This window comes from Theropithecus gelada, chromosome 2 (genome assembly GCF_003255815.1).
Source record: "Theropithecus gelada isolate Dixy chromosome 2, Tgel_1.0, whole genome shotgun sequence".
Lineage (NCBI taxonomy): Eukaryota > Metazoa > Chordata > Mammalia > Primates > Cercopithecidae > Theropithecus > Theropithecus gelada.
This window is the reverse complement of record NC_037669.1, coordinates 22,406,199-22,478,287: the sequence shown is the minus strand read 5'-3', so window position 1 is coordinate 22,478,287 and position 72,089 is coordinate 22,406,199.

Here is a 72,089-nt window from a genome sequence, read left to right as displayed (position 1 = left end):
TGAGTAAGTCAGGCTTAACTGAATAAAATATTTTAGGATTTTTTTTATGGATTTTAAAGCACATATGCCCTATTTCTCAGCAAATCTTGTGAACACAGATAGAAGTATAAAATGTGGTTACATGCTGTTTTCGTATTTCCATTGATAGTATGGTGGTACTAACACAGATTCTAAAAAGGAGAGACTTAAGGGTAGAAATTCAGTTGCGGGTACAAGTTGGGAGGCTGCTTTGAAGTCAGTTGGAGTAGAAAGCACGCTGTGTGTTTATTTGTTAGGGCCTAAAATTATCTTTTTGAGTAAAGCACATGGTTTTAATATAGATTGTTTGTTTGAGGTGCCCTGAAGAAATCTCATGGAAACTACTGAGACCTAACTCGCTTGCCTCCATCAATTTGTATCTGGTCATTAATTCTGATAAACTCACCAAAATCACAAGGAGGGTATAACACATTAAGTATTTCTTTTTAGCCTGCTTTACAAGTATCCCTTCAAAGGTCTTCCTCCAGTCCAAAAATACATTTATATTTTTTCAGTATCTAATATGCTATCAACTCTACCACCATCACATATCCAAAGCAAATAATTCTTAGTAATTCTTCCTTCAATCAGCATCAGAAAACCATAACACTCAGGATCTCATCTGAGAATAAAATCGCTAACTCTCTGTTGCATTAGCTAATGGCTTGACAAGAGAAATTATATTAAAAGTGACCATGCAAGAATATGCCAACATCTGATCCTCAGTTTATATATTATAACTCAGCCCCATCTCTGGATAAAGCTATAGAACCAGAAAGCTACATAAATGAACCACATTAACCTAGACCCATACGAAATCACTTTCTCTGAGTTATGTCTCAATATGCAGCCCTAAATTTATATCTAGGGTCCAAATGAGAAAGAAACATGAAGCATGCTGTCATCGTACTATAAAATCAAGGTAGAATTACTGCCTTTAAGATTATTCAGGGCCTTCTGCACTGAAGTTTTTTTTAATAGAAAATACAGTGTTTCATTTTTGGTATGCCTTGAGGTTGCCTGTGCATGGCAAAGACATGCTTTTACCTAGAACCTTTGTTCATTTAAGGTAGCTTAGAGGAGTATGACAGAAAGTAATGACTTAAAGCCCTCCCAACCAAGAAGTAATGAATTTATTTTAGAGTTTAATACTTAGGACAACCCTTGAGTCAAGATGACATGTCAACCATACGTGTTGATCTTTTTCGCCTCTGAAAATTTCACCAAATTGATTGTAAAAGAATAAATCATAGTTGAAACAAGTAGTAGCAGTCTCTCCAGCCCCAGGGCACGCTTAGTCCATTTTTATTTTTTAAGGCCAAGCCTTCCTCATTTACTTAATTACCTGCCTGGGCCATATGGGCATTTGAGTGTGCAAACACTATCCACATCATTGAAGTGAACAACAAAGGAAAGATAGTACAACAAAAATGATGATGTGGGGATAAAGAAGCAACAGCCCAGAAGAGTAAGATTGAAGTTATACAGCTGAGGGTGGAGGTTGGGGTTTCTTAACACCATCACAGGAGAAAAATTGAGGGAAAAATGGGAATATTAATTAAAAGTCAAACTCTTGCCTTTCTGTCTCACCATGTAGGACCCAGACATCTATCACTTGGATAAAAAAATCAGGGAAGTCTCTTCTCTAAAGGATTTCCTGATTCCCCCCAGAAATATTTTTAATTGTAATTTTTTTAAACAGTTGTAATAGTCACATGCCTGCCTAATTGCTCTAAAGTAAATTCAAAAACCACTGTGCAGATAACTACTGACATGCTTAATGTTGCTTTATTTTTAAATATATATAGGCAGCAAAACATCATATGGTATTGGAGGCAAGACCGCACCACAGAATAGAGAAACTAATGGTAAATAGGAAAATGTCATTCCGGAGGAAATTGACAGAATTTAGGGAGTAGAGGAGAACATCAAAATAATGAAAATAACATCCTCAGAGATAAATTAGTATTATATACCTATAACAGAAAGACATACACACACACACACAGAGAGAAAGAGACAGACAGAGAGACTCTAGGAGACAAAATCCAATAATATAGCTTAATACATTTTAAAAATTATAGCCCGAATAACAAGTTATAAAATAATTGAAGATAAAAATGTTAAAACATTGCCAAAAATTACAAATATGAGAGAAAATATGTAAGAGAGAGGATACTCTCTCAGTGTATCCTCCAGGAGGTCCAATATCTAACCTACAGTAGTTCAGATGATCAGAGCCGAGTGGAAAAAGATATGAAAATCACGACAGAAAAAACAAGAAAGAATTTCTCAGAACTGAGGCCGGGCGCAGTGGCTCATGCCTGTAATCCAGAACTTTGGTAGGCCAAGGCCGGCGGATCACAACGTCAGGAGATCGAGACCAACCAGGCTAACACGGTGAAACCCCGTCTCTACTAAAAATACAAAAAAACTAGCCGGGCGAGGTGGCGGGCGCCTGTAGTCCCAGCTACTCGGGAGGCTGAGGCAGGAGAATGGCCTAAACCCGGGAGGCAGAGCTTGCAGTGAGCTGAGATCACCCCACTGCACTCCAGCCTGGGCGGCAGAGCAAGACTCCATCTCAAAAAAAAAAAGAAGCATTTCTCAGAACTGAAGGACATGAATCTTAAGATCAAAATAATGGATGAGTGCTTAGAATAATTAATGAAAAATTACAACTAGACACTTTATTGTAAAACTTTGTAGTGCCAAATATAAAAAAGAAAATCCAAAAAGTTTCAGAAGGGATTAAAATTTACATACAAGTCAACAAAAATGACCAACAAAAGACTTAACCATAAATATTGGATTCTAAAAAGTAATACAATAATGCCTTTGAAATATGAGAGAAAATGATTCTTAACCTAGAAGGAATTCCCAGGATTACAACTTTGATCCAAGAGCCAGTCCTGATTGTTAGAGCATGAAAATGGGCCTGTGATTGAGTATAGTGGTCTCTGATAAAGAAAGTCAAGAAAAAATACATAACATAAATTTCTTTTAAACGATGACAGAATACAAAAGAGGTGAAGAAATGTGAGAGCATCTCAATATACAAATGCCTGATAGGGTTTACAATGTGTAATTCTCTATAGTCAGATGAATGTGAAAACCATATATTAGCCATCACATTTTAAAACTGATCTATAGGTAAAATACAGAAGACATGGAAAATGGAATGTGTTTTTATCAACTGTGATGGTGCAAAAGTAAAAATAGTAGATTTGGGGAAACTTGGGACAATGGAAGAGAAGGCCACAGGCAGTCACATCCTCATCTTATAAAATGAAGAGTCAAGAAAGCCAGCTCACAGTTAATGTACAGGAAAGAACAATGGAGCTACACAATTAAAATTAGAAAAGTAGCCAATACACAACTGAAAAATAATAATGTAATTTAATGGAAGGATGGAGGAAATTATGGAGGAGAGTAGATAGCTAAATCTTTGTCATCATTGCAGAAAAGAAATAGACAGAAAAAAATTCCATCAAGAAATAACAGCATAATCATCTTATTAAAAATGCTAAGATAACAACTGGGATGGCCAAAAGGATTAAAAATTGATACTTCTGGAGAGGGAGGCTAGAGTTGTTAAGTTTTGTTTTTACTATAAATAATTGTTCATGACTTGACTTTTGAAATTGGCATATATATTTCTTTAATGACTAAAAATATGTTTAAGTAAAACTTATAACTGCCAAAATGTAATAATGAATGTACTAACATTTAATATACTAACCTCTAAATATTATGATTTCAATTTGTCTTTAATATATTCATTTGCTTCAGAAGCCTAACTTTGGGGTGATGAGACACATACACTATTTTTACATAACATTTTATCTTATTTATTTTCAAAATATCTGGGAAGCCACAAACAACCCCTTAGGTTCTGAAATTACTGATCAAAGTAAATTTTGGAAATTACTGATGAAGAATACATTTTCAAAAGTAAATTAATTTTCCCATAAAAACTTTACAAACTAGGAGAATACAAAAATAAATTTGCCTATGATGAAAGAATTTAAAAATGCTTTTAAATGTATTCTTAGAAATGTGGAATTTATAGAATGGAGAGTAACCCACTGGGGCACTCCTGGAGGAAAAGTTCTCAAACACGGCTACACAACAGAGCCACCAATACATGGGGGAAAAAAAGACCCCACTTACATCAATTTTCTGGGGGTGGAGGCCCAGGCATAGGTATTTTTTAAAAGTATCCAGGTGAATCTGAAGTGACACCAAAGTTAAAAACTACTGTCCTAAATGAGGCTATTTCCTAGTATTTCCATGAGGAATCTCTTTCCAGCATTTCTTGGGTAATTTATGTGTTTTGCATTGGGAGAAAAAATCAGCCAAGGAGTGGAGAAAATGGGGTGTGATGATTTCTTGCAAGAGATAAAAACAACAATCAACTTAGAGACACTGTTGGTTCAAAGAAACCCATTAGTCAAGTTTACTAGTCCAGTGGAGAGCAGAGAGGTTGAGGTTGACATTTCTGGGAACGAGACAAGAGGAAGGAGGAGAGAAGTTTCATGATCTAATCAGGTGTCTTGCTTGTGGCTATCACCCTGTTTTAAATGTATATTCATGGTCCTGTGTACTACTAAAACTAAATCATGTTTGCAAATAATATTTATATTAATAAATGCAATGCATAGCATAATTCAGACAAATCCTATGAGTGATGTCCCAAGAAATAAGTTTAGAAAGCAAAATAAATCTTAACATTGGCGATTTTGGCACATGGTTCTGTGTAGTGCTGTTAACTTTGTAAAGGTTGAGAATATTACATTATTTAACTGTAACTCAGTAGTCTTCACTGGTGTATATACAAGTATTTAATGCACCATAAGCTACAGCCCTTTGTAGATATACAAATATGCACCATATGCTACAGCCCTTTGTAAATATACAAAATGTAACATTTCATTTATCTTTGTAATAATGTGTTTAGGTATTCATAAAGACTACAAGAAATGCATTTCAAGGATCATTTATGTTTTGTAGAATTCCTGAAAGTCCCCAGGAATTCCAATTGCTTATTGGAAAAATCCAAAGACTCATATATGTCAGAAAGTTTAAAACATTACACCTTTCTTTATAATTGTAGTACCAGTTGTGGGTGAGTGCTGTCAAAATCGAAAGTCTTCACACTTACTTTTTTCAGGTGAAGAGGACTCCATGACTGATGCGGGCTTTTGGAAGAGGCAGAATGAGGGTGATGATAGTATTGATGGAGCGTTGGCATCGGACCAAGGAAGAAAACTGGACAAACGTGGAAACTTATAGAAAAAGGTCTGTGTGGGTGCAGTCACTAATGGAGTTACTGAGTCCCGAATTCACTGAACTGAAAGAAAACAAGCATCAGCTGGTCATACGTTCTTCATTTAGTCAGCTTTTCTTTTTCTATCACTTCTACAATAGAATAAGCCTCAGTGCAAACCTTGCAAACATCTTCTACCAAGATTCCCTTTATTTGCTAGCAGTGCATTTTTTAAAGAAAGAGGTGGGGCCAGCGCAGTGGCTCACGCCTGTAATCCTAGCACTTTGGGAGGCTGAGGTGAGCAGATTGCCTGAGCTCAGGAGTTTGAGACCAGCCCGCACAACGTGGCAAAACCCCATCTCTACTAAAAATGTAAAAATAAAAATAGCCAGGCGTGGTGGCACACGCCTATAGTCCCAACTACTCAGGAGGCTGAGGCATGAGAATCACTTGAAGCCAGGAGGCAGAGGTTGCAGTGAGCTGAGATTGAGCCACTCCCTGCACTCCAGCCTGGGTGACAGAGCGAGACTCTATCTCCAAAAAAAAAAAAAAGAGGTGGCCATATTTGTATCACAGGAACATCCATCTTCAACTTTTAAATAAAAACTTAATGAAATCCGATACAAAATAAAAGTAAAAGTACTTAATATTTAATTTTAAATATGTTGGTCCAGAAAAAAAAAGTTACCTGATTTTTTTCTCAACTAGTGGCAATACTATAACCTACTGCGTTTCTCTTGTCGCCTTGTCCATCAAGAACCTGAGGGCTAAGTACTACAATTAGTCACGGTAAACAAGATTAGGCATTTCTTTAGCCTAATTGTTTTATCTTCCTTTTTGTTATTCTTATTTTGATAGTTCTGCTGCAATGTCATTTTTTCATATTCCTGTGTTTGTGGTAAGCTACCTCAATGGAGTGCAAAGAAGCAGAAGAGAACACAACTTATTAAAAGCATATAATATTCCATATACTTCACATACTTAATATTTACAACAACCCTATGAGGTTTATATTATTCCCATTTTACAGATGAGAAAACAAATTCAGACAGGTTTAGTGAATTTGCAAAGCAAATAAAAGTTAATTATCTGTGAATCCACGGCTGGAATTTTAACTCAAATGTTCTCAATGCCAAGCCCATATCCTTTTTGCCGTAGCACAACACCATTTTTCCTTCCATACAAACTGCAGTTACTCTATGAGAGCTGATGAAGGATGTTTTACTTGGTTGTGATTACAATATAATTACAGTACACACACACACACACACACACACACACACACACATGCACACACCTAGTCTCATTTGCATGAAAAAAGACAAGGCAATAAAAATTTAAAAATATTCACATGACTAGGTTCTAAGCCCCTTCTTGACTCCTGCTACGGTGACTTTTTTTCCACCCTCAAATCCACCAAGGAAAGTTGCACAAATAAATAAACAGCTCCAAAGGACCATCCAAAGCAAGAGAGAAAGTGAGGCCTGTCCCCATTTATAATCTCTGAAACCAGAGCTGGAAGACTGGGGTGCCAGAGCAGCTCAGAGGTTTCCCCAACATTCTGGTGTATGAGAAGACTGAAATATTTTAAAATTATCTCTACATTGCTGTGGCTTTACCCGAAAAGAAGAAAAAATTGAAAATTTATCTCTACCGCTATACTGCCAAAGACAAGTATGATCATTAAAATTTGTGAGAGAGCAGTTAGAACAGGTGGATGTGTAATATTAAACTGTTCATAGATAAATCTTAAATGTTTTGAGTGGGGTAAGGTACTCATGAAATGTAAATTTTCTGCAAGTGGAACTTCTCTAGATTTCCGACTATTATGTTCTCCTTCTAGGGACAGAAAAGAAAAGCACATTCACATAGCTCCAATTATCCTTCACATTACTGGAAAGATACTGTAAGGTAGATATTGGAGCAACTTGTTAATTGTGATAATGATACAATCAAAACAAATGCTATTAAACATGAAACATTATCGGCTATTGTAATTAGAGAGCACAATTTAAATAATCCATAAAAGTTTTTTTAAATAATAAAGCTGTTCTTATGGGATTTAGACCTTCATTTGCTCCTTTTCCCTCCTGGCTGGTAAATTCATCTAGCTATTATTTATTTATTAAAGAGCTTTAATCAAGGGAACTGCTGTGTTGTCACATTTTATTAAAGTTGGTCCTGAGCTGAGCACAACAGGAGGAGGTCATCATGGTGCTACGCAGCTCCCCCACAATTAGACACTAAAGTAAAATCACTCCATCACTGATTCAATTGATTTTTATAATTAAATAGTCTTTACTTAAAACAGTAAAACGGACACAAAAACATGTTCTGCCTTGTTCAGCATCAGCAGGTCCCTATTTGCATCTTGAGTTTTTCCTCCAGTTATGCTTACACGTCTTTAGAATTTGTTATTTGCTTTGCCTATATCCAAAGCAATTATATATTTTAAGGTACTCTATAAGCTCTATAGGGCTCAATTATTCTTTTTTTTTTTTTTTTTTTTTTTTGAAACAGAGTTTCACTCTTGTCATCCAGGCTGGAGTGCAATGGCATAATCTTGGCTCACTGCAAGATCTGCCTCCTGGGTTCAAGCAATTCTCCTGCCTCAGTCTCCTGAGTAGCTAGGATTATAGGCGTGCGCCACCACACCTGGCTAATTTTCTTTTTTTTTTCTCTTTGTACTTTTAGTAGAGATGGGGTTTCACCATGTTGGCCAGGCTCGTCTCTAACTCCTGACCTCAGGTGATCCGCCCTCCTCAGCCTCCCACCATGCCTGGCCTCAATTAACCATTTTTGTTGACTCCTCTGAAAAGTGGGTGGAGACTGTCACTTCATTTGCAAATGGAGAAGAGGGCACACTAAGCATAAGTGAATTATCAAGGTCAGATCCCAAGAATAATTTCAAGTACTATCTTAAAATTTTAAGATATTCATCTTAACATTTGTCTTTAAATTTTAAGCGCTGTCAAAGTGTTTAAAAGAAAGAACTGTGTAAAAGGAAGCCATTTCATTATGCTCTTAATGAACATGGTTAGCATGATGTCTCAGAACTAAGAAGTTGAAGATGGCCAAAATGTATAAAAATTTAACAAGTTATAGGATTAATAGTCAAATCAAGCTTTTGGATTAGTTTAGGATTAATAATCAACCAAATACCAAGATCAGAACTAAAATACAGTTTGCACCACATGGCCACAGTTTGGTTGAGGAGTCATAGACTGGCATGACTTTCATGTGTACTACTCATTAAGTAGCTTTGCAACTCACCCTATGAGCATATTTCATGTAACTCACATAGTTCCATCAGTGTTGTCAGCTTTGACAACATACAACAAGTTTGTTTTTTGAAATTATTCTCACTGCCAGAAATAATTTAAAAAATAATATACAGTAAAGACCTTACAGAAACAGTGAAAATTATGACTCATCCAGCTAGATGTGGATTCCACATTTCAGTGTGCCCCTAATTACACACCTTAGAGGAGTCTGATTGATGATATCCCATAAGGAAAATACCCTCTTAATTGATTCATCACCCAACCAACCCCAATCCGCTGTTGGCAATGACAGCCACAGAAGGCTGTGTGAGTTACTGACTAGGATTATTAAATTACTCGAATCCAGATACTTTTCAGTTCTTTACAGCAGATTAAAATAAGCTGACACAAGTTGACAAGAACAAGACCAGAAAAAGAATGAAGGTCACATAAGAAAAAGCAACTAAAAGATTTTATGTCATTCATTCATCTCACAAATATTTATAGAGTGTCTATTTTGTACTAGGTGTAGACTAGGTACCTCACATACCATGGAGAGAGTAAACAGCCATGACCTTTGTGCTGGTTAGGATTACCATCTGAATGACAGAGAAATATTTTTTAATTCTACTTATCTGCTTTTGAAAGTAACACTAGAGAACAAAATAAAATGAAGGCAAATTTCAATCCTCTTCTTTCCTGTTTCTTGCTAGTCATCAGACGCTGAGGCTCTCAATCTAGTTAGTGTGAGCTTGAACTCATTATTTAATTTCTGTGTGCCCGTGTCTTCATTAGTAAAATGGGGGAAATAATGGTACCCATGTTAAAAAATTATTGCAAAGATTAAATGAGTTAATCAATGTAAAATGCAATGTAGAACCCTGTAGGTCCTACAGTAGGAAAACAAATGTTAGCATTTGCTATTGTAATAAAATTTTTATTACAATTCATCTGACTTGTAACCTTAAGTGGTTAAAGTTAAAATCTTCAGAGGTAGTGACAATGTTGATGTAAGTGAAGAGCATGGAAATCACTATATTAAGGGTCAGGTTGTTTTGTCCAGGATTGGGCATGTCTGCTCCAGATAACTGGTGGTACAGAACAACCAAGGTTAGGATTGAGGATATTTGTCCAGGGAGTTGAGAAGTCCTTTCAGGGAGAAATAACTCATCATTAAAAGAGCAAGGCTGTGAATCCAGGATGAGGACAGCAAGGTGAGGCTGAGCATTGAAAATGTCACTCAGATTGATGCTTAGCCTAGTCCTTGTGCTCTTGCTCCAGGCCTAGAATGGGGCATTACCAAAGAAAGAATGCAAAGTAAGTTTTCTTCCTCCCAACTGAATCTCCATAAGAAGTTTAAGGTATCAGCAATGGCAATGTCAGAAATCCCTGTGAGACTTGAGTGAGCACTAGAGACAGTAGGCGGGCACTCCACAGACTTGGCTGGTCCAGCTGCCAGTTTTGGTTCTAGCACCCACAGAAGCTTTCCCACAACAAGCCAGAGCTGGACAGGACACCAATAACAGATACCACAGGATGATCAATTTACAAAGGTCATATGAAACATCCTTGTTAGGAAATTCAACACACTTGGGTGAAGAAACTGAGAATTTTTAGATTTTCTGCAAAATGGGCATTAGCTTATCCAGAGAAACACGGGTTTGCGTCTGTTATTTTGACACCGTTGTTAACTCTCAATTTGTGCTATTTAGGGTATGCTAGTTCTGCTACTCTAAAAAGCACTTTAGAATTTTTTAATGGGGAAACATTTTCTAGATGTGTTGTTAAAGTGTTTTAATCCTACCTGTAGTTCGGAAGCCACAATATTTTTCTTATTTTCAACAGAGAATAAACCCGAGCTGACTTCCTTTCCTGGGAAGTAAAAAGTGCTCAGTATCATTTTTATAGAAGATTAGGTTTACTGTCATAAGCAGTCATTGCATCCTGCAATGATTTTTGGCACACTCATACTACTTTTAATTTGAGTTGAAGTTTACTAACCAGAAGCACAAAAGATGTTGCTTTCTAACACATAGCTCCAGGGTAATGTGAATTAATCCAGGAGACAGACTTCATCCCTGAGCAAAAGATCACTAGTTCTAGATTAGGGAAAGTTTGAAAGTTCATATCAGACAGCCTCAGATCAATGCCTAACTTTTGGTTTCCTGCTACACGGAATAATTTTTAGGTAAGTGAATTTTTAGCAAATGTACTGAAAAACGGTTCCCAGTGAGTGCTGTTCTTCAAAAATGAATTCATATATTTGAGAACTAGCAACTTATTCCAATGAAGGTTGCTGTTACTCAAAACTTGATTAGAATTCATTCTGGAAATTTTTTCAGAGCTACTTTACAAACTGTACAAAATACCAGATCTATCAGTATAAATTATATGGTCCCATCTATTCTGATCCTCAATTTAATATCAGGTTTGGTTCAGAATTCCTTCTGTCCTCTTCAGAAGCATCAAACCCAACAAAGCAAAAATAACCTCTGCTGAAGTTTTCAGAAGGAAATTCTCTAAAGGTTATATTTCATGAGAGTTGCAACAGTATCTTGAAAAATAATACCGTAGTTACAATATGTTTATAATCTCATAAGCTGTAAGAGGCAAGATTCTTATTTGTATACAATTAAAAATGTACATTGTATAATACATGTAATTTGCATACTTCCACCCGAAACATGAGTTTCAGCAAGGCTGAAACAAAAAAAAAATGTATTTTGGAGTTGGTCATTTTGAAAATTAAGTAGCAAGCAATTACCTAATACCGGTTCTTCATAAATTGTTTTCTATGATTAAGTTTTATTATTGGGTATTTTCTGATTTTTTAAAAAAGGTTAAATCAGCGCCATTCCACTACATCTAAGCTCATCTCTGCATTCCCCCAGGACTTCAGGTTTGCTATGCTGTATTTTACTAGTGTGTGGTGTATACATGGTGGTCTATGTATGGATGGAATCGTTATATCCCGGATAGCTTGAGTTAGTTTTATGTTTGAAAGTTTTTGTTTACTTTCAAAAACCTTGACACGAATCGACCCAAGTAGGCTAAAAAGCTGACTGTGGAAGTTATATTTTCTCAACATATTAGATCAACAACTGAATCACTCTTAAAGGTAAAATGATTTCCTCAACTCCTGGAACACAACGTATGTACTGACCTGTGTCAGTCAGGAAATTCAGAATGCCAGATGTCTGATGAAAGGTGCATTTTCTTAAAAAGAGACCCATTCCTATATAATGGGGGCAGGGAATAATAGCACGAGCATCTGGCACAGTCTGTAGATCAGTTTGCTTGGCCCAGAGGTCTGACGCATAATAGCATTATCGCAAATCCCAGACTCACCATCTTTTGCCCATGAATGTTCGTGGATTCTGGCTGCACAAACAAAAACAAAAGCAGAGGATGGCCATGTCAGGACCAGTTGACTATTGACATACAGAAGATGTATGAATGCAGCCTCTTGATGATCAAGACGGAAGCAAGCATTGGAAGACTACCAAAAGTAAACAGCTTTCCTTGTCCCTGCAGGCATACGTGCAAAATAAATCATTCCTGAGATGGTGATTAATGTTTTATACTTTTCTACTTCTCCTTCCAATTAAATTAAATTAACATACATCTAGTTACTTATGAGACTGAGTTCTTATGGCCTTCTCGAAGGCTAGTTTACTATTTATGAATGTGGTTTGCTGTTGTGCTTTTTATATCTCTTTAATGGCCTTGATAATGGTGAAGACATTCAATGTTATTGTGTTTCCTCCATTTAGTGGGTTTTATCTTAGACTCCCCTGGGTTGGGGTGAATTGTGATCTAACAAATAGACCCATTCTTTGTGCTCCCCACTCTGTTTTCTTCCAATGTCTAGTAGGTGCATAATTGCTACTCTTTTTGACACAGCAGCCCCATGTGAACTGTGATGTTTGCGGGCTGACGCTTTGATCTGGAGTGAAATTTATGAGCTTTAGTGCCTTGTTGTTGGATATTCTTCCTCATACCTTTATGTAGCTTCCTATGCTGCCATTTTACCTATTTGATACTCGTATTGATGGATAAATCACTTCTGTTGAATACTTAACCAGGACCGGATCCTGTTAGCGTATTTCTAACGTGAACTGGTGTTGTGTAGGTGTCCTAAATGTTAATGAGCTGTCAGCAACACTTACTTCTTGGCTCTCTGTTTAGAATGTTCGAGGTCCGGATGATGTGAAAACCATGGGAGTCAATGTCCAGCACCCCTGAAAAGATATGAGGGATCTGTTCAAGATGGTTAATCCCTCTAAGTGTCAATTTCCTCACCTGCAAAATATTTTATTAATGGCTTATTTTATTAATTTTATTAATAGCTTAATATTTATATTGATATGTAATATTTGTACACATTTGTAGGGTACATGGATTATATTGATATATGTATAAAATGTGTAATGATCAAATCAGAGTAATTGAGATGTCCTTTATCGCAAATATTTATCTTTTCTTTTTGTTGGGAACATCGCAAGTCTTCTAGCTATTTTGAAACATATAATAATAAACAATATATTGTTAATTGTAATTCTCCCCCATGCTATCAAATACTAGAACTTATTCCTTCTAGCTGACTGTATTTTTGTACCCATAAACCAAGCTTTCTTCATCCTCTCCTTGCCCTTTCCCTGCCCTGCCTCTGATAACCACCATTCTAATCCTCACTTCCATGAGATGCAATTTTTTAGCTCCCACCTATGAGTGAGAACATGCAATCATTGTCTTTCTGTGCTTGGCTTATTTCACTTAATATAATGACCTCCAGTTTCATCCATGTTGCTGCAAATGACATGATTTCATTCCTTTTCACAACTGAATTATAGTCCATTGTGTATACATATCACATTTTCTTTATTCATTTTTCCGATGATGGACACTCAGGTTGCTTCTGTATCTTGACTACTGTAAATAGTGTTGCAGTAAACATAGGAGTGCAAATATCTCTTTGATATGTTGCTTTTCTTTCTTTTCATATATACTCAGCAATAAGATTGCTGGATCATATGGTAGTTCTATTCGTATATTTCTGAGGACCCTCTATACTGTTTTTCATGGTGGTTGTACAACTTTACATTCCCACCAGCAGTGTATGATCATTCCCCTTTTTGCATATTCTCAACAACATTTTCTTGTCTTTTTGATAACAGTCATATAAAGTACTTAAAGTAATTGACCGTCTCATAGTGTGGTCATAGAAATGAAACAAGTTGATAGAGCTAAAACACCTAATGCCTGTTAAACACTTAAAAAATGCTAGCCACCATTAAATATTTTTAATTTTACAACTATTGGTATAACAATGTTGACAAATTCTATACAATTAATTTTAGAATTACTAATATATTGATTTATTAGTAAACCTTATAACTTTTATTCTTTATCTGGTTATATATATATGATATATGAATTTATTATATGATTCCTTAACAGTCACCTAGCTCAAATAATGCATAAATATGATCGCATATTCTTGAATGTACTTTTAGAAGATTGTTGGTGATAGGTATAATGTGGAAGAGAATAGAAATAGTTCAGATTAAATGTAGGTCACAGATATGTCTAAGTGTTATCAACACATCAATCCCACAAATTATCAGTTTTTTAAAAGACCAACCATAGCTTAGAACCCATTATAGTGACAATACAGACACAGCCATTGTCTAGAAGGGATCAAGTTTCTAATTTCAGAATATGTTTACTTCTGTAACTTCTTAAATACCATTATGTCTTCAGGTATGAAATTTCACTTCTGTGTCACTTTAAGAAATACCAGTATATTTTCAGATATTGGATTTCAATGATATTAGGTTTTATAGGTTCTCTTCTTTTTAAAATCTCCCTACTGTTGAGATTTATATATAATATAAATATTAATATATTAATATAAATATTATAAACAAATTATGTAAACATAATTATCAAATAACTATATAGTATAATGATAATATAATAGAGTGATATAATATAAGTAAAATAATAATGGTATAATTTTGGTTAATCAGAACATGTCCTAGATTTTTTCAATCTAATAAATGCATCCCAGGTAATTTCCATGAATTTACTTTTTAAAATTACAAGAAATAATATCCCTCCTACAAAAAAGGTAGTCAGTAGATTGGTATTCCAATTCCCTCCGCTGCATATTCTCAGGGGTTTCCGCACAGTAGATTGTGGTATCTTTCTGGAAAGGGGGACAGCTTTCCTCCAACCTAGCCAGCAACTTAGGCAGCTAAGAAAGATAAGACCGTGGGTTTGGATTTGAAGAATATCAGCTTAGTAACTAAACAGCCTGAGACGATGCTCAGGAAGACAGACAGTTCTTCTATTTCATATGACTTCATTCTCTGAATTAAATTTCATTCCAGGAAGAGTACAAGACTTTGTCCACCCAGCAATTGAGTATCTTTGGTGAAAGACTGTAGCTGCTGATGCTTAGGCACTGGACATTTTCAGAGATTGGGGGCTCTGGGAACACATACCTGCTGGATTAAAAAGAGATGGGTGACACAATAGTGGCAGGGAAGGGCAAAGTGGCCTTTCTTGATAATTCTATTCTTTGATAACTTTCATAAAAAAAGAAGTTTGTCTCTGCCTCATAATACATTCAAATTGCTATGAAATAGGATCAGTGTTTCAGCATGTGAACTAAGATATATATTCTCATGTCTAGGGCCTAAGTGCCATGTTAGTCTTTTACTCTCAGTAAGACAGTCAAGTGAGAAATGGTGATGATGAAACCTAACATAAAACCCACAGAACTGGGCAGGCACAGGAACAAGCTTTAAGGGGTAACAGAGTCTGGAAAGCAAACCCAGACTGCCAATAGGCATCAGCGAGGGCTGCTGGATGTTAGGAGTTGGTTTCCATTCCCTATAAGGAAGCAAGGCTCCCAGGTTATAAATAATCTCTGGAGAAAATACAGGATTTCAGTGCAAAACATGAAATGACGATCGGTCCAAAAGCCCATACTATGAATTGAGGCACATAGAATGATGCTGAACTCAGGAAATGAGATGCAATAGACCAATCCTATTCTCTATTAGCGGAAACTGTAAGGTAAAAGCAATGTGAGAGCTCCAGTGATCAGAGGAAGCACAGTATGTTCCAGATGGGTTTTGCAGTAAGAGTGGCTCAGTGATGCTATCCTCAGTCAGAACAGCAAGGTGGATGGCCCACTGTGAATATTCAGCCAAACTGGGGTGTATAGACTGGAGCTCCTTAAATTTCCTATTAAATCAAATTTCCTGTCAAAATATGCATTTATCAAGGAACCAAAATATGGCTTATCTGGGAAATAATGCATGATATCAAGGAACTGAGCAGTCTGAGACACGCTGAGGTAAACAGTTACTCTGAAATGGCAAGATCCTGTTGTAAGTGGTGAGATCCACAAGTTCATCGGTGGAGGAGCTGGGCCAGGAAGAGGCATGGAGATCGAGATGTGAGTCAGTGTAGATGGAGTGATTGAACTGACTCAACTGTTTAGAGACACTGTGTGCAGATTCAGTGGGGAATATGCCATATTGGCTGAAAATACTGGATAGGACAATGTCTTGGTTTAAGTTGGGAAAAGAAAACCCAAAGGAAATTGAGTACTTGAAAGAGAAATAGAGTTTCAGATCACTGAAATGAGTATGTGAATATATAACATGTGCATAAATATGTTCCCAGAGTTTTGTGTAAGAGCTATGAATTGCAGTATTATTGTCACTTCCCTTATAAGAACATCTTAGTAACGGCCCAAAGATTGCTTCTGTCTGGATACACTAGGGCTATCACCTCCCCATTATACAGTGAACATGGAGGTTTACCAGCTTCTCAAGATTTCCTTACCATGACATTGTATGTCTGTGTGTGTGTGTGGTGTGTGTGTGTGTGTGTGTAAAGCTACAGAGAAGCAAAGAAAGTCTGAGTGAATTAGAATGCCATTATATGTAGCATTTTATCTTCCACAATTTTTGACAATACATAAATCCTATTTATAGAAGCAAGCTTGTGTATTAATGATTGCATGTCAATATTAATGATTAGAGCAACAAAACAATGCCTGTGGGTGGAGACGGAGAGACTGAGATGAAATCAAAGCGGGCACCACGGAAACATTTCAGAAGGAAGAGAGCTTCATTATGGTATTTCACTGGAGTGCTTATCTTATTGGGCACTTCTAATTAATGCACTAAGAGAGAAGGGTAATTTCTTTTATTCAGATTGCTGAATCCTTGTAAACAACAATGCCATGTGAACCATTATTTTAAAAGATGGAAAAGCATTCAAAATTCAGAGCTTTTGTTTCCTAACTTAAATGTACCACTTTGCCTAATGGCTTCCTTATCTTTATCTACTTTGATATTTATTTTTGACATCTTATATCCTTCATCAGAAATCCAAAATTTTTAAATGTGTTTGTTAGCCACTCGTATGTCCTCTTTTGAGAAGTGTCTGTTGAATCGTACTCCAAACCCCAGCATCACACACTCTACCTTTGTAACAAACCTGCACATATACCTCTGGAATCTAAAATAAAAGAATATCATTATTCTTAATGTTACTAATGTGTTATCAACACATTAAGATCAGGAAATTCCTTCAAGTTCACGCGCTTATAGAGGCCATTCTTTAGAAAATACAGGGTGTCATTAAAAGGTTTTTTTTTAACAACAGATTTGTGCAAATATAACAAAAAGAGATCAAGTAAAGTTTAGAAAGAATGGTAAAATGTAAAAGGAGATGGGGCCGGGTGTGGTGGCTCGTGGCTGTAATTCCAGCACTTTGGGAGGCTGAGGTGGGCAAATGATTTGAAATTAGGAGTTCAAGACCAGCCTGGTCAACATGGTGAAACCTCGTCTCTACTAAAAACACAAAAATTAGCCGGGCCTGGTGGTGCATGCCTGTGGTCGCAGCTACTCAAGAGGCGGAGGCAGGAGCATCGCTTGAACTTGGGAGGCAGAGGCACAATGAGCAGAGATTGTGCCACTATACTCCAGCCTGGGTGACAGAGCAAGACTCTGCCTCAAAAAAAAAAAAGAAAAAGTGAAGGGAGATGGGAAAATTAATGAGTGAGGTGATGTCATACAGGAAGCTATTATAAACCTTTAATTTAAAATACATAAATATGCATTTAGTCAGAGTGCAATCTGGAATGAGAAGAGAATGTTAGGAAATAAACAGGAGCCAATATTATACATTTATTTTACAGAAATTTTTAAAGAAATACTAAAATACTGCAGTGGAATTACACACCAGATAAGAATCCCTAAATTTCCTGGTATTGGAGGCAAAGTCTCTTATAACACCTTCAAAGAGAAGAATACAAATGAAAATACACTAGAAAAAGTGAAGTTTAATTTATACTAAAGTATAAGGACAATGAAAACGTGAGCAGAGAATAACGGAACAATTACAGGACAGCCCTACTAAGAAATAGGCAAATTGAAATTGTATATGAAGGCAAATTTCACCCATCCTATAAGTTTGCCCTGGGCAGGACTAGATGATCTGGAGCTCAGCGATTTTGAGGAACATATTGCAGTAAGGGTAGGCACATTTGGGAATAATTGCATTTCTTAAATGCAAATGCATAGTGCTGTTTCTGTCCACATATTTATTATTCATTGTCACTTAACCATGAACAAGTGTAAGATCCCTTTCTGGCATGAAAATGTATTTGCTTACTTTGTTTTTCAGTCAAGACTTCTCATTCAAGTTTGTAATAAGAATTCGAGCTTGAGTAATCATTGGGCTAGAACTTGTAGAAATATAGAACTTGAATAGGTAGCAATCATATTTTTGTAAGTGATTTCAGCATTAAGAGAAATGTATCATGGTTTCTCAAAGCAAGATACCTTACAGTTGCCCCATGGCATGAACATGAAGATAAATTAGGTTGAACTGAGTAATTAGTTGAAAAATAAGAATGCAAGTAAATATGGAATATATGACTTATACAAGTCTTAATCTTGTTTTCCAAGGTGCATGGTAACTATTTCACTTATTGGAATAATTGGCCAAGGAATTTGTTAGCTAGTAGATTTTGTTAGAATGATAAAGTAGTTGTAATTACATGAAATTTTATAGTAGTCCTCATTTTGTTGGCATATATAAGCAACAAAAAGGGAGCCTCTATTTATTTAGGTTACCCTGAATAATTCTTTCTCTTGAACCGCTTTGCTGCAGAAGTTTGCATGGAATTAGCTAGGTTGCTGTACCCTCTACAGGAAGCCTCCGAGAGATTGCACAACAAAAAGCATGCGTGAGATTCAGTCTGATTTCTGAGTACAAGCACACTGAATCTGGCCTAGCTGTGTACAGACTGAATTCCAACTGACAATCTCTTGGAAGGCATTAAAGATTCTTAGCTCTCTGCTGAGCATGGGTTCTGCCTCTCCTTAGGACATTAAGAAACTCTGTTATCCAAGCTCATTGATTTTGTTTTTTGTTTTTTTTCATTTAAGACATGCTTCTTGATTGAAAAGAAGAAATTAGGTTTGGCCACCAAAGAAGAATGAGGTGAAGAGTGGCCTGCAGTTGATCTAAGTCTCCACTCAGATGAAATGTTCCACTCTCCCTGAAGAGGCGGGAGGCAGTATGGTTGGTGAATAGATGTGGACAACAGGACAATCCTAATGGCAATGTCAGCTTGAGTCAAGTCTTCTGACATACGGGGTATTTGAAAAAAATAATAATATTATTTATGAAACTAGACAACTTACTTTATATCTTTAATCCTCAGCTTTCTTATCTGGAAAATGGGAATAATGATGGAGCTATTATGAGGCTTAGAAAGATTATAATCAATGGTAGGTATACATGTGGCAACCTACACAGATAGACTACAAATAGTAGTAAAAAGGAAAAAAAAAAATGTAAAATGTTTCTATGCAGTAAAAAGTATGAATTCAAAAACAATATTATTAATAAAATGTAGAACTAGTGGTTATAGACAATTGAAAAAGTCTGAAAATGAGGTTTTTCATATTAAATTAAATTTTCTTTATTTCTGATCTCAAGCCCAGATTCACAAGGATACATTAGGTTGGAAGATACATGGTAGTGAAAAACTGAGAGGTGTAAATGCATGTGAAAGAGCCAAGGACAAAACTCAGGATGATGTGTTATTTGTCTGTTTCTCCAACTGCAATAATGGAGGTCAATTAATTAAATACTCAACAAATATTTAATAAATAGTCACTGTGCATTCAGCAGTGCAAATTACCACTGTAGTACCTGCTTTAATTGTAACTCACATTTTATTGAGAGGAAAATAAAACTCTTTTTTTGTTGGCTTTGAATGAATTTATATACTGATATGTGCAGAAAAAAATGAAATCGGAAGTTGTATTCTTTCTTCAGCCCACATCCGATGGAGCATATGTGTTGTCTCTTTGATTTAAAAGTCCACATTACACAGTGTGCCTTAATTACCATATGGTTAGTGGAAAGTGTGCATCTATGGTGCAGTAATCTATTCAATATAGAAAAATCTATTTATGATTCAAGAATAAACCTAACATTAGACTTCAGTGTGTTTTTTTTAGCTTTGCTATAACAACACTTAATCTGGAAAAGAAAATTAAAATTCAAAAAATTATCTTGCTGAATTATAAATTAGAAAAATTGATTTGCAATTATACAGTTTTTGAATTGTGTGGCTTATGAAAAAGGACTAAAGCTGTCTACTTGGCTTACTTTAGCTATTGATCAATCAAATAGGTTCATTTCAGGAGAGATTTTCCTATAATACTAGTTAGGAACAATGCAAATCTGCCTGCTACGTGGTCACTAAGATTTTAAATAGAAGAAAAGTCATCTATAGCATGAAATAATGATTCTCAAAATGCAAAAGTTGAACCTAATTTCTAAAAATATTCTAAAATTGAAGCAAAATTAAAGAACATGGTATGTTGTTAAACAAAACCAAAAATTAACCATTGGTCATTTGAAGGTATGTTTCCAGTGGAACATCGTTAATAGAGAGGATTGATCAAAGGCCGGTTAGAGGAGACATTGTCTCTTTCGTAGACTTAGAGCATCCTCGGGTTAGTTAAAAAGCAATGAAGAGATAAAAAGAAGAATATCACAAATGACTCCATGATGAATATTTAAATGCACACATCACCCTTCCTTAAGCTTCCTATTTTCCGACATTTCAACGAGGTTTCTTCAATTAGAATAAAGCTTTGTGCTGAGACAATTAACAGAAAATTAGAACCGCAAACATTTTTTTTATTATAAATGTCTGGAAAAAAATTAAAGACAAAGTAGAATTTTCTTGACCATTCTAAGGAGTAATTAGTTTACATTAAACTTGGACCCAGGCTAAATCTAGAGAAATTTAATAAAGTAGACAAATAAGCCATATATTCCACTTGGATATCTTCCATAACTCCTACAAGTCTTTAATAAAATCTCATGTTCACCATAAGACCGCTGGTGAACATTCAATTAAATACTATAACCTGCACCCTCTGGGGCACCCCAGTCTCCTTACCTGATGTTCTACATTTTCTTTCTTCCACAGTATCTGAGAATTGAGGCCATCTGATTCCATATCCTTAATTATTAGGGCTGAGATACAGGAGGTGCAAGTATCAATATAACACAGGACATTTTTGCCCCAGAAGATAACGCTGCAATCCAATAAAATACATCAATCTTTGCTTCAGAAATACTCATTGATTCATACAGTTTACTCACCTAAGCAATCAGCTCTCCTAGCAAGCAATCAGTTGTTCACACTTATCAAGCAAGCGTTTACTTTGCAAGACTTTCTCTACCAATCAGATAATGTCACAAAATCTGGCCAATCCTAATCAACTACCCATTTTGAAACATAAATCTTAAGCCACTTGATCCCAGGCTACAAACATCAGAAACACTCTTCAGCAATCTGCTAGCCTTTTATGGATTTCTTTCGGCTGTGGATTTTTTTTTGTCAAAATTTGTTGAATATGGGGGATCATGGGAGATGGGAAGCAGGACTAGACTGCAGCTCCAGAGAGAGCAGCATGCAGAGGCTTGCATTGTGAATTTTAGCTCCAGATCAACTGCAAGAACAAACCAGCAATCCCGAGAGGACCTACAGACTCTCTGAAGGAAGCAGACTGCTCCTACAGGACCTGGGAGACACCCCAAATACTGTGAGTGCCCTGGCTGTGGAAGTGGGAAAGAGAAGTTGAAAGGCTGTTTGCAGGAGAAGTTTCTGACTTTACCTGGAGCTGAGTCAAGTTAGAGAGCTGGGATGAGTGAAACACAGGGGCAGAGGAAGTAGCAGAAAGGCCCTAGGTGCTCCCTGGGTCCCCAAGCAGCCCATTCCTGCCTGGCACCACAGGAATCCATCAGGAGGGTGGCCAGAGGAGCCTGGGGTAAAACTCCACAGGGAAAAGGAATTCTCCAGCTGAACTTTGTAACAATTTGAATAGGGTGAGAAGCCTCCTGGTCAGAACTTGAGAGAGGGCATGAATCTGGCTTGCAGACTTCAAAGGCAGGGGAAGAATTAAAACCCTTTTCTTTAGCAGCTGGGAGGTGGAAAGCGTCGGGCAAGTTTTCAAGCTCATCTCACCCACCATCTGGAAACAGACTCAGGGCTGTTGCAGGGGGCACTGTGGGAGTGAGACCGGCCCTTCAGTTAGTGTGGGAGCCAAGTGAGGCCTGTGACTGCCGGTTTTCCTCCACTTCTCTGACAACCTGCATGACTCAGCAGAGGCAGCCATAATCTTCCTAGGTACACAACTTTAGTGACCTGAGAATCTCACCCCCTCCCCACAGCAGCCACAGCAAGACCCGCCCACAGAGAGTCTGAGCTCAGACACACCTAGCCCCATCCCCACCTGATGGTCCTTCCCTTCCCACCCTGGCGGTGGAAAACAAAGGGCATATAATCTTGGGAGCTTATAGGGCCCCACCCACTACCAGTCCCTCTCCATACTACTACAGCTGATGCTTTCTGGAAAGTGCCACTTCCTGGCAGGAGGACAAGCAGCAGAAAAATAAAGCTTTAAAACACCAAAGCTAAGGACCCTCACAGAGTCCATTGCACCCTCGCCACCTACACCAGATCAGGCACTGGTATCCATGACTGAGAGACCCATCGATGGTTCACATCACCGGACTCTATACAGACAACCCCCAGTACCAGCCCAGAGCCGGGTAGACTTGCTAGGTGGCTAGACCCAGAAGAAAGACAACAATCACTGCAGTTCAGCTTATAGGAAGTCACATCCACAGGAAAAGGGAACACCCCATGGGGCAAAAAAATCTGAACAGCCTTCTGCCCTTGACCTTCCCTCTGACAGAGCCTACCCAAGTTCGAAGGAACCAGAAAACCAACCCTGGTAATATGACAAAACAAGGCTTGTCAGCAGCTCCCAAAAAATCACACTAGTTCACCAGCAATGTATCTAAACCAAGAAGAAATCCCTGATTTACCTGAAAAAGAATTCAGGAGGTTAGTTATTAAGCTAATCAGGGATGGATCAGAGAAAGGCAAAGCCCAATGCAAGGAAATCTAAAAAATGATACACGAAGTGAAAGGAGAAATATTCAAGGAAATAGATAACTTAAAGGAAAAATGGCTGGGTGCAGTGGCTCACAACTGTAATCTCAGCATTTGGGAGGCCAAGGTAGGTGGATCATCTGAGGTCAGGAGTATGAGACCAGCTTGGGCAACATGGCAAAACCCTGTCTCTACTAAAAATACAAAAATTAGCCAGGTGTGGTGGTGGGCACCTGTAATCCCAGCTACTTGAAAGGCTGAGGTATGAGAATTGCTTGAGCCTGGAAGGCAGAGCCTGCAGCGAGCCATGATCATGCCCGTGCACTCCAACCTGGGCGATAAAGTGAGACTCTATGTCAAAAAAAAAAAAAAAAAAAAAAACCCTTTTGGATACAGCTAAGGCCATGCTAAGAGGAAAGTTCATAGCCCCAAACGCCTACATCAAAAAGTCTGAAAGAGCATAAACAGACAATCTAAGGTCATGCCTCAACAAACCAGAGAAACAAGAACAAACCAAACCCAAACCTAGCAGAAGAAAAGAAGTAACCAACATCAGAGCAGAACTAGATGAAATTGAAACAAAAAAAATACAAAAGATAAATGAAACAAAAAGCTGGTTCTTTGAAAAGATAAATAAAATTGATAGACCATTAGCCCATTAGTAAGATTAACCAAGAAAAGAAGAGAGAAAATCCAAATAATCTCACTAAGAAATGAAACAGGAGATATTACAACAGATACCACTGAAATACAAAAGATCATTTAAGGCTACTATGAACATCTTTATGCACATAAACTTGAAAACCTAGAAGAGATGGATAAATTCCTGGAAAAATACAACCCTTCTAGCTTAAATTAGAAAGAATTAGATACCCTGAACAGACCCAATAACAAGCAGTGACATTGAAATTTTAAAATTACCAACAAAAAAATGTCTAGGACCAGACAGATTCAAAACAGAATTCTACCAGACATTCAAAGAATTGGTACCAATCCTTTGACAGTATTCCACAAGACAGAGAAAAAAGGAACCCTCCCTAATTCATCCTATGAAACCAGCATCATCCTAATACTAAAATCAAGAAAGGACACAACCAAAAAAGAAAACTGCAGACCAATATCCTTGATGAACACAGATGCTAAAATCCTTAACAAAGTAACAGCTAACTGAATCCAACAACATATCAAAAAGATAATCCACCATGATCAAGTGGGCTTCATACCAGGGATTCAGCAATGGTTTAACATACACAAGTTAATAAATGTGATACACCATATAAACAGAAACAAAAATCACATGATCATCTCAATAGATGCAGGAAAAATATTTGACGAAGTTTAGCATCCCTTTATGATTAAAATCCTCAGCAAAATCGGCATACAAAGGACATACCTTAATGCTTAATGTAATGAAAGCCATCTATGACGAACCCACAGCCAACATAATACTGAAAGTTGAAAACATTCCTCCTGAGAATAGGAACAAGACAAGGATGCCCACTGTCACCACTCCTCTTCAACATAGTACTGGAAGTCCTAGCCAGGGCAATCAGAAATAAAGAGCATCCAAATTGGTAAAGAAGAAGTCAAACTGTCCCTGTTTGCTGACAATATGATCGTTTACCTTGAAAACTCTAAAGACTATTCCAGAAAGCTCCTGGAACTGATAGAAGAATTCAGCAATGTTTCTGGATACAAGATTAATGTACACAAATCAGTAGCTCTTCTATACACCAACAGCCACCAAGCTGAGAATCAAATCAATAACTCACCCCCTTTTACAATAGTTGAAAAACAAAAAAGGTAAAAAACTTAGGAATCTACCTAACAAAGGAGTGAAAGACCTCTACAAGGAAAACTAGAAAACACTGCTGAAAGAAATCATAGATGAAACAAACAAATGGGAACATATCCCATGCTCATGGATGGGTAGTATCAGTATTGTGAAAATGACCATACTCCCAAAAGCATTCTACTAATTCAATGCAATCCCCATCAAGATGCCACCATCATTCTTCACAAAGTTAGAAAAAAAAGTCTAAAATTTATATGAAACCAAAAAAGAGCACACATGGCCAAAGCAACACTAAGCAAAAAGAACAAATCTGGAGGCATCAAGCTACCTGATTTCAGACTATACTATAAGGCCATAGTCACCAAAACAGCCTGATACTGGTATAAAAGTAGGCACATAGACCAATGGAACACAATAGAGAACCCAGAAATAAACCCAACTACTTACAGCCAACTGATCTTCGACAAAGCAAACAAAAACATAAAGTGGGGAAAGAACACCCTTTTCAACAAATAGTGCAGGGATAATTGGCAAGCCACATGTAGGAGAATGAAACTGGATCCTCATCTCTCACCTTATACACATAACAACTCAAGATGGATTAAGTACTAAAACCTAAGACTTGAAACTATAAAAACTCTAGAAGATAACATTGGAAAAACCTTTCTAGACATTGACTTAGGCAAGGATTTCATGACCAAGAACCCAAAAGCAAATGTAATAAAAACAAAGATAAATAGCTGGGATCTAATTAAACTAAAGAGCTTTTGCATGGCAAAAGGAACAGTCAGCAGAGTAAACACACAACCCCAGAGCGGCAGAAAGTCTTCACAATCTGTACATCTGGCAAAAGACTAACATCTAGAATGTACAATGAACCCAAACAAATCAGAAAAAAAAAAAAAAAATCAAAAAGTGGGCAAAGGACATGAATAGACAATTCTCAAAAGAGCATATACAAATAGACAACAAACAGATGAAAAAATGCTCAACAGCACTAATGATCAGGGACATGCAAATCAAAATCACAATGAGATACCACCTTACTCCTGCAAAAATGGCTATAATCAAAAAATTAAAAAACAGCAGATGTTGGCGTGGATGCTGTGATCAGGGAACACTTCTACACTGCTGGTGGGAATGTAAATGAGTACAGCCGCTAAGGAAAACAGTGTGGAGTTTCCTTAAAGAACTAAATGTAGAACCACCATTTGACCCAGCAATCCCACTACTGGGTATCTACCTAGAGGAAAAGAAGTTATTATTCAAAAAAAGATACTTGCAAATGCATGTTTATAGCAGCACAATTCATAATTGCAAAATCGTGGAACCAACCCAAATGCCCATCAATCAATGAGGAGAAAAAGACACTATGGTGTGTGTGTGTGTGTGTGTGTGTATGTGTATATATATATGAAATGGAATGCTACTCAGCAACAAGAAGAAATGAATGAACAGCATTTGCAGTGACCTGGATGAGACTGGAGACTATTATTCCAAGTGAAGTAATTCAGGAATGGAAAACCAAACAGCATATGTTCTCACTGATATGTGGGAGGTAAGCTATGAGGATGCAAAGGCATAAGAATGATATAATGAACTTCAGGGACTTGGAGGAAAGAGTGGGAGGAGGGTGAGGGATAAAAGACTACAAATGTTGTACAGTGTATACTGCTCGGGTGACGGGTGCACCAAAATCTCACAAATCACCACTAAAGAACTTACTCATGTAACCAAATACCACCTGTACCCCAATAACTTATGGAAAAATTAAAAATTAAAATTAAAAAAGCTATATTGAAATATGATGTGTCTCACTATATTGCTTAGGCTGGTCTCATACTCCCGGCCTCAACAGATCCTCCCACCTCAGCCTCCCAAAGCATTGTATAGAGGTTTGCAACAATCTCTAATATTTCCTTATATTATTGTGGCCTCAGTTGTTATGTCTCCTTTTTCATTTCTGATTTTATTTATTTGGAATTTTTTTTCTTAGTCTAGCTAATGGTTTTTCAATTTTGTTTATCTTTTCAAAAAAAGACACTTTTTCTTTTCATTGATCTTCTGTAATTTTTAGGCTCAATTTTATCTATTTATGCTTTGATCATTATTTATTTCCTTCTATTGAATTTGGGTTTGGTTTGCTCTTGCTTTTCTAATTCCTTGAACCTAGTGCATTGTTAAGTTATTTGAAATCTTTCTACTTTTTTGAAAGAGGTTTTTATTGCTATACACTTCCCTCTTAGTACTGCTTTTACTGAATCCCATAGATTTGATATGCTGTATTTTCATTTTCCTTTTGACAGTTTGGCTATAATGTACCTAGGAGAGGACCTGTTTGGATTGAATCTATTTGGGGTTTCCTTGAGCTTCCTGGATATACATGTCTCTCTCTTTCCCAATACTTGGGAAGTTTCCAATTATTACTTCATTAAATATGTTTTCTACACCTCTACCCTTCTCTTGTCTTTCTGAAATATCCATAACGCAAGTATTTGTTCACTTAATGTTGTCCCGTATATCCTGTAGGCTTTCTTTTCATGTTTGATGTGTCCCTATGTTGTCTTCTGTGCATCTGGTAGAACAGTTGCCTCTTCTAATTTTATGGAGTAGGCTTCATAGAAAAAACATATTAATTTAACAGGGTTCATAGAAAAAACATATTAACAGGTTCTTCGTATGTCAGTTGAGTGGATTGCATTGGCTTTGTTTCTACGGGAATGCAGTAGTATAGTCTCCATATAGTTTCTCCACCTATAATCCATACTAGTGACATTCGCAAGTGTCTCAGTGGCCTAGGCTGAGAGAGTTTGCAATGGTGGTGTGTGGCTTTGCCAGGCATAGACTCCCTAGGATGTTTCTCAGGTCGGGAGTGCATGCATGCATATTGTGGGTCAGCCAACTTGGGGTCTGGCTCACAGGGGCTGGAACCACAGCCTGTTACTCTGGTCAGGGGCATGAGTGGACAGTTGCCGGGGTAGCCCATCACGCTGTTTCTCAGGGCCAGGATTTGGACACATGGTTGCTAGATGACCTGGGCTGTGCTTACCAGAGGCAGCCAATGAGGCTGATTCTCAGGCCCAAGATGTGGGCACCCCGCTGCTTCTCAGGCCTGGGGCATGACCAGAAGGCTTCTTGGTTGACCTGGGTGTGTATCTGATGAGGGTGGCCCCCGAGGATGTTTCCTAGGTCTGGGAAGTGCAAGGCTGCTCAAGTATCCTGGGGGCATGCCTATCAGGAACAGTGCATGGGACTGTTTCTCAGACCCAGAACATTGATGCAAGACTACTCAACTGGTCTGAGGGGGTGTGTCTGCCAGGAGTAACCATGAGTCTGTTGCTCAGGTCCTGATTGCAGGTGCACAGCTTCTTAGCTGGCCTAGAGGCATATCTGCTAGTGATAAGCCACACAACGCTGTTTCTGAAGTTTTGGGTGTGAGCATGTAGTTTGTTCCACTAGCCTGTGGGCATGTGGCCTGCTCAGTGGCTCGAGGACTTCTCCCCCTTGGGGGATGTTGCGAGTAGTTTGGCTGGCTCAAGCACAAGTTCACCTTGGGCAGTACTGCCAGAGTGTTCCTCCAGCTGGAAGTACAAGTGGTGGCAATTTATTTTCCTGCTATGCAGGACCAGTGTCACATTTGATCCAGCAATCCCACTTCTGCGTATATATCCAGAGGAACTGATGTCAGGATCTGGAAGAGATTAGCACTCTTATGTTCATTGCAGCACCATTCACAATAGCCAAGATGTAGAAGCAATCTAAATGTCCATCAATAAATAAATGGACAAAGAAAAATGTGCTCTTTATATGTATACATGTATATACATATATGAATTTGATCATATGATTCCTATTGATATAAATTTTCCTGATGATTAGTGATACATATATACACGTATGTATGATAGTATCCATTTTTAAAACAGAAGAAAATTTTGCAATATATAATAACATGGATAAAACTTGAGGACATTATGCTAGGTAAAACAAGCCAGTCAAAGGGTAAATACTAAATGACTCCACTTATATGAGATTTCTAAAACAGTGACACTCATAGGAACAGAGTAGAATGATGGTTGCCAGAAGCTGGTGGGAGGGGGAAGTGAGAAGTTGCTGTTCAAGTATAAAGTTTTGGTTATGCAAGAAGAGTAAGTTCTAGAGATTTTCTATGCAACATTGTGCCTCTGGTTAATACTGTACTGTGCCCTTAATTTTTTTTTAATATTGTAGATTTCATGTTCAGTGTTCTTAGCACAAATAAAGAAAGTAAAGTATGAATAGATAGATTGCCTACCTACTGCACTGTGCTTCAGGGAGGTGTGCAAAATGGATAACAGCTATTAACCTCGTATTATAAAAGTTACTATCTATTTATAATAAGAGGAATATGGACAGTGCTCAATAGGCACTTGGTACTATCCAATAGATATCAACTCGTTTAATCCAAAAGAACCCTATAAAGAGAATAATATTAAAAACCTTTATTAATACATGCAACATGGGCACTAACCTGTGAGGATAGGTGCTAAACATAATGCTGAAGCAGCACCCTGTAGACCCTCTCCTGAGAAAACAGTCTCTTGCTGAAATCCTGTGGTGGGAAAAGCTGTTCTGAGGCAGTGAGGAGAACGGGAAGCATCAGGGATCTTGAGGCTGCAACTACTTACCAAAGAGTATCGAAGAATTTCAGTGTTTTTAAAAACTCGCACACAGGTTTATATCCACTGAGTATCACTAATATTACAGATAGTAATATTATGATGCCCATTTCACAGATAAAGAAATGAGGCTCCAGAGAGTCCCAAGCCACACAACCATTGAGTGGAGGAGGTAGTATTTGAACCCAGGGAGTCTGACGCCAGATCCTGGGCTCTTAACTGCTATGCTATACAGTTTCATATTGACAAAGAAAATAATTAACTACAAACAATAAAATGTTATTTAGCAACTAAAGCATGTCAGGCACTGTGGAATACAAGATGTAGAGAGATTCAAACATAAATTAAGTAGAATTCAAAAAAAAATAATGGTTCTAGCAAGAAGTACTAAAAGTCAGGGAAGACTTTAACACAGAGATTGAGATTTTTCCTCAGTGAACCGAACCTGAAAATTTACTGTTTGCACATATTATCTGAATAATTGCTCCAATTTTCCATGATGTTGTATCAGAAGACAGTAGTTTGGAAACAGGAGTTTGTTAAATTTCCAGTAATATCCCCAGGGATGCAGCAGAAGTAGTTCCAACTGCACCTTGGCCAAATCTCTCTTCATTTTGGAAGTAGATCATTAACCATGATGGGCGACGATTGCCAAAGACAGCAGGGGAAAACTGAATCAGTCATGCCAGGAATTCTCCTAAATGCACGATAGAGGAAAGCAGAACAGCATTTTTTCCCTCCCTTTCTTCATTTCTTAATGTTCCCCCACAATGACATTCTTCCTGGTGCAGTCTCCAACCACCTGGGATTAGTTCACTGCACAGCATGGCCAGGAATTTGTGTGTTCAAAGCTCTTGCAAACAATGTTCACCTAAAATGGATCAGCATCACCTTTTGGAAGTAAAACGTGGTCACTACTTTCTATTGCTGGGCTAACCTTTCTTTATAATTAAAGTAGCAATTTGGGTTCAGAGTACCTCCCGTGGAACAATTTTAAAGTGAGATACACTTAAGATTCTGATGATATTGACTTCCTCTGAACCTAAAGAGACTAAAAACTACAGATATAATTTTTTTAGTATTTCTATGACATTTTAAAAAGAATATCATAACAACTAAAAGTTTTAAAGGTTTATGTTATTTGTTTTCCTTGAATAGTAAATAACACAAAAATTAGAATAATAATTTTAATACAGTGAGCAATTTGATTAACATTTAATAATCTGGAAAATAATAGCAACTGGAGCCGAGAAACCAAATCCCTTAACACCAGCTTTCATTTCAAATGATCTCCAGGTGGCTGCTAGCCAATTTGCCACATGAAAAAAAATCCTGACACTATTGGAAAATAGACTCCAAGTATTTAAAAAAAAAAAAAAAGAAAGAAAGAAAGAAAAGAACAATCAGTAGAGAATAGACAATGTTGTGCTAAAAGGCTATGTTATGTTGCCAAAAAAAAATTCAATCTGTGCACAAAATACCTCTTCCCATGTCTTTTGATCTGATGTAGCACTTGTCCAAATGGATGGGCTCCCTAAAGGGAAAACCCATTTCAAACATTGAGGAGCTCTCACAAATGCGAAGCACTCAACCTGGGGCTTAAATATCCCAAATGGTCTCTTGCTGGTAACATGAGAACAAAATCAGTGTTTTACTCAGAAAACAGCTTTCCTGGCTTTTATCTTCTGTTCCATTTGTGCATTGATATGAAGATCAGAGTCATTGACTTGAATGTGATTTAGAATCTTGATACAAACAATGAGACATTAAACACTTTCTAGCCCTCTAAAATTTGTATTCAGACTCTTCTTTTTTCAGGGTATAATCACAGTCCCATCAGTATTCGAGGGATTTGTGCACACAGACTGTCTCTGTCAAAATTGTAGCAAGTGAATGCATTCCAGTATAGCTGGGAATTTTCTAAGGCAAATTATTGCCTCAGAAAAAGACTGTAACTTGGTATTTTGACATATGTTATTTTATAGGGAGTACGATTTTTTAAATCTTTTGGTTTTGACTTCATCACTTAAAGATTTGAAAAATAAAATTAAACTTAAAAAAAAAAGAAAACAAAAGAAAAAGCAAGCATGGAAATAATGATCGAAAGTCACAAAGAAAGGAAGGCAAAAACCTAAATCACCATCATACTATGGCCAAGCAAGAGGAGTGAAGACTGCTGGAGGTGCAAAGTCTTTAGGCTTTAACTTCTTGTCTTTTCAAACCAATAAATAATGTTGCAGCATTTATTTATTCCCCGAGACTTAACCACATGTATTGCTTTCTTTCATCGCTTTGCCAATTTTCTTCAAAGAAATTTACTATTTCAAGCTCTTCATAAATCCTGTAACCTCTATGAGTTTAGTTTCCTCATGAGTAAAATGGGAATGAATAACAATGCCTAGCTTGTGGAGTTGGTATGAGGGTAGAAATAATATATTAAAATCACCTAATAGTGCCTGGAACATAATGGAAGCCGTCACTATTATCATTTCCCAAAAGCTATATCTGGACATGTAAATTGGAATAAAACGCTGAGTCCACTTTCAGACTAATTAAAACATAGGAACACATTTTCTTGCAGATTCAAAGTAATTGAGGTAAACGTTAGAACATTTATTTGAATTATCAAGATACATAAATTGTTTCAATTTTCCACTTTACATGTTCAGATATGGCTTTTCTGCATAGCCCTAGAGTAGTCCATCACCGAAAGCCCTCACCACTAAGTTTAACCAGCCTTGATACGTAGTTGCCAATATATTGCCGGACAAGCTCCACTCATTAGTAAGGTTGCCGCTTCAGATATCAAAAAACAAAACTAATCCAAATATGTAGTTCCAATAACTCTCCCCCATATAATTTAAATTGGTAAAATTGAAACTTGCCTGAATGGAGAGTAACAGAATAATGGGTCATTTTCAGAAAATATCCCTGCCTTAAGTCATTATAATATAATCTTTTAGAACATTCTAGGAAAATTCCCAGGGAAGAAAATAAAATCTGCATCAAACTAAAGGAAGAAATGAACTTGCCTACCTAAAATTATAAAAAAAAAAAAAAAAAACTTTTGTTTTTGTCTTTTGACACATTCTTAACAACAGTTGCTCAGGGAAGGGAAATTATAGTTTGAGATTTGAAAGTTACCAACTCTATATTTATACCATAAAAATAATATCAAAGTAGCAGTATGATATTAGAGTGTTTGCAATGAGTCAAAATCAGTTTGTGTTCACATTAGTTACTAATAGGGCACTAAACAATTGTGAAGATCTCATAATTCTCATCTTCAAAATGAGAGAATCACACTAGATTGGATCTTCTTGTCCCTTGTAGCTATAACATTATTCAATTCCATCATAACGCCTCTATCATGTAATTCACCTTTGGTCCATGACAAATAATCATAATGCCAATTTAAATTTAGAAGCAGTTATTTTCATTACTAGATTGGGCTATACTGAAACTCTCTGCAATATTTCACAAGACATAAAACAAGTGAGGGGGAAGCTCAGCTACACAAACACTGAGATTAAGAATTAAGAGAACTAGAAAAGCTCTTAGAGAAAAAAGAGCTCAAAAAGTAAGGGGTCTGATTGGAGCAGGTCATGCAGAAACCACCAAAAAAAAAGAGTATGTCTATTGTTCAGAGGCAAATCAGCTACACAAGGCATATAAGAGGGAAACAGATGGCCTTTTTGTCCAGGTGGATTATATTAGTCTCAAAAAGGGGTTTTACTTGGTTTAAACGTGGTTGAAGTAAAACGTGATTTCCAAGTTTTACTCTTGGAAAACTTTTAGAAACCACGAAGTCAGAATTTAGATAACAAGAGAGCAAGTTTGACTTTGAACTACTAAATGAGTCTGAGGACAAGCAAACAAAGATTGAGTAAGCCAAACATGACTGTTAAATGAGTGATCTAATTAACCTCATAAGGATCTATTAGAAGAGAAGCTCCTTAAGAGACCAGTTACTAAAGAAAGACAATTCAAATAACAAGATAGGACAGCCATGATTAACCATGCAATTTACTTCAAATTTTTATACTCAAGATCCTCATTCATTGTAAAACCTGACCCGTAAAATGTACCTTTTATTTTTACATCTGAGATTCCCATTTCCACTAGCCGATTGTCAGATTCAAGAGAAGAAAAATCAAGACATGGTGTTCAAGGACTGAGTTTCAAAAGAAATACATGCAGCTACCCTGATGCCTTAAGCAATGGCACAGAAATAGATCAGAAGTATGGAGGGTTCTGCTCAGGGGTTATAAAACTGTAAGCTTTTGAAGGTGAAAGTGGGTTTAGAAAGCAGCTAATCCATTTCTTTTATTTTACTCATATGCCCAAGTATCCAACCCCATGCTCTCGAAGATCAGCTCCCTGTGTTATCTCTTTGGAAAGCAGAAAGTCAGTCTCACTCCCTTACCAAATGGTCCCATTAACATCATGCCCTTCTCTGTGCTGTTTCTCACTCTTCCACAGGCTACTGTTTCCCACTGATCCCCACCTGGATTCAGGTGCACACTCCCCTCGAACGGAATATGATGACAGCAAGAGAGAGTAAATGACGCTTTACTCTCACACTTTGTCCCACAGTTCTCTGCAACACCATCAAATAGACTTTACTGAAAAGTTTGGGTAATTCAAGGGAAAGAGCACAAAGAATGTGAAAAGTTAAATTATGTCACAAATAAAACATTTTCAATAATCAAGAGAGAAACGCAAAACAAGTTTGCTTTAATGCCATCTCTTTTTGGCTAACCAGACATCAGATTTCTCTATTTTATAAAAACCCACCTTCTTTTACCCCCACTTGCCTTTAGGAAAATACTACTAACTACCCCAAGGATTCTTCTCAACAAGAATCACCTACGTGCCTCCAGCAAGAAGGTCTGTCCCTTAAGACTCATTAATTCTGGAACAATGTCCTGAGGACCTTCAAAGGGTCAACTCATAACGTTTAAAGTTTTATACCATAAATCTATATGAGATAGCGCCCTGATGGGCCACTCTTTAAAATCTCCTCACCAGTAAGAGTTGCCTGCATAACTATGTATGCTCTCAATTATATCAATCAGGGTAGGTCCTAAAAATGAAAGCCATTGAGATGAATAAGAAGATTACCATCAGAATGGCTGGGGAGTAAAGATAAGAAAGGTCACTGCTAGCTTTCAGGAGCCAGCATGCAGGGATCACAGGAAAGCCTCCCGCGAAGGATCTCAGCAGCCCACAGCGTTAAAGTAGGCGATTCTCAAAAAGTGGCCTAGAATGAGACAAAACCAATATCATATCTACCCCTGCTGATACCCACACACCTGTCCACAGTCACCACTAAAGAATAATAGCTTCTCCTTTTCTTCCACATTCCAAGTATTACACTAATGTCTCTTATTGGCAGAATTTAATCAGAGGTCTACTGGGAAGAGCCTAGAAAAGTAGTTGTAGAGATAGCTTAGACAGACTGGGATGATCCTCAGTATCATTCAGTCATAACCTTTGGATACTCACCATCCATACATATCTGTTTACCAGTATCTAAGTTTTGAAACAACAAAAGTAAAAAACAATACTATGCTTTCATCTAACTTGGTGAATGTATTCCTTAGAAATAAAAGCAGGTTCTTCCTTTCACCTAAAAGAGAAGACATTTGTCCCTCGAGTCCCATAATTCACTGTATCCAACTCTGTCGATGTTCATTTCTATTCTCAAAGTACCCTTTGTTCTTTAATATTGTAAATATTGAATTATAAGATATTAAGGACTGAATTATGTCCTCCCCAAATTGATGTGTTGAAACCCTATCCCCAGTGTGACTGAATTTGAAGATACGGCCTTTAAGGAAGTAATTAGGATTAAATGAGGTTAGAGGAGTGGGGCCCTAATCCAACAGGACTGATGCCCTTATAGGAAGAGGAAGAGACACCAGGGGTGCATGCACACAGAGAGAAGCACATGTGAGGATGAAGTGAGAAGATACCCATCTGCAAGCCAAGGAGAGAGGCCTCAGGACAATCCAAGCCCGATGGCACCTTGCTTTTGGACTCTTAGACTCCAGAAACTGCGAGATAAAATCTGTCATTTGAGCCACCAGTCTGTGATATTTTGCTATGGCAGCCCTAGTAGGCAGAGGGCTAACCACCAGTCACATAACTTATATAAAATAGCAAAAAAATAGGGTAGGAAAAATGATTAACATATTGTTTAGTATATAACCAAAAAAAGAAAAAAATATGCATAGTTATCACCATCCTCATTTCTGTAACTCGTCATTTATTTTTTCCACAACTCATTCCATGTGCTTATGTCTGCCACATGTTTTGATTCCTGCATGGTCTGAGCCATTTGTGGCCTTGACTTAAATTGCTATTGTCATCCATTAACTTTTACCACTGGTCATGGAAGTACCAAGAGATACCTTTAAAAATCTCCTGAGTTCAGGCTGGGCACGGTGGCTCACACTGTAATCCCAGCACTTCGGGAGGCCGAGGCAGGCGGATCACGAGATCAGGAGACAGAGAGCATCCTGGCTAACATAGTGAAACCCCGTCTCTACTAAAAGTAGAAAACATTAGCCGGGCCTGGTGGCTGGCGCCTGTAATCCCAGCTACTTGGGAGGCTGAGGCAGGAGAATGGCATGAACCCGGGAGGCGGAGCTTGCAGTGAGCTGAGATCGTGCCACTGCACTCCAGCCTGGGCAACAGAGTGAGACTCAGTCTCAAAAACAGAAAAGAAAATCTCCTGAGTTCTACATGCTGTTTCTTATTTTGCAGTGGAAACCCTGTTTCCCTCTGATAACCAGGATCAGTCATCATAGTCAGGAAAGCAACTTTCTTATTTGCTTGTTGGTTCAATGGCCTGAGAAGGCTGAAGTAACCATGCAGCAATCTCAACTGCTAGTTAAATGGAGTCCTTCTTAGTCTCCCAGTGTGATTATTCTCTTTTTAAAAAATAATAGTTTTTTAACCAGCAGAACCAAAATATGCAGAAGGAGAAAGTATAAATTTTGTGAGAGGATTATTTTGGGTAACAGTTAATAAATCCACTCTGTTTCAGTCCCTTGGATCCTGGACTCCAGTATTCTTTCTTTTGAAGAAATAACATCATACTGGTCACTGGTTCACAGCATATATTGCATTGTGTATAACAGCTCCTCAAATTCCTAAGTGTTATAATCCAGGGCAGCTTTGTAACTATGAATCTAATAGGCCATTCCACTGTTCTGTCAGGCCAGCTGTATCTGTGTTTTGCAGTGAAGGAATATCAGATAAAACCAGTATCTCCTCACCCTGACTCCCACATGGATTTAAGCCCATTACCTCTGCTATTTTACTGTACAATGTGTTTCTTAGTCAAAAGCAAGATTCTGTGTGATACCTTGAGGCATTCAATTAGTCGTAGACGATAGTATTAGAAGAAGCATTGAAGGCAAGAAAGGCAGAGGGAGTGCCTTTTCCTGTGAAGATAAATTGCTGCCGCCTCCATGATGGAAGAGATCCAATGTGATCGATGCACCACCAGGTGGTTGGCTGGTCCCCAGACAATGGTGTATTATCAGGGGCTCAAAAGTGGACACTATTATGGGTAGATTAGTTACTCAGCGGTGATGACAGACAGTTTAGTCTGTCATCCACCTCCATCCCTGAAGCTGTAGCTGCTGTGTTCATTAGTCCATTAAAGCAAGCACAGGAATGAATGACTGACGTTCACGGAATAGGTCATCTTGTCTACCTTATTATCAAAAACCTCACTCAAAGGGCTTCCCTTTGGTGAACATTCACATGTGATTTAAATATTTTCTATGTCCCCATTCCAAGAGTCCTATCCACAGAAATCTTCCCTAGATTGCTTCTCAGCAACCCATCAATCTTGTGACTTCTAAGTTCCTTCTAAACAAACTGTTAGCTTGCTTCCCTGTGATTACCTTAGATACATACCTTTGCTACCTCTCTTTTCAGGCAAGTAAACAAAGTATTCAAAACTCTGTCCATAGTATTCAGGGCACATTAGTGCTAGAGTAGCTGACCTTTTGCTTGCATTACCATATGATGCAGTAGTATCTATAAATAAGGCTAAATAGTCTTTCTTCCTCTGTCAGTTAGTCATAGGGAATCTCCCATAAGGCTATAGGCATGGGTAAAGAGATAGGCAGATGTGTAGCAAGAGTAGGGTCTGGAACATCTGAGCCACTGGTTCATGCCACTTAGATGTGTTTTTCAGGACATACTTGTGCCTAGTTGTATATACCCACTTCTACATGATAAGGCATGCTATGGCCCAAGCCAAATTCATGACTTTGGTAGTCACATAACGTATAGTTTATTATGCACAGGTTATATCACATAGTTTTCTTAAGAGAAGAATAATTAGAAGAAACAAGCATGCAAAGGCTTTTCTCAAAGCCTTTCCTCCACTTAATCCTTTTCATTCAGCTGCCTGAAGAGTGACGGGGTGACAATATGGAAGATCACCTGAGACGTTTTAGGGCAGGGGGACCTGCAAGTGGCATTTAAGACCATATGCAGATTCTATTGACCAGAACTCATCTAACTACCAAAGTGTCTAAGAAATGTAGTTTAGCTTCCTCCTCTTCACCCCTAAATAAATAGATATTTACTATTTCATAATTTCAATGAGTTAGGAATTTAAGAGTATCTTAACTTAAGAGTAGCTTGATTTGGTCTGGCTCAAGGTCTTCCAAGAAGACCTTCTAATCAAGAAGTCAGCCAGGGATTCGGTCTCCTAGGGATGTCTGATTAGGGAGGGTGTGTTTTTACACTAACTCATGTGGTTGTTGGCAGGTTCCACTTCCTCGATGAAGAATGACCACAGACACAGGCACAGCTCTCCCAAAGACAAACAGAAATCATACGTTCTAGACCAGTTGTTCTCAAAGTGTGGTCCCTGGAGAGCAGAAACAGCATCATCACTGGGTAACTAATTCCTGTGCCACATCTTGCAGTTACTACACACAAACACCTAGGGATAGGCCCCCAGCAATCTATGTTTTCACAGGTTACCATATGATTCAATACACACCAAATTTGAGAATCACTGGTCTGGGACCAAATCAGGAAACATGAAACTTATCATCTTAGTGGCTTTCCATAATCCCCTTTCAGACTCCCAGAAATAAGAATTGATCCCATCACCCAGTCAAGTGTTTACAGCTTTAACTACCAAGCTCTAGGGGGAAGCCCTGGTAAATACTCTCAGGCAAGAATCTACATCCTCTTCACTTTCTGTTGAGCTGGAGGAGGAAAGATCACTTTATGCTTTCAGGTACATCATTTACTGTGACAGCCACCAACAATGCAGAAAAGAGTTTAGACTAAATTAATACCTCTCATAAGTGGTATAATTTTAAATCTAAACATTCAATGGGGTGAAGACTGGTCATCTTCAAGTGGCAGAGCAATAATCTCAGCTATTCTAAAACTTCATATTTTGTTGCCTTAATTTAAAAATCAGTCCAATTACCTCTGCAGTTTGTTTCTTTGTAAATGATGTCACAGTCTCAACTATAATGAATTGGAATGATATTGTATATTTTGAAGGTTAAAATGAAGTTTGTGATTATTAATTTAAATTCATTCTAATTTTCATTTGCTTTTTCATTAGTCATTTCAATAACACAAAATTGACCTTTCATATGGAGAGGCAGTTAAATTTTATTAAGTTATAGTTTTGTATGTTTTAGTTTGGTAGCTAGATATTAGGTTGGTGCAAAAATGATTTCGGCTTTCCCCATTAGTTTTAAAGAACAAAAACCACAATTACTTTTGCACTGATCTAATAGATATATACCATAAGTTTTCATTCAGAGGGTAACATTTTTTGTGTAAGTAATCTATTTACTGAGTGTAAGTTATTATAAGAATTAGGTGTACCATATTTTTATAAATCATTGGTTCTTAGTCATTGATTAGTATTTTAATAAAACAAGAAACTTGAGATGTTCAAATTACAATCAGGAATGATTCACTAACCCCATAACTCATATTTTGTACATTTAGGAAAGATCATATTTATTGGTTATTTACTGTTGTACAACAAACTATCTCAAAGTTTAGCAGCTTAAAGCAATAGATATGTATTATTTTTTAGTGTCTGTGGGTTAGTAATTTAACAGCAGCTAAACTTGGTCTGGCTCAAGGTCTTCCCAGAGGTTGTCGTCGTCAAGAAGTCAGCCAGGGATTCAGTCTCCTCTGAATGTCTGATCAGGGTGTGCTTTGACTCATGTGGTTGTTAGCAGATACCACTTCTTCACTGATGATTGGCCAGAGGTCTGTATTTCTTTTCCCTTGGGTCAACCTAAGGCTGCCTGAGTATTCACAACATGTCAACTGATTTCTCCCAAAATGAGATATGAGAGACAGAGGGTGCATGAGAGCAGCCAATACAGAAGATGAATGCTGAACTTAAATATTTTATCTCATTAATTTCAATTGTGTCCACTCAAATGAAAAGATAGTTTCTGTTAAACCTAAACATCTAATCCAAATCTAATTTATTAACAAAGGCCTGTGTATCTCCCTGTATAGAACACATTTAAACTGTAGACCTGTTCCTACAGACTGACAAAAATGTATTTTCTGAAACTTCCATTTCATATTCTTAAACTACACAAGACTTTAGAGAGGAGAGACCATAATACAGAGACCATCATTTTTTATTATCCCCTAATCTTGGAAATGACTTACCCTCACTTCTGCCATATGTTATCAATCACCCATATCAAGCCTGGTACATTGTGGAAGGGGTCTCCACAAGGATAGGAACACAATCAGGAGCCGTGCTGAAGGCTTTCTACCACAGCACAGCTATCAGATTTGGCAGACTGAAGATTTTTCATACAATAGTAAAATTATTTACCTAAGATGACTATTATACAATTCTAAAACATAATCCATTTTATACCTCGGTATATTCTGGAAACATATTATATTCTGAAAAGTTTTGTGTGAATAAAATACTGGTCAATTCTGTTTTTCCACATCTGTTTTCCTCTCTAAGTTGTGAATTCATCAGGGGAGGTACTATGTCTTGTTCATGTTTGTACTTCCAGTCCCTCAAACAGCAGCCAAGATATTCATGCTTAGTAAATATGTATTACTTTAAATGGATTTATCTTATATTTTAGTTCTCAAAGTATTTTGTTTTTTCTCATTTTTAAAAATTAAGGTATTTTATATATATGTGTATATATATATATAAAATAAAATAAAATATACAGAACTAAAGTGTTCATTTTGATAGGTTTTAACAATCGTATATGGCTATGTCACCCCAAACCAAAGAACATTTTCATCCCTTTGAAAATTCTCATGTGCCTCTTTCCAGTCCTTTCCTTCCTTCCCCTCCACCCTCAAGCAATAACTTTCTGCTTTCTATCACCCTAGATTACTTTTACCTCTTCTTGAACTTCATGTAAGTGGAATAACATTATGTCAAAAACCTCATGCTTATGTATCTGACCTTTCTTGTTTAACACAGTGTTTTTGAGAAACATGTCGCTGTTGCATGTATCAGTAGTTCATTTCTTTTTATTGCTGTATAATATTCTAATGTATGTATGTATATGCCTCAATTTGTTTATTCATTCTTCTCTTACAGAACATTTAGATTGATTCCATTTTGGGCTATTATGAATAAAGTCGCTGGAAATAGTCTACAAATTTTTTGTGGACATATGATTCTATTTCTCTTGGGTGAATACTAAAGAATAAGATTGCTGGATGCCACTGTTTATCATTAATCAAAGGGCGTCTTTGTCTTCTATTGTCTATTTATGAATTTAAGAGCTAATTTTAAAAAGATTTGCTTGTGCCTAACTCCCGAAGAGAATGGAGGCAAAGCAACGATGGAAAGACTGGTTTTTACACTAAATTTCTGGAGGGACCAAGAGCAATAGGCAGCATCCCATTGTGCGAGGTTTGTGTATAAGGTTGTGGAACAAATTCTCCGCACTAGCAGAGAGGCACCTGTGCAACATGGACTGGGAGATGTGTGGGAGCGGTTCACTGAGAGAAAGCAATGACAGAACAAACTATGGCAGCACAGACAGATGTGGGCTTGCCCTCCACTCTCCTTGGGAATTAGCCATGAGTCAGTGGACTGCTCTTCATATGCATTTTGCCTAACTCCCCTTTTCAGGACTTTTGACAAATGTCTCCTTCTTGTTATCCACATACCTCTTAAAGGTTCATAATCAGTACACTTCACTTATTCATCTATTTAACAAATACTTATTTAACATTTACTGTTTACTAGGAGCTAGTAAAAACAAAGCAGACAAAAATCCCTACCCTGGTATAGCTAAGTTATATTTGCACCTATATAATCAAAATGCATATTTCATTTTTATTGTGATTTTACCAAATGGATTAGAATCTTGACATACCTAAATACATTGTAATATTGGATCTATTGCTTGTTATCACATCTCTTACATAACAGGTGCTCACTGCATGTTTGCTGAATGAAAAAAAAGTCTCAAAGTTTGACATGAATGAAAAAATGTCTCAAAGTTTGAAAAATGCAATAGTGATTATTATGTAATAAAGAGTTATTAGGTGAGTATATAAATTAGGATTTTCCATGAGACAACTCAGTAATATATTCAGGAATTCTGTACCAAATCCTTTTGGGAGGTAGGTGGACCATACTAACAATTTTGTCACATAGTACCCAGTGTCAGTCTCAGTTAAAGATGAAGTTTATTTTTCCAAGGAAGGTTAGGTCATTTTCAGAATAAAACTAAAAAAAACTTTCAACTTAATATTGTCAGACATTTATCAACAACTTAATAACCACCAAACCAATACAAGGCTTGCGGATAAAGTTTTAGCATAAATAAATTTCAAGATATAAAGGGAAAGTACCATTTTATGAAATACATCTAATTTTTAAAAACCACATCTGAAAATCCCCTAAGAAAGCTGCAAACTCAGGACTTGCAAGGTTGTGCTGCTTTCAGAATGAATGGGATCAAAGGTTTTAAAGAATATAGGAAATACTTTCAGACAGGAAGACACCATGTCAGGAGGCTATCACCAGTGACCAGTGGATGTTAGAGGATAAATCATCATCGCTAAACTGAGCTGCTTACACACAAGTTTATTTCACTTTTTTCTGATGATAATAGTAACACTTGTCCATTATATATTTTAAAAACTAAGCACACAAAGTCATAAAGAAAAAAATTGAAATCACCAGACACAATCACTGATAAATGGTGAATTTTCTTCTGATCTATTTTCTCTGCATTATGTTTTAGCTAGTGGTGCTGTTTTGCATTTTAAAATTATGTACAGCTTTTCATATCGAATACTGCAACATAAGCTTTTCCCCTAGAACTGCAAATACTTCACTATACATCCTCTTAATGGCTTCATATTTCACCTAACTCTTCCCCTATTTTGACTATTGACATTGTTTTTATTTTTCAACATTTTAAGCTATTACTATATTAAATGTTTCTGGAATTTGGGGAATTGGTTGGTTGTGTTGGTTTTTAGAAGCATGGTAGGGAATTTATTATTTTTCACTTTAGATTTATCCTCAGAAGTGAACTTAAATGATGTGAATGTTTTAAGGCATTATTATATATTGCCAAACTATACAACATCATAAATCTAATACATGAAGAGATAACCCACACCCTACCCCATGTATATATTTCTGAAAACCAGTTTCACCTAATGAACCATAGTGATATGATGCCAAGATTTGATATAGATTCAGGATTTATATATTCAATTTTAAATACATAATCTGGCCCCACTAAACTCTGCAATAATTTTTATAGATATATCAACATTCTCTAAATGGCAGTCAGTGTCCTTTTTCTGGTTCTCAGAGAACATAGCATTTTTTAATATTTGATTTTATTTGATGCAAAAACCCTGCAATGGGCAAGAGATAAATGCTGAACTTAAATATTTTATCTCATTAATATCAATTGTTTCCACTCAAATGAAAAGATTGCTTCTGTTAGATCTAAACTAATCTAATCCAAATCTAATTTATTAACAAAGGCCCATGTATCTCCCTGTGCAGGACACAATTAAACTACAGACCTGTTTCTACAGACTGAGAAAAACGTATTGCTGAAACTTGCATTTCATATCTTAAACTACACAAGACTTTAGACAGCAGAGATCATAAGGGGGTCTCAGCAGGTATGAGGAAGGAAAGTTAATGACAAAATAAGATGGATGAACACACACAGACAGACACCTAGACCAAAATCTTAAGTCATTTTTTCTGCCCTAATTCTAACAAGTCGAGGCAACAGAAAGCACTTTTTTGGGTCTTGTTTCTTAGGACTTCCTGATAGGTTTAATGCCTGGTCTTCAAGGAATCTTCAACAACTACAGTGGACTCATTTAGAATATGTGGTAAAGGACTAAAATGTTCAGAATCAAATCCAAGAACCTTTATTGATGAACTTTCAATACTGAAATGAAATGTTGGTCTCAAAATATGATTAGAGGTAAAAATGACAACAAATTATCTGTCTAGTTATGGATGAATAATAATGAAACAGTTAAGGAAATTGGAAGTGAAAACACCATTGTGTGACCTCAGGCAGATATGAAAGATAGCTACACATGTGTGTTCCTAAGCAGCTTTTTCATTTAAGTGCCAAATGGATCCTTTGTAAGGAACCATTCACCATTACAGTATGTCAAGGGCAGAACTACAAAACCAGAACTAATGTGGTTATACCTAATTCTCTCTTGCTCTACAATTTGCAGGTAATTGCCTGGTGTTTCATTTTTTTAATTCAGCAGACATATATGAGCACCAGTTCTGAGCTAAGCACACTACTGAGTACTGAGGATACAAACGGGGGTAAAATGTAGTTTTCTTCCCTCAAGGCATGTTTTATCTAGCACTGTTTTAGAGCAGAAAATAAAAGCTGCACTATGACCAATTGGGTACAGTCATACATATTTCAGTAAATACTCATTTTATCTTTTGTACAGACATAAATAATTCAAGTCAATTCATAGAGACATTATTTCATTTAATGTCACAAAAATCCCTGTGTGGTGGGCATTAGTATTATTCCCAATCAGTAGATGAACAAATATAAGCTCAGAGTCATGTGTCAAGTACCAAGAAGAGCCAAGATTCTAGACAAAGCTCCCTCATGACAGTAACCACAGGGTCAGAGATTCCAATAATTAAGATGCCACCCAACTGATATTGCAAACATTAGAGTTGAAGATATCTTGATAAATTATAAAATTAAATAGCCTTGATTACTGAGGCATATAAAAATATCTCTTCAGATGATATTTTAAATCATAAAATATGATAGTATTTTATATATATATAAATCGTGTGATTTATATATAAATCATAAAAATATGATAGTATTTTTAAACCTGATATATATATGTTTAAACATATATTTATCATAAACATATGATATATAATATAAAATATGATGTATAATATATAAAAATATGTAAATATATAATTTAATATATAGCATAAAAATATGATATGAAATATACAATATTATATGATATAAAATATTATATGATACGAAATATTTAAAAATATTATATTTTTAATATGATATTATATCATGCCCACAGAGCACCTCCCAATTATCCACTGTCAGTTGAAGAGTTTATTCCCATAGTTGGCCCCCTATTTCCTAAATAATACACCCCATTTTTCTATTGCTGTCTTTTTTCCTCCTATTCACAATGAAAGTTGTTTTCTTCCTTACTTCTGATTCACTTTTGATATGGTTTGGCTGTGTCCCCATCCAAATCTCATCTTGAATTGTAATTCCTACAATTCCCACTTGTCATGGGAGGAACCCAGTACAAGGTGGTTGAATTATGGGGTGGGTCTTTTTTGCACTGTTCTCATGATAATGAATGAGTCTCAAGATCTGATAGTTTTAAAAATGGGAGTTTCCTTGCATAAGCACTCTCTTTGCCTGCTGCCATCCATGTAAGATGTGACTTGCTCCTCCTTGCCTTCCACCATGATTATGAAGCCTCCCCAGCCATGTGGAACTGTAAGTCCATTAAACCTCTTTCTTTTGTAAATTGCCTAGTCTCAGGTATGTCTTTATCAGCACTGTGAAAACAGGTTAATACAACTTTCGGCCATTTCTAATTTGTTTCATTCCAAGCAGTACAATTCACTTGCTCTTATCAAGAACCAATGTACACTTCTGAGTCATCTTATCTCTGCTCAGCTTCATTCAACAGGGCCATTCATGACTTTCTTGACTTCCATTTTTGCTTTTCTTCCCTAGAGCTCTCCCTAGGCTCATGATACCCAAGTGCCCTTCTCCATTTCCTTTGAGGGTCTCACAATTAAATGTTAGAATCACGCCTTTCTTGGTCCTGAGCCTTGTGCTTTTCTCAGCAATCTCATTAACATCAGTAGCTTTATATAGCCTGTCTTTATGCTAATGACTACCAAATTTCTATCTCCCAACGGCTTCTCATATGAGTGCTAGATTATATAACCAGTTGTGTACTTGACATTCCCACTTGGCTATCAAATGAGAGTCTTGATTCTTACTAACATCTTCCCCAAAATATATTTCTCTCCTAACTGTCCCATTTCAGAAAATTATTCCATAATCTTATTCAGTTGCTAGATAAAAACCTACGAGCCATTCTTGATTCCTCATATTTCCCACTTTTTTTTCATTCAACCAATCAATAAATGTTCTTAATTATACCCCCAAAATAAAGTTTGAATTTGTCCACTTGTCTTTATTTTCATTCCTACTATTCTTATCTAAAACACTATATATCTCATATATATTCTTACTATAGCTTTGTATCTGATCTTCTTGCTCTAGTTCAGCCTGATCCTCCCCTAAAAATCCATTGATTAATTCAATGATAAATATTTACTATGAGCACACTATGTGCTAGAGACTTTTCCATCTGCTGGGAACGTGAAAACAACAAAATTCCTAATCATTATAGAACTTCCACTCTAGTTGGAACAGCAGACAATAAATAATAAGTAAATATATACAGCATTTGAGATGGTGACAAATACTAAGGAGAAAAGCAAATGAGAGATGAAAAATAGCAGATGAGAGTAGCTCATAATGTAAATAGAGTGGTTGGGCTCATTCTTGATATAGCTAAGAGGGTTATAACTTTTTAATACAAATAAGTTCATGTAACTATGTACCTTAAAAGTCTCCTAACAAGCCACATTAAAGAGAATAAAATTCAAATTCCTCACTTTGGTTTAGAAAATTTTCATACTCTGTCTCCTGCCTACCTTTTCAACCTCTCCCTCATCTCTAGATGGCAAATGGCAGCTTCTCAGCAATCCCAATTTTTGTGCCTCAACACCTTTGCACGAGGTGCACCTTTGCACCTTTCCTCTACCTGGAGCACTCTCTCTTAGCTCTGCTCTTAGCAGGCTCCTTCTTGTCCTTTAGGTCTTTGCTTAGATAGCACATCCCCGGAGATGCCTTTTTGAGCATCTGATCTTAAATTGCAAAACCATCTTCTAAGCGTTGTTTACTTTGTTTAGTTCTTGTATAGCCCTTACCGTACTTATTTTGAATACATATTTTTGTACTATTTTATTACCTGTCTTTTTCAACTAGAATGTATGCTGCATGAGGGCAAACCCTCATGCTTTCTCTATTCATCGCTTCTTTCCCAACTTAGAATTATGCCTGGCACAAAAAAAGCACTCTGTAAGCACTCGTTCATCGATTGGTTGAAGGAATGAATTTAGATTCCAATTCTAGTTGTTATTGTTAAGCCAAATTTATTGAACACCCATTTTGCGCCAGACATTGTCACAATTCTTGACATTTGACTGGCCTCTAGAATGCGGGCTAAATATTCCATCTTATTTAGAGTTAGAGAAATGTGAAATTCCAGTGATGAAGAGAATTTAAAAATGATTTTTAAAAATCTAATCTCTCCAGTAAATTTAAGCTAATAGATGTTTAACAATATGTCCAAATCACCTAACTTAACAAGAGTGCAGTAAAAACACTTTCTTTAGCCGAAGACATCTCATTCCTAGTACATTGCCTCTTACAAGACACAAACATTGTAATGAGGATGTAAAAAGGAAAATGTCAGATTCCAGAATGTTGTTGTGAGTTTAGGGAACGTCCACAGGGAATGTCAAATGATGTCAATGTTAAATAAAAATTATAAATTTTTATATATTCTAAGTAAAATCCATGATAACCCCTGTAGGGGATGTAAAACTCTACCTTCAACCTCTTAGGGTTCCTGCTGGGCCCAAGAATAAAACTGACATAAGATAGATAAACAGGAGAAAAGCATATACATTTATTTGTCTAAGTTTTACTTGACTGGTGCACTCATGAGGAAACGAAGATCCACAGGAGCAGCTAAAGTCAATCACATACACACTGAAATGGAAAAAGAATATTAAATTGTGACACGTGATAAGGCAGAGGCCTTATGCTGGAATAGTTAACTGGGTAACGAAGTGACCAGGAAGATAAGGGTTAGTCTCATAAGATTTGTCTGGGCAGATTTCTCTCAGCTTCAACTTTCCATCCTTGATTATAAAAAGCTATTCTCCTTTGCTTTAAAGAAGGCATCTTTCACATGGGAACTTCATTTGCTGCTTTTAAGAAACAGAATAAAGGTCAGAATGACCTTGCAACTGCTGGGTTTTGTTTTGTTTTTTTTTTTTTTTTAAGTGCTTTTAATTCAAAATAGTCAGGCTGCCAGAGTTAGCATATTTCGGGGTGGTATATTTTTAACTCCTTCACAACTTTCATTTGCAAGTTTTTGCCGTGAATTCCTGAATGGATATATTTAGAGATCAAATTTTTTGTGACGATCAAGTCTTCAACTAGACTGGGTAAATTAGTGATGCAAGGACAAAACTTTGAAAACCCCAAAATTTCACATTTAGAAGTAACAGATTGACTATTATTATCTCCTTCCTTTACCAAGACCCCAGTAAATGAAGCCATAGGAACAAAAATGGTATAAATACCCATCCACAGAATAGGGCTATGGGAGGAAAGGATAGAGAATACATTCCAAGAAAATATCTAGAACAAGAGGACTGCACACAGGTATGTAACTGAGGAAGGAGGACAGAAAAAGTGTAACCTGAAGCATTCACAGAGGGCACACAGGTGAGGGGAAACCACTTTCTCTGCAGAATCCCAAGAGGCTCTCACCACTCAGAAATGTCAAGTACTTAGGAAGGCAGAGGTGAGAACTGAGACTGAAAACTGGGAGATAAACTGAAATTTAGTATATGTAAAAGTTGACATGTGAGGGTCAAAACTCACTAGCTAAGCGTCTTGACCTGAGCAAGGTATCAAAATGCTCCTTCCTGAAAAAAAATGAAATGCCTCAGAGACATCTTGGCACATGCAAAATCCCACAGCATGATTATCAGATCCCCATTCAGCTTTCTGAAATAACGCCACCAATGGAAAAATCTAATTCACCTACAATGGACTAATACCCGTCTTTTATTGTATCATTTAATAATGTTTCTTTTCCTGTGTGGTTTTTGGTGTTTTTTCTTTTCCTGCAGCTCACAATTACCTTTTATTTCACTTACATTCCATCGAAACAGACCATCGAAAGTTACCAAACTTTTACGACAAACTTACAATACAAAAGACAGAGAAAGAGAGAAATAAGCCAGTAAGAAAAAATTTACTCCAGAGGAAAAAGTTACCAAACTTTTAAGGAAAACTTACAATATGAAAGAGAGACAGAGAGATAAGATAGTAGGGAAAAAATTGCCCCACAGGAAAAACGGAGCTGATTCAGAGAACAGGCACGAACAAAATCAATATATAATGCTAAAAAGTACTAATTAGTATCTCCAGACAGATAAGACAATTATAAATATAAATAACATGAAAAAGGTATATCATTTCTCAGAAATAAAAAAATATACAATCACCCAAATTATAAATTCATCAATAAGGTAACAATAAAGTTTTATTTAAGAAAGAAATCTCTCTGAAATCAAACAATAAGGAAATGAGACATAAGATATAATCTTTTCTGTTGAGTGATAGAGGGGATTAATCCAGAAAGAATAACATCCAATGAAAAGAATTTCAGGGAGAAAAGATTGGGGAAAAGAAATGAGAGAAAGTTATTACAGAAACAATATTTAGAACTGAAGGACCTATCAGGGACCCTGCAAAATGACTGAAAATAGAGCCAAACCCAGACAAATTTAAGTGAAATATTAGAAAGTATATTGATCTTGGTGTAAAACATTCTCTTGTCTTGTGACTTTTCACAGCCACTCACTCATCCTATTTCCTCACATCTGGTTCTTGTTATTTCTTGTTTATTCCTCCCTCTAAAGGACAAGGCTTATCTGACCAACCTTTCAGATGCTTGCCCATCTCGTGGCCCAAGCACCCTCCCTATTGCAATAGTGTCCGTTCCTCTGCTGCAAAGGTCTCTTTCCCCCTCTTGCAATAAAGTATCTCCTTACTTAAGTCTAGATTTGTTTTTATTTGATATTGATTAAAATTCAAAAAGTAAACACAAACATTAGAGAGAAGGTAAGGGAAAAATCTAAAAGAAGGGACAGAAAGAAGACAGAATTTCTCCAAGGATTTGGAATCAATTGGCACCCAGGTTGATGTGTAGGGGAGGGAGGGAAGCTTGTGAAGTCATTGAGATTTCAACCGATGTCAGAAAAAAGCACATCAAGTGTCCAAACAGAAGAAAAACCTTCTTGGACTCCTTGATAGAAAGTAGGGCCAGAGATAATGACTCACCCCAGGATGGGAATGGGGAAGGCCAGGCAGTGGTCAAACGAGGTGCAAGGCCAGGGCCTACTGGAGAGACCGCCAGTCTACAAATGAGTGAGGACAGGTGGCAGCTGGAAGGCTTCGTGCTGAATGTTAAAGCAACACCATTGAAAAAGCCAAAATCCAAACTGTCAGCCCTGTTGATCAAAATAACTGTCAATCCCCTCCTTCCAGTCAGGCATCACAACCGCAACCTTAATGAGAGCCTCAACGTGTGTGGAATCTGAAGGTGTACAGGAGTCATAAGGAAGAGCACCTTTTAGGCTGCAATCCTTCTGATCTTACTACTCAGTAAAAGTGGTGAAGCCTTAGGCATAGAAAACTAAGCTTTTCCTAGTGCTCATTAAATATTGTTAGGGCAACTCTGCAGGGGAGTTTCTGATCCTTTGCCCTGAAGCACTAACTCAAGAAAGAGGGAGGAGCAGGGGCCTATCTTTTAATTACTTGCATTTGCAACCATCAAAGTAAATTTATGATTGTATCCTTAGCAGAACATTGCAGTAGAATCTTTGTTTTCAGATCTGGTGAATTAGCCTAGAGCAGGATTCTCAACCAGTAAGTAGGGAGGGATGCTATCTTGGTATTATGCAGAAATAGAGTGCTTGATTTCATAATATAGCTAACAATTTACAATGACATGCAGCTATCTCATGTCCTCTATGTCATTTTATGCCCTTAAAGTGTATTATAATGTCATTTTATGTCCTTAAAGTGTATTATAAATGATGAATGTTAAAAAAAAAAATCTGTTCATTACAGGTTATTTATGTTTTAAAAATTTAGAAACAACCAATTTGGGATTGGTTTAAAAATTTATAGTATATCCATAAAATGCAGAAGATACTTACGTATTAACATGGAAGGATAGCTGCAATATGCTGTTGAGAATAAAAAAGCAAGTTACAGGATATCACACATACACACACAGAGATATATTCCAAAAGAAGAGATACTAAACCATTAATTTTAGCTCCCTCTAGGAAGCCAAATTATGGGATAGTGAGGGGTAAGAGTCTGGGGTTTCCATTTTTTTGTTTCATGCACTTTAGTATTTTTTTTTTAATAACTTAGGGCTGCTTTTATAATTCAAAACCATCAATTTTGATGAAAAAAAGTAAATGTCAATCAACAGACAAATGTTCTCTGAAAATGTGCCCAGTTTGTTTCCAACATAGCTATCCTTTCACAGAACATATGAAATATGACACAGTTTTACAATCCACAAAACAGCTATCCCACCAAAACAAGAAGACATTTAAAATCTGGAGAAAACAGCAAAGCCAGAATCAAAATGTACCCTTTGAACTATGCTTCAGCCTAGGAAAGTAAAAGCTGCTAGCAGTCGTGATTAGCAGGAAAACTACATCAGAATTTTCTGCCACATTTAAAAATATGTTGCTTTTATTTTCTTTCATCTAATTTTGTTGTTAATTACTCCTCTGCTCGCATGCATGCTTTACTATCCCCTCAGACTTCACTTACAAAACACGACTTCAAAAATAAAATTATGAAGAATTCCAAGAGGATGACAGCACAGTTTTCCACCAAAAGTGAGGCCCTGCTGAAAGTGGGGCCCTGAGAAAACGTACTTGTCACACGCCTGTAGAGCCATTCCTAGGTTTCCCCTTAGAAACGCAAGAAGTTGCCACACTACCATGTAGCAGGGTCTGTGAACAATTGGGGCATTTCTATGCCAGATGTATGTGAAATACGTGAGGGATACAGGCTGAGATGTTCTGCTATATAAAGAGTAGTCTGAACATTGTAACCACGGGGGTTTTGAAGTTTATTGAATACCTATATGCTTTATTGTTTGGTAACGCATTTTAGCTTGTTTTTCAATAAACTGTTTCATTTTCATTTATGAGAAGCTAAAAAGTCATAAATGCATGTTTGTTTTAAAAAATAAGAACTCAAATTCTGTTTCTCAAGAAAATTGGTGATGTACGTGTAATTTGCAATGTGTTTGCAAGTTCACCATCTACATATGGACCCATAGCGATTTCACTGACTCCTTGAAAAACAAAAAGTATCAGAATCTGCTGAAGAAGCATCAGATCCATTTCAAAAGTTAATAGCTGTTTTCAGGAAAATGTGATCAAAGACAATAGTTTAACATGTACATCTGTACAATTCTATGAAGCATAACTTTTCATTATGATCAAAAGACTATTCTTCTAAATTAATTTCACTTACTTTTGCAAACTTATGAAATGTGAAATGATAGCTGTTAGTGGGCTGTCTTCATTAACTGTAAAATTTTGTAAGCAGTTGAATGATATCAGTTATATACTAGTGTTATCATATGCTACCAGCAGAAAAACAATTCTAATAATGGTTTAACAATTTTCATATAAGGCAAGCAAGCTGAGTCTTGGCTTTGCCCAGGAACAAATTCAAGAGCATGCCAGGGATAGAAGAAAATAGCTTTAATGAAGCATCGGTGTTACAGCTCCAGTGGTGTTATAGCTCTGTGACTGCTCCCAAAGGGCACCCCATAGGCAGCGGGTAGCAGCTCAGGGCAGTTTTGCAATCATATTTATACCTACTTTTAATTACATGTACATTAAGGGGTCATTAATGAAGAAATTTCTATGGAAGGGGTAGTGACTTTTGGGTCATCGGGTTATTGCCATGGAAAGGGGCAGTATCTCCTGGGTGTTGCCATGGCAATGGTAAACTGACATGGCACACTGATGGGGGTGTCTTATGGAACTCTGCGTCCACCTCACCCCTATTTTGCCTAGTCTTCAATTTGATCTGGTGTCCAAGCACCTCTTCCAGAGTCAAGTACTGCCTCCTACTTCAATTTCATGCAAATCATAAAATCAAAATAAAGCTCTAAAAAGTTCTTTCTGTCCAAAAAAAAGAATATTTAGCCTTATTTTTAAAACCAAATTTAGTGAACTGTAATTTTAATATAATAAAATTCACCCATTTTAAGTATATTGATAATTTCTACAAATGTGGACAATTAGATGATTACCAGCACACACAAAAAAAAGATCTAGAACATTTCCATCATTCCAAAACATTTACTGCCAACCCTTGCTAAGTCAAATCCTGTCCCCAGGCAACCACTAATCTATTTTCACTACAAATTAATTCTACCCGTTCTAGAATTTAATATAAATGGAACTCTGCAGTGCCAGGACCAGCTTGGTCGGGGAGACTCTAACCCAGCAATGCTAGAGGAATTAAAGACACACACACAGAAACATAGAGGTGTGATATGGGAAATCAGGGGTCTCACAGCCTTCAGAGCTGAGAACCCCGAACAGAGATTTATCCGCATATTTATTAACAGCAAGCCAGTTATTAGCATTGTTTCTATAGATATTAGATTAACTAAAAGTATCCCTTATGGGAAACAAAGAGATGGGCTGAAATAAAGGGATGGGTTGGACTAGTTATCTGCAGCAAGAGCATGTCCTTAAGGCACAGACCGCTCATGCTATTGTTTGTGGTTTAAGAACAGCTTTAAGTGGTTTTCAGCCGTGGGTGGGCCAGGTGTTCCTTGACCTCATTCCGGTAAACCCACGACCTTCTAGCGTGGGTGTCATGGCCATCATGAACATATCACAGTGCTGCAGAGATTTTGTTTATGGCCAGTTTTGGGGCCAGTTTATGGCCAGATTTTGGGGGCCTGTTTCCAACCATGCAGTACATATACCCTTTTGCATTTAGGTTCTTTATACCCGGCATGACATTCATTTATGTTGTTGCATGTATCATTACTTTGTTCTTTTTGTTGCTGAGTCTATTCAATTGTATCCATATACCATGATTTATTTAACCATTTACCTGTTGACAATTGGATGTTTTTCATTTTAGGGCTATAATAATTCAAGCTGTCATATTGTTGTGCAGATATTTTTGTACAGATATATGTTTTCTTTCCTCTTGGTTAAATATGTAAGAGTAGGTTTCCTTGATCATATGTTAAGTGTATGTTTCATTCTAAAAGAATCTGTCAAAATATTTTCCAAAATAATTGCACATTTTAATACTTCCCCAAGCAGTGAATGAGACTTCCAATTGCTCCACATCTTTGCCAATACAAACAAAGAAATCCTTTCATCATGCTAGGAAGTATATAGTTATAGCTTATTGTGGTTTTAATTTGCATTACCCAGTGACTAATGATGTGCAGCATCTTTTTATATGTTTACTAGCCATTCTTTTTGCTTTTGGTTTTGTGATTTTTAGAGTTGAGTCTCACACTGTCGCCTAAACTAGAGCAGTTTATGTTGTCATTGTTCTTTCCTTTTTAAATTCTTTCCAAGACTTTTGCATTTACATTTAAATTGTAGCATACTATGTATTTCTACAAAAAAAACTGCTGTGATTTTAATATAGTATAATTCTTCATTATTTGTATCTTTAATTTCTCTCCTAAATGTCTTAGAGTAGTTTTCATGGACATATGCATATTTTGCTAAATTTTTCCTAAGTATTTTATATAACTTGATGTTACTGTAAATGATTTTTTAATTTTTTTGTTTTCCCATTGTTTGTTGCTAGTATACACAAATACAATGGGATTTGCATGCTGACCTTTACATGCAGATCTTTTAAGCAAAATATACTTATCAAAATGGTCAAAACTAGAATGAATGAATAGGTGTTATGAGGAGGGAAATTCAACTCTAATATTAAACAGTTTTCTTAAAGCAGTTGCCAGCTAACAATATGATAAGACTACCTGGTGGAGTAGTGAGTTCTCTATCACTAGAAAAGCCCAAGATAATTAAGGGGCCAATCACAAGAGGAAAAAAAGCCCAAGGGACTAATCATATCTGCTACCAAGAAAAGTTTGACATTGTATGAAGAAATCTTATATTTTCTTAAGCAAATATACACTAAAGCTAAATTCTAGTGGTGTTCAATTCCCTATAATTGTTTTGCCAAGTATTATGTCTTGTATGAAATAAAAGCAATTCTGTCTTATATATTTACACACATACAAATATACAGGTGTATTCTAATGAAGTTGCTTCCACTTTCTGGGTCAAACTGATTCGTATGTTTGTATGTGTGTGTACACACATATGCACAATATATGTAATAAGTTATGGATGTATACATCTATTTTTTCTCATCTCTTTATCCATGGTACACAATATACATTACTTCTGAAAGAAAGATAATACTGTGAGCAAAAGTATTTACTTTAATATAAAATCATTGTCTCATTTTCAAAGGACTAAAGATAAGACAGCTGTTTTCCTCATAGAGATAGAAACTTCTGAAAATCAGGTTTTAAAATAAAAATACGAGTATACCTTAAAGCACTGCCTTAAAAAGGCCAATAAACAATGAAAGAGATTACCTCAAAGGAAAGCTCCATTGTTCCTGATCTCAAACAGCCAAAATGGAAACCAATTTTTAAAAAAGAGGTGCTAGCTGTTGAGAAGATGGGTTTTAAGTACCACTGATATACGCTACACTCTGAAAGAAATATGAACAGCATCTGGCCTTCCCTCTCCTGAACTTGGCTGATTGCACTATATAGAAAGATGCATCTGTTCCTCTCATAGAACAGATAGTAGAGTCTTTAAAAGGATACTCAAGGAATCCACAGGGATCCTGAGGCAGGACTGTTAAGCACAAACCTTGATGCATGTGGCTGTTTGCTTGACGCTGTGTGTACCGCACACACTGCTAATGTGCATCGATACCGTCACCAAAGCATGGAAATTAAACCTTCATTAAGTGCCAACAGCAACAAAATTTCAAAGCCAGATATTACTAAAGACAAATGGACACTTTGGCCTGAAATATTGAGCTTTTGCAAAAGCATTTCTTCCCTGAATTAAGGCTTGCTTATCTGTTTACCTCTAAGAAGCAAAAAAAAAAAAAAAAAGAAAAAGAAAGAAGTCTACTCTGAAATATTCTTTAAAATGAAATGAATAATGCAATAAAATGAGAGGTCCACAAGGAGTTTTGTGGGAAACGGAGGTTTATTCAATTTTAGAGATGCATTTTCTATAGCTGTACTATCCAACATGGTAGCTAGCAGCCACATATGGCTGTTTAAATTTATATGAAATTTAGTTTAATTTAAAATTAAGTACAAATTAAAGACTCAGCTCCCCAGTCACATGAGCCATATTTTAATGCTCCATAGCAAATGATGCAGAGCTGGTGGTGCTCCATAGTGGCACACGATGACCATATCAGACAGCACAAATGTAGAACACTTCTGTAGCAGCAGAAACTCTGTTGAAGTTTCTTTTTGAAGAAAAGCAAACAATTTTGAAGAAAAGCAAACAATGTGTTACCCAGACTTGAGCTATGGACACAATACAAGCAGAAAAATTGAGAACATTGTCCAATAGATTTTTATAAAGTCCTACCAGTTAAGGAAAGGAGAAATATTTGGCCTTGCCTCTCTAAATCTACTTTTAATAACTATTAAGATGACTCGATCCTTAAAAACTCGTTGAATAATAAGCAGACAATGGGGAACACAAAATAAAGTGCATTGCACAAATAGCAGGTGGCCAAAGAATTACCATCAAAAATGAAACACTGAGTTGCGGCAGGTACACAGAAGAGACAGGTTAGAAATTAGCAGAGATTTCTAAAATTCAAGGAGGCTGGAATCTTAGATGGTTTTCCTTCTTCTTGAAATAATTTGTATGTTCATTCTGTAAATCTTTTGAAGACATATCCTAATTTTCAGATTTCTGTAACAGAAAATAATATGCATGAATGAAGCTGTTTATTGAAATAGCTACATTCAGACAAAATAAGAAACAAATTATTTTTCTCACTACTGACTGGGGAAACTTGAACTTCTCCAATCCTACATGATAACCCTGATAAAAACATACAGCTTTTCTAGCAACTTTTAGGCAAACAAAGAGTCCTGTCTAATATTACAAAATTACTTGCAGCTATTTGATTCAAACTTCTCCCTTGCTCCAACTAAGAGCACTTAAGGGAAAGTTGAGTTGGAACCTTCATCTTTATTTATCCACCTTGTTCCTCGATTTCCTCATTCATTGTCCTGAATCTGGTCTGGTTAATATTGGAACAGGAGAAGGCAAGGGAAAGAAGGGTCAGAAAGTTCTTGTTTGACAGACTGGGTATCTTAGATTTCAAAGGTGACTTTATTTTTTGTGGAGTAGTTTGTATCTTCTTGAGAGACACGTACAATGCCCCTGACCTACCTGCCACTCTTAGCTCTGTCAAAACAGACAGATTCAGCCAGCCAATGTCACTGTTTTCACTTCATAGAGAAGCACATCAGTCTGCAGCCAAAAGCAAGGGAGTTGGCATCAGAACAAGAATAAAAATCCTGTCTCTTCTACTTTTTACCCATTCAGATTGTGCAATCATTTTACCTGTTTATACCTCAGTCTTCTCTAGGAATATTTAGGGATTACTGTGAAATATAGGATTATTACAGGCAAGATAAATAAAACAGAGTCTGTGTGTAGGGTTTCTTTTCCTTTCATCTATCCTCTCCCTTTCTAATGACTAGTATCTGTAGTTAGATGATCATGTTGATAAAGCATTCTGCTCCATTTACATTATTTGCCTAAACTTATAAGAGAATTGCCAAATATAAAATTAGTTGATTTTAAAAGAAGAATACTTAAGAAAATTCTGAAATGTTATCAGAATTTTTTATTACCAAATAATTGAAAAGAATACTGGTGGATATTTTAATTAATATTTTTTTATCCATTGCCCCGATTTACAAGAGGCATAAACATGCTGCAAAAAGATTTTAAGAAACTTTTTAACAGTTCTTTGAAAAAAAAATACCAAGATACTAAAATAACCAAATGTTTAACATAAAGCTTTCTTTTTATAAGCATAAGATCTTATTAATTCATGGAATTATATTTTTCTCAATAAAGAAAATTTTAAATAGTCTTATATATAAGTAGAAAATAGTTGACACAACTTGTGGGCTTTGTACCCATCTGCCTATATTTGAACCCAAATTCCAGCATCCACCAGCTAGTGACCTTAGGCAAGTTACTTCACCTCCCTGTTACTCACTATTCCCCTATAAAAGGGAGACATTTCAATACTCACCCACTAGGCCTGAGTCAATGCATGTGAAGTGCTTGCATGAATACCTCACAATGAGTAACTGCTCATAAATGTTAACTATTATTTTTTATTTAGAAATATTTTTGTTTTAAATATATGTCAGCTAATAATATGAGGAAATTAGTATCAGAACAAAATTAGAACTCTGTTTTCTTAAGGCAAAATATAAGCACTGTTTTTCTGTGCCACAAGAATGTTACTCTAACCCTTCATTAAGCAACTGAAGAAAACTAGAAAATTTAACTTATCCAAAGTTACCCAATAAGTTGGTATCAGAATAGAAAAAAAACATCAAACCACCAACTGAGAAGGTATTAGTTACTTTATTTAAAGCTAATAAAAAAAGGTAGTCCCCAACCTGGATTCCGGCTGTAAAAGAACACTACAAAACAGAATATCCAAACCCTGTGGGACAACTCCAAAAGGTGAAATGTACATGTAATGAGAATAACAGAAGGGAAAAAAAAAGAGAGAGAAATGCCCAGAAGAAATAATTCAAGCAATAATCACTGAGAATTTCTCCCAAATCAATATTAAACATTAAACCAGAGAATTGAAGATCACCAAGCAGGATACATGCTTAAAAAACGACACCTAGGCATATCATAGCCAAACTTCAGAAAATCAAAGATAAGGAAAAACTCTTGGCAAAAGCCAAAGGGGTGGGGTGCGGGGGGGTGGGGGCGTGGTTAGAAACACCTTACCTATAGAGGAGCAAAGCTAAGAATTACATCTGATTTCTCCAGAAATCATGCAAGCAAGAAGTTAATTAAGTGAAACATTTAAAATGTTGAAAGGAAAACCCCACTAACCTAGAATTCTGTACCTTATGAAATTATCCTTCATAAGTGAAGGCAAAATAAAGACTTTCTCAGACAAACAAAAATTGAGGGAATTTGTTGCCAGAGATCTGCCTTGCAAGAAATGTTGGGAGCAAAGAAAAAGTGGATCTCATGGAGGTGAAGAATCAATGATGGTTAGAAGAGGCTGGGAAGAGTAGTAGGGAGGGCAGGAGGAAGAGAAGCTGTTTACAGGGTATGAAAATACAGTAAGATAAAAGGAATAAATTCTAGTGTTTGATAGCAGGATGATAATAGTTAATAATAATTTATTGTATATTTCAAAGTAGCTAAAAGAAAAGACTTGTAATGTTCCCTAAACAAAGAAATAATGAATGTTTGAGGTGACAGGTATTCTGATGACCCTGATTTGATCATTACACATTGTATGCATGGATGAAAATAGCACATGTACTCCATAAATATTTACAATTAACATGTATCGAAATAAATAAATATTTTAAAATGTGGTATATATACACAAGGCAATACTATTCGTCCTTTAAAGGGAAGAAAATTCTGTCATTTTCAACAGCATAAATAAATTTAGAAGACATTATGCTAAGTGAAATAATCCAGGAATGAAAAAACTAACAATCCTTTATCTAACTTATATGTAGAATCTTAAAAAGCATAACTTACAGAAGCAGAGAACAGAATGGTAGTTACAGACTGGAATCCCAGAGACTGGGACTGAGGGGAGAGCAGGGAAAGAAGACACAGTAGTCAAAGACTACAGCATTTCAATTGGGAGAAATAAACTCTGGTGAACTATTGCACAGCATGGTGACTGCAGTTTTAATAATGTACTGTATATTTCAAAATTGCTAAAAGTGTAGATTTTGAATAGTCTCACCACAAAGAAAAAATTAATGTGTGAGGTGATGGCTGTGTTAATTAGCCTGACTTAATCACTCTATATTGTATATGCATATCATGACATCATACTATAGCTCATAAATATATATAATTATTATTTATCTATTAAAAATAATGAACTTAGAAAACAATAAGTCATTAGCTAAGCTAACTAAGAAAATAGAGAGAAAACACAAATTACTAACATCAGAAGTGAAAGAGAATATCACTATAGATCTCACAAACATTAAAAAGATTGATAAAAGAATAGTATGAACAAATGTCTTTGCCCACAAATTTGATAATCTAGATGAAACAGACCAATTCCTTGAAAGACACAAATTGCAATAATAAGAAAATAAACATCCTAATTTAAAAATGGGCAAAAGATTGAAACAGATGCTTCACCAAAGAAGATACAAGCACATGAAAAGATGTTCAACATGCACTAGGGAAATGCAAATTATGACCACAATAAGGTATCACTACACACCTAATAGAATGACTAAAATTTAAAAGACCCTACCAACAGTTGGCTAGAATGAACAGCAACTAAAATTCTCATGAAGTGCTGGTGTAACTTAAAATGGCACAATCACTTTGTTAAACGGTTTGTCAGTTAATAAAAAATATAACTGTACACCTATCACACCACCCACTCAACTCTTAATTATTTACTCACAAGAAAAGAAAGCCAGTATCTACAACAAGACTTGTAAAAGAATATTTGTCTTTATTTATATTAGCCAAAAAACAGTAAACAAACTAAATGGCAAATGGATGAACAAATTTAGCGTACCCATACAACAAATTACTACTGAGAAATTAAAAGAAATGGAGTGTTGAGGTGGGCAAAAACACGAGTGAATGTCAAAATAAATACATTGAGTTGAAGATGCTAGACAAAAAAGAGTGCATACTACATGATGCCATCTATATTAAATTCTAGAATGTGCAAACTAACCCATAAAACAGGGGTTTGAATCATCATTCTGAAAGATACAATCCTGAACACCACAATCCCAAATGCTGAAATTCTGGAAGATCAAAAATGCCTAAAGTCCAAATTCCTACAGTCTAAACTCTCTAACGTCTAAAATCCCCCAAATCACAATCACAAAATAGTTGCATCACGTTTGATTGACTTATTACCTTGTTATTGTCTAAATGCAGAAAAAAAATTCAATTGAGTCCCCAAACCATAATGACGGATTTGGAATTAGATGTGATCAAAGCTTCTAAAAGTGAGTTTCAAAGTGTTGTCAATAAAGTTTGTTTTGCTCCATTCAACCCAATGCATTTGTTAGAAAATTCAGAGAAGTGGATTGGCCATGAGATAATGGCAATGATAAAAACTGCTGTTTAAAAATGTGCCATTTTCCTGCATTGACATTCCTTGTAGCTGATGACCTCTCAAGAGATTTTAATTAATTGAAACCACATTTGCCTGAAGAAGCCAGTGAAGTCACTGACTGGCTTTAAAACAATTATGTGCATGGTAGGATGAGAAGGCACTTATGCAATGGTGTTGCTGTTGGATCACCAGTATTATTTCCAGCAAACTTGTGGTCTGTGTATGAGTACGTGCAAAGTGGGTTTTCAAGTGCCAAAAACAACATAGCAGCATAGCATAGAAGATAGAAACACTAGTTTCAGTGTATATCAAATCACAGAAGAATTTCACAAAGAGAAAGACCACATAGAAAATGAATGTGAGTGTATTCTCCAATGACTATGTCAAAAAAGAAAAACAAAAAGGCAGCTATTTATCATGTTGTAAGGCCTCAAAATATAGTTAATAATCATGAAGATCAGCAACCTCTTATGGACTGTCTGCATGCAATTACTCCTAATCTATCCCTGTCACCCTGTCATACACTTTTTTACATGTTGAATTTTCTTTTCAGCTTTTTATTTTTTCTTTTATTTCATTTTTTCCCACTATCTTAAATTGTCAGCATTAGTTTTTACAATTCACTGTGCTGTGTATTCCATCTCTGCATCATTTCCAATACTGGAGGCATAAGTTGTGTTGGACTATTAGTGAGTTCAAATTCATTTTATACAGTTTTTGCAAATGTGCATTATCATAAGGTTGACTGTATGTAAACATGATGCATATACATTAAAAAATGGAAACTTCCTTAGTAAGTGAAGAGATGTCCTTTTTGTACATCTGCATTTGTGACAGATAAAATTCATGAGACCTTGGGTCTTTGGAGGGCTGGCTCAGTGGTGATGCTGGCTTTTGGTTGAGCTGGTCAAAAACTTCAGTTGTCCATCACAGTATTTCAGATGACTGCAATTATAAAGCTAGGTACACACAATTACCACCCACAGTAATAGGTTTTATACATTTTGGTTTTTTGACTATTTCTTTATGAATATAGTTCATCTGCTCATAACTACTATACCCATGTGACTGCCATTAGTATACCTCAGTGTTTATGCTTACAAAAATATGTATGTTATTGTTGCCTATTTTTTTGCATTTTTGCATAAAGTGACCTATGAAGTATTGTCATGCTTTTATATGTTTCTCAAATAAATCCATTTTAAAAATATAAACAAATATATTTTTACACATCTTTAAAATTTTTTCCAAAATTTTATTTCTAGGATTTTGAGATTTGGGGATTTCAATATTTGGGATTATGTCATGCAGGATTGTGTCTTTTGGGACTGTAAACAGCTCCTATGGCAAAAAACCTATTAGACGTGCCAGAGGGACAGCAGCGGAGAGAAGGAGAGTCAGAGAAGTTGGAGGGGAGAATTACAAAAAGGAAAAAGAAACTTTAGGGTGTGCTAAAATGTTCATTATACTGACTGTAATACTTTAATGTGTATACATATGTGTCATAACTTGCCAAATTTAATATTTTTAATATGCACAGTTTATTTCATGTCAATATACCTTGATGAAGGTATAAGTAAAATATTACTCACACAACATGCTGATGTGATAGCAAGTATGCTCTAAATTACAAAAAAATACATAGTTCTCAAAATTAGAAGTGTTTTCAATACCTTTAAAAAATAATCAAATGTATTTACTGCAAAATGTCAACATTAAGAGATTTCTTCCTGGCCTCTTAGTCAAATTTAAACGTAAAATGTATATTTAAATGTAAAACATTTTTAATAAGTTTCTGAAGTTTTAACACCTTAGTGGAAAAAACTTATTCTTAATATACTTAAAAAACCCAAAAGTAATGCCAAATATCATTATTTTTGAGGTTTGAAGCCTTCTTCCTTGTAGATGTTTTCAAGGTGAATTTTTTTTTCTAAGTAACCCATATTTTATACAACCAACATTCGCTTGACATTCTTACTCTTTAATTTACATTAGTTTGTGAAAACCTAATTAAACATTCTGAGTTAAATCAAAGCAAGGATGCAAGTAGATTATTTGATCTTTGTTCTCATTTTCCAAAATCGTAAGTCCAGCAAAGTAGTATATATGAAAATTTTCAGGACAAAATTTTTTAATAAGAAGCAAGATCTTTTATTTTATGATCTCTTTTCACGATCTCCGCCATTTGCTGTAAGTCTTCTTCGAAAGGATATTTTTGCTTTCATGAACTCAGCGTCATAATCTCTATACATGTATAATAAATACACTTCCATTCTTTATTATTACCCATTGATAACATGATTAATGTGCCTTTCAAATACCAGTGACCCGCAGTGCAAATATAGAACACTCTACCTCACACCTCTAACCTCAGGTGCAAGCTGACCATTTGTAGTCAGATTTTTAAAATCATTTGGCTATCTATCTTGCTCAGCATTTACTATGATTTCAGTTTGCATTGAAATGAGAAGTGCAAAGAGTTAAATAATCAATAACAGAGCTAGTATATTCTATTTTGTAGCATTAACATATCTTCATGTTTAAAGGCAGAATGCCATTCTTTCTCACTATTCCAACTACAAGTATTTAGAAGATGATTATCTTAAAGATCTTTAAGCATTTTTAAAAGTAGGCTAAATATTTTAAAAACAATTTTAATGTAAATGTCTTTAGACAGGCATGCACTCTCCAAGTGGTTGCATCTCCACCACTCTCTATAGCAAGCCAGTCATTTCACACATTTCTATGATGGCTGGTCCACAAGGCATTTCAGTTTTTCACACCTAATGTATAAAGCATTAGAAGTTTTAGATTGAAAGACTGTTAGAGTTTAAAGGATCTTAGAAATATAGGCCCAACCTTCTCACTTTACTAGTGAGACACAGATAAAAGATTTGTTCAACACTAAACATTAAATTAGCAGCAGAATAGCAGATAAATCAAACTTTCTCACTCCTAATATTCCTTTTCCATTACAATACTCTAGTCTTTCTAGTTTAAGGTCTTAAACCTAAATTTTTCTCCCCATATAATGTAAGCTTCAAGAGAGTGGGCTATTTATCTCTGAAGTCAAAAACAATCAGAACATTCAAACAAAAAAGTGATTATTAATTTTTGATAAATATACGGGTGATGCTTAGTCAGAAGTGGTATGAGCAGCAGGAGAATTAATATTAACTGACTTAAGTTACTTCCCAGGTATTTCATATATGTAATTGCATTGAACCCTTCCAAAAACTGCAGGAGAGAAGGTATTGCCCCATTTTATAGATGAGTAAATTAAATATAGTAGGTGACAGTATATACAGTGTGCCTGATTCTAAAATCTCATACTCTGTTCACTACAATGGTCTATAGCTATAACGCAAAGAACCAGTAGTGACATGCTTGGTTTTAACATATTTATGATGTCTACACAACATAATAAGAGCACTTGTAATATGGTAGACATTGTGGGTAAATTTGTGTGGCTTTAGTGCTATTATCTTACTAAAATGGAGATTTTTATCCTCATTTTCCAGATAAGAAAATGAGGCAAGACAAATGTTAAAACTTGCTTAAAGTCAAACTAGGACATGGCAGGATCAGACAGCCACGCAAGGAAGTTGGCTCCAGCATTCATGCCTATAACTAGTACACTGAACTACCACATGGACCAAAATGATGGTTCTGAAAGGATGGTTCCCTGAAGAGCAGCAGCAGCAGCAGCGTCACCTGATAATTTGTTAGAAAAACAAGTTATTGAGCACCACCTAGACCTATTGAATCAGAATCTGTGGGGCTAACACTGAGCATGCAGTATCTTAACAGCCTTCTGATGCACACTAAAGTTTGAGAACCACTGAATGAAAAACATGATGTAATTGTTTTCAAGATGCTTTTACTCACCTTTTCATATATACACTTCTAGAAATTTTCTAAGCATGTACATACTTTTAAAAATATATATCAACCTGTACTGTTTTGTCATTTTTTCTCTAATTGATGTGTCATGAACATTTTTGTATATTGATAGTATTTTTCGAGACCATAACTTTCAATAGCAGCTTAGTACTCTTTCAAATGCACTTAACTTTCTAGTGAAGTCCCTGTTGTGTCAAGAACCACGAAGAGTCTGAGATTTTTACCCCACTTGTAAGCTAACAAGTTAACCTGTTACTGATTCACGGATGGTGACAGAAGACACAAGACTGTAAGTAGGAGAAAAAAGATTTTATCACTCACAGAACAGCAAGAAATAGAATCATATGCATACTTCCATTGTCCTCCCCTCCCATCAAGTCCCAGGAAGGTGTACCATGCTTTCAGCTGACGCCTGTATACAAAAAAAAAAGATTGCATTACAAGAGGAGAACCCAGGACCAAAAGTCTGAGGCTTTTTGACAAGCTGCCAGTCACTGGAGCCAGCAACACATAAGCCAGGCTTTCTCCTCTCAAGGTATGTGCTGTTATAAATTACACGGTGGTCAGGTTGTGGTCATCTTGACCTACTCATTTGACTATGTGACTAGCTGCATAAGCTACTCAGAACACAAAACATATAAGCCTTGCAGTCTGGAACACTTTCCAAGAATGTGGAGGAATACTCAGGACCCATGGAGGATACCTCTCTCAACAACTGTTGGATATTTCGAGTATTTTAAATTTTTTATTGTTTTAAATAATGTCACGGTAAACCATCATGTGCTTAAAATTCTTAATTTCTTGTTATTTACTTAGGATACATTCCTGGAAATAAAATTGTATGGTCAAAAGTCTCTTTCTCTCAGCTTTGACTAATACTTCACTTAAGAGATCATGTGAGGCCGGGCACGGTGGCTCAAGCCTGTAATCCCAGCACTTTGGGAGGCCGAGATGGGCGGATCACGAGGTCAGGAGATCGAGACTATCCTGGCTAACATGGTGAAACCCCGTCTCTACTAAAAAATACAAAAAAACTAGCCGGGCGAGGTGTCAGGCGCCTGTAGTCCCAGCTACCCGGGAGGCTGAGGCAGGAGAATGGCGTGAACCCGGGAGGCGGAGCTTGCAGTGAGCTGAGATCCAGCCACTGCGCTCCAGCCTGGGTGACAGAGCGAGACTCCGTCTCAAAAAAAAAAAGAGATTATGTGAAAAACCCCATTTTGTGCAAATTCTTACCAACACTAGGTAGTTTTTTGTATTATTAAAATTTGGAATGTCTTTTTAAAACAAATCACATTATTAATGCTAATCATAATTAGCACTCTTTGGTTATCACTAAAGTAAACTTTTTAATACGTGTATTAGAATTTGTATTTCTTCTGTGTGTTACCTGTAATAGTATTTGCCATTTTTTCTTAAGATTATATATTTGAATTATACATAATTGACATATTTTAATAATCCTCATAAGCTTCTCCCTTATTATATGTGAACACCACAAATACATTATCTATATATGTCTACAATTATTATAATAATAATCTGCTGAAAGATTGATTTTCTAATTATTGCTAAAAGACCACACCACTGCAAATTTTTTTTAGCATTTCTTTAGGTAAACTACAATTAGAAAAATCCACTTTTGAAAGATCACTCTGCCGATCAAATAAAGCATTTTTTTCAATATAATTTGGCATTGAGAGCTCTTAGTAGATTCAATAAGAGTTTAGTAGGAGGACTACAGGAAAGTTTCAATAAGTTTTTGTTGTAAATTTGCATAGGTCTTTCTTTGTTAATGCTTTGGTACTGATGGTTCTTCCTCATTTCTGCCAGCAGTCAGTCCTATTTTAATGTAAGCCCATGATTTCAAAAATAAGAATTTGCACTGGCTACCAAAATCTTATTTTAACACATATGTATCAGTTTACTCTCTGCAGTAAAAGTATGAATTTATTTCTTAAGGATATTTTGTTATTTGTGGTGTCCTCTGTTACTTGTGGTTCTTGTTTCCACTTTGTGACATAACCCTGCAAACTACAGTAAAACTGTACATAAAGGAGCTATACAGAACAGGGAAGTATTATTATAAGTGAACATCTAAATGACTCTTCTCAGCTCTGCTCATCCTCCCAGTTCTGATCTGCCATCTTTATTCTTAAACCCATTGATTCTCTCTATATTTCTTCCCTGAGCCTTTTCATGGCTGACAACAGCACCATCCTAGCACCAGTCACACTCCACATAAAAACACAATCACCAAAATAAAAATAAACTGCAAAAGTGCTTTTAGGAAAGAATTTGTGATGTTCCACTAAACTGCACTATTGTTCAGTCTTCATGCCCATAATTCTAACAGTTTCTAAATGGTCTTCTCATCCTCCTTCAGAATGAACCATATACTTCCTGAAGACTACAGTTCATAAAAGAAATCTTCATGAGGTAGTGCTATAATGGAAATACTGATACATTTTAGCCTTCATACAAGATCAATGGTCTCTTGAGCCAGTATTGACCTTAATATTATTTTCTATAATACTTACCTAGGATCAATAAATCTTGATTGTTGATACCAGCTTCAGTCAATATCTGCCTATTACAGTTGGAATACAAATAACTAAGCAGTTTTTTAAGTGAATATCATTAGCAGAATTTGTGTTTTCTTATTAAGGTATTGTAAATCTTGGTAAAGATTTACAAATAAATTTAAAATGTCCTAAGTCAAAAATTACTTAATTTTGGAGAATCAAGTCATTTCTTTCTGTTGTATAACAAGTATGGAACATTCTATCTGGGAATGATTACAAAAGTCAAAAAGAGAATAGCATGCTCATATTAAATTATTTGTCATGAAATGTGCCTGAGTGCATTAAAAATCCAAAGAGTTGGTCCCAGTCACCCAGCAAGTAGGAAGAAGGCCTCTGGCATGCAGCTGAGCCAAAGCTGGATGGGCAGGTGTGAGAACAAATACAGCAATGGCACTGTGGACACAGGCCTGGAGGGTATGGTGTCACTCTGGAAAAGCCATGAGTTACAACCTTTCAGGTTACACGTGATCAAGATTGCTGGGTGGGCATGCAGGGGCAGTCAGAGTACCTCTGCAGACTCATTTTGCACTGTGTAGTTTCTGCATTAGGAGGACCACATGAAAGTGTAAAACAAGTCTAGGTTGGGGTTGTGAGATCACTGAGGGGGTGTGCACTGTGTGCATATAGCTGAGGCTCATGATGCAACTTCAGCAGCATAAACAAAACATAGCACACCAGACCCAGTAGAACATCCCTTACCCTAGTAACATCCCTCCAGCCTAATCTACTAACAAAGCTTGACATTATGCTCATTTTAAAAGAGGAAAAGAAATTCCAACCAAAAATTTTATACCCAGACAAATTAAGTTTCATAAGTGTAGGAGAAATAAAATACCTTCCAAACAAGTAAATGGTAAGGGAATTCGTTACCACCAGACTTGCCTAAAAAGAAGTCTTTAAGAAAGTGGTAAACATGGATATTACAGACCATTACTGGCCACCACAGAAAAACAATGGTCTATATATGTGCTTATGTTCATAGACCATTGACACTATAAAGCAACTATGCAATCAAGTCTGCATAACAACCAGCTAATAACAAAATGACAGGTTCAAATCTGTACATATCAGTAATAGTCTTGAATGTAAATGGGCTAAAGGACCCACTTAAAAGGCACAGAGTGGTAAGCAGGATGTCAAAGGAAGACCGAACTATATGCTGTCTTCAAGAGACCCATCTCATACAATGATGCCCATAGGCTCAAAGTAAAGAGATGAAGAAAAATTTACAAAGCAAATGGAAAACAGAAAGGGCTAGAGTTGCTATTCTAATTTCAGACAAAACAGATTTTAAACCAACAATGATTTAGAAAACCAAAGAAGGGCATTACATAATGGTGAAGGTTTCAATTCAATGAGAAGACTTAACTATTCTAAATATATATGCATCCAACACAGAGCACTCAGATTCATAAAACAAGTCCTTAGAGACCTACAAAGAGACTAAGATAACCACACAATCATGGTGGGAGATTTCAATTCCCCACTGACAGTACTAAACAGATCATTAAGACAGAAAAGTAACAAAGATATTTGGGACCTGAACTCAGCACTTCACCAAACTGACCTAACAGACATCTACAGAACACTCCACCTAACAAAAACAGAACATACAATCTTCTCAGCTGCACATGGGACATGCTCTAAAACCAACTACACACTTAGCTATAAGGCAAATCTTGACAAATTTTTAAAAAATGACACCAACCACATTCTTGGATCACAGTGCAACAAAAATAGAAATTAATATCAAAAATATCTCTCTAAAATCATACAATTAGATGAAAATTAAATTAAACAATAGGCCCCTGAATGACTTTTTGGCAAACAATGAAATTAAAACAGAAACCAAAAAACGCTTTGAAATTAATGAAAATGGAGATACAATATACTAGAATCTCTGGGACACAGCAAAAACAGGTTAAGAGGAAAGTATATAGTGCTAAATATCCATATTAAAAAGTTACAAAGATCTCAAATTAACAACCTACCATCACAACTAGAGGAACTAGAAAAACAAGAGCAAGCCAAATCCAAATCTAGCAGAAAAAAAGAAATCACGAAAATCAGAGCTGAACCGAATGAAATGGAGATTAGAAAAAATATGCAAAAGATCAATGAAACCAAAGGTTGATTCTTAATAAATAAATAAGATTGATAGACCACTAGCTAGACTAGTTAAAAAAAAAGAGGAGATAAAAATAAGCATAATCAAAATTGACAAAGAAGACGTTACCACTGTTGCTACAGAAATACAGAAAACCCTCAGAGATTATTACAAACACCTGTATGTGCACAAAAAGAAAACCTAGAGGAAATGGATAAAGTCCTGGAAACACACGACCTCTCAATATTGAACTAAGGAGAAATGGAAACTCTGAACAACCAATAATGAGTTCTGAAATTGAATCAGTAATAAAAAAAAAAAAAAAAAAAAAAAAAAAAAAGCTACCAATCAGTAAAAGCCCTGGACCAGACAGATACACGGCCAAATTCCACCAGATGTATAAAGAAATGCTGGTACCAATCCTACTGAAACTATTACAAAAAATCAAAGAGAAGTGACTCCTTCCTACCTCATTCTGTGAGACCAGTATGATCCAGATACTGAAACCTGGCAGAGACACAATGAAAAAAAAGAAAACTTCAGACCAATAACCCTGATGAATATAGATTTAAAAATCCTCAACAAATACTAGCAAACTGAATCTGGCAGCACACCAAAAAGTTAACCCACCACGATCAAGTAGGCTTTATTCCTGAGATGCAAGGTTGGTGTAATCTATACAAATCAATAAATGTGATTCATCACATAAACAGTAACTAAAAACAAAAACTACATTACCTCTCAACAGATGCAGAAAAGGCTTTCCACAAAATTCAACATCCCTTCATGCTAAAAATCACTAATAAACTAGGCATTGAAGGAACATACCTCAAAATAATAAGAGCTATCTATTACAAACCCAGAGCCAACATCATATAAACAGGCACAAGCTGAAAGCATTCCACTTAACTGGAACAAGACAAGGATGCCCACTCTCACTACTTCTATTCAACAAAGTACAGGAAGTCCCAGTCAGAGCAATCAGGCAAGAGAAAGAAATAAAAGGCATCCAAGTAGGAAGAGAGGAAATCAAACCACCCCTGCTTGCAGACAATATGGATTTACACCTAGAAAACCCCATAACCTCTGCCCAAACGCTCGAACTGATAAACTAACTTCGGCAAAGTTGCAGGATACAAAATCAATGTACAAAAATCAGTAGCATTTCTGTACACCAACAACAGCCAAGCTGAGGGCCAAATCAAGAATGCAATCCCATTCACGATGGCCACAGAAAGGATAAATTACCTAGGGATACAGCCAACCAGGAAGGTGAAAGGTCTCTACAATGAGAATTACAAAATACTGCTCAAAGAAATCAGAAATGACACAACCAAATGAAAAAACATTCCATGCTCAAGGATAGGAAGAATTAATATTGTTAAAATGACCATACAGCCAAAAGCAATTGACAGATTCAGTGTTATTCCTATCAAACAATTAATGACATGGTTCACAGAATTAGAAGAACTGTTGACTGAAACTCATTTAGAACCAAAAAAGAGCCTGGCTAACAGCCAAGGCAATCCAAATCAAAAACAGACAAACCTGGAGGCATCACATTACCCAACTTCAAACTATACTACAAGTCTACAATAACCAAAACAGCATAGTTCTGGGTACAAAAACAGACACATAGACTACTGGAACAAGATAGAGAACCCAGAAATAAAGCCATACACGTACAACCATCTTGTCTTTGAAAAAGCTGACAGTAACAAGCAATGGAGAAAGGACACCTTATTCAATAAATGGCTCAGGGATGACTGGCTAGCCATATGCAGAAGATTTTAGCTGGACCCCTACCTTTCACCATATACAAAAATCAACTCAAGGTGGATCAAAGACTTTAATGTAAAAACCCAAAACCACAAAAACCCTAGAAGAAAACCTAGAGTATAACATTCTTGACATAGGCCCTGGCAAAGACTTCATGATGCAGACTCCAAAAGCAATTTCAAAAATAAAAATTGACAAGCAGGACCTAATTAAAGAGTTTCTGAACAGCAAAAGAAACTTAATAAACAGAAAACCTACAGAAT